General features: G+C 37.5%; 3 protein-coding genes and 1 long non-coding RNA gene across 7 annotated transcripts in view; 3 read left to right on the top strand and 1 right to left on the bottom strand.

The window, feature by feature from the left end:
- LOC121372724 overlaps positions 1 to 2,466 on the bottom strand; it is an 8,942-nt gene extending 6,476 nt beyond the window's left edge. Inside the window, exons 1-2 of one of the 2 annotated variants that reach the window (XR_005957974.1) lie at positions 2,324 to 2,466; positions 1,839 to 1,880 (exon numbers count right to left, since the gene is read on the bottom strand). This is a non-coding gene — a long non-coding RNA (uncharacterized LOC121372724). The remainder of the gene's footprint in view (positions 1 to 1,838; positions 1,881 to 2,323) is intronic. The other variant, XR_005957973.1, reaches the window with a different exon arrangement.
- Positions 2,467 to 8,651: 6,185 nt separating this feature from the next.
- LOC121370249 (BPTI/Kunitz domain-containing protein 4-like) lies at positions 8,652 to 21,100 on the top strand. 3 transcript variants are annotated; one of them, XM_041495375.1, is made up of 5 exons: positions 8,652 to 8,947; positions 10,694 to 10,782; positions 15,588 to 15,718; positions 16,664 to 16,739; positions 20,782 to 21,100. In XM_041495375.1, the coding sequence occupies exons 2-5, from the start codon at positions 10,710 to 10,712 to the stop codon at positions 20,952 to 20,954; spliced, it is 453 nt and encodes a 150-aa protein (XP_041351309.1). In that variant the 5' UTR covers positions 8,652 to 8,947; positions 10,694 to 10,709; the 3' UTR covers positions 20,955 to 21,100. The 3 variants fall into 3 exon arrangements, with proteins under 3 accessions (XP_041351309.1, XP_041351307.1, XP_041351308.1); XM_041495373.1 differs by having other exon boundaries at positions 8,664 to 8,947; positions 20,770 to 21,100; XM_041495374.1 differs by lacking the exon at positions 8,652 to 8,947 and adding an exon at positions 10,297 to 10,321 and having other exon boundaries at positions 20,770 to 21,100.
- A 4,611-nt stretch (positions 21,101 to 25,711) lies between these two features.
- Positions 25,712 to 53,961, top strand: LOC121370248 (eppin-like). Its single transcript, XM_041495372.1, has 5 exons — positions 25,712 to 25,908; positions 48,079 to 48,151; positions 49,929 to 50,059; positions 51,623 to 51,695; positions 52,916 to 53,961. Exons 1-5 carry the CDS (start codon positions 25,861 to 25,863, stop codon positions 53,086 to 53,088), a joined length of 498 nt encoding a protein of 165 aa, XP_041351306.1. The 5' UTR covers positions 25,712 to 25,860; the 3' UTR covers positions 53,089 to 53,961.
- A 3,460-nt stretch (positions 53,962 to 57,421) lies between these two features.
- Positions 57,422 to 66,880, top strand: LOC121370247 (eppin-like). The gene is made up of 5 exons (XM_041495370.1): positions 57,422 to 57,591; positions 60,216 to 60,291; positions 62,118 to 62,269; positions 63,528 to 63,645; positions 66,502 to 66,880. The coding sequence occupies exons 2-5, from the start codon at positions 60,216 to 60,218 to the stop codon at positions 66,723 to 66,725; spliced, it is 570 nt and encodes a 189-aa protein (XP_041351304.1). The 5' UTR covers positions 57,422 to 57,591; the 3' UTR covers positions 66,726 to 66,880.
- Positions 66,881 to 72,089: the final 5,209 nt, after the last annotated feature.

The raw sequence follows: 72,089 nt of genomic DNA, 5'->3' as shown, positions 1-72,089 counted from the left end.
ACACATTTTATTTACGGTTATATGGCGTCGGACATATGGTTAAGGACGACAGAGATATTGAGAGAGGAAACCCGCTGTCGCCACTTCATGGGTTACTCTTTTCGATTAACAGCAAGGGATATTTTATATGCACCATACCACAGACAGTATAGTACATACCACCGCCTTTGTTACACCAAATTCTGGTCGTGTGCCTCTGAAGGAATCGTTCCACTAGTTCAGCCAATGAGTTGTCTGTAAGCTACGGATATACAGTGTAGTTCCATCAATTATTCTGCATTTTATGTTGTCGGAATCAGAACTGATTTCACAATTAGGTTATGCAATGTTGAAAGTGGGTCCAACAACAGTAATTATGGTACAAAAACAGGGTTGATATTTCTACCTGTAGAACTGAGTGTCATAATATGATCTAGTGTGTTGCCTGTCTACTAAGGTTTAATGAGAGTTGCTTCCCTTTTCGGACCCCTTGAAGTAAAGAGAGGTAATATTTCATAATATTCAGGTGGCGAAAGTGTTTTGTTTGTTTTTGTTTGTTTTGTTAGTTTGGGTTTGTTTTTTTGTTGGGTTTTTTTGTTGTTGTTTTTTGGGGGGGTTTTGGGGTTGTTGGGTTTTTTTTTTGGGGGGGGGGTTTGGGGGAGGGGGTTTGTCGTTTTAGTAGAATGACGTCACCGAGGCTACTCTCTTTGTCTAAGCCAGAAAGGTAAACATTCGTTTGTTTGCGGTTTAATAGCTAGGTCTACATAGGCTAATGTTTGTAAGCTCGTCCATTAAAAAAACCACACAATAGTGATGAGATACCCGAATAAACTATAGTGATCTTGTAAATACATCAGGACAAGCAAAAACAAAATTTATATTTTAAGCAAGAAAGTGAAAAAAATTATGATAAATACTGCACAAAGTGTTTAGAGAACTGTGTACCTTTAAGAGCAAGTACTTAAAGGCCGTTAAATAGAGAATACTTCACGAGTGGCCGTTAAACACCTTTATCTTACAATGAGTTGTTTTTTTAATGTATTTAACGAGCGAAAGTGAGTTGTAACATAAATGATATCTAACGGACACGAATGTTGCATTCTATTTCTTACATATCTTGAAAAACAAAACAGTTTTAAAATAAATTTAAATGCCTTTTCCAACGGAAACCTATCTCGGCCCTTGCATTTATACTTAGTTAAAAAGTGCGCCACAGACAAGTCAATTTCAGGTTATCTTGTACGTCACGTAGTGATCGATTCGACCGTTCATTTTTTTTTTCATTGGATGGTATAGCATTGGTAACCTGGTCATCACCTAGGACCAGCCAGTTGTATGTTTTTAAAATGTTAGCGCGCGTATAAGTGTTAACAAGTATGTGTTATTAAAATTAACGAATGATGTTCTCACCAACGGGTGTGTAAGAAACATGTCTTGTTTTTCTTTTATCTAGACGTTGTTGTTTAGTAGTTACCATATACGTGTTGATGGGGAAATACGTTAAAGGTGATTTCACGATCCATCTTCCACCCCCATATTTCGTCTAGACATTGCTGTTTACCATCCCAAGACAGCAGTAATATATTTTATCTAGGAAAGAAGCCCAAACAAATATTTAAAGCTACTTCATCAGTGTAAAACGTAATGTCTTGCGTGAAACGGTATGTTCCTTATTTAGTTACATGGAATTTATTTCTCCAGTGTATAGTCGTCTACAAATTCATCAGGCATTGTGCAACCAAATTAATTGATTGTTTTATCTGCAAACGAGTAAATATTTATGGTATCTCCCCACTATTGTTTTTACCCTGTTGAGCATATTAGGCAAGTCGCAATTAAACCGGATAAACAACGTTTACCTGTTTGCCGTAGAAGAGAGTAGGCCCTGTGACGTCATTGTACTGAAATACAACAACAACAAAAACAAGTTTGAAATATTACCACTGTTTACTTCCTGTGGTCCGAAAAGATCATTATCTCGTGTTAAACCCAAGAAGATGTACAACACACCACAACATGACATTCAGTGCTAAACGAAAGAATCAACCCTGTTTATACACCATAATAATAGAAGGTGGGCCCCTCTTTCAATATTGCATAACCTAACTGTAAGGGGCGGGATGTAGCCCACTGGTAAACGCTCGTTTAATGTGCGGTTGGTCAATGGGCTCATTGCACTATTTCTCGTCCCAACTAGTGCATCAAAGGACGTGGTATGTGCTACACTGTTTATGGGATTATGCATATAAAAGACCCCTGCTACTAATGGAAAAAATGCAGCGGGTTTCCTCTCTAACATTATATGCGGGTTTCCTCTCTAACACTATATGTAAGGATTACTTACTGTTTCACATCCAGTAATGATGATTCATAAATCAATATGCTCGTACCAAAAAACAAAACAAAATAAAACAAAACTTTATAACTTAAACCTAATAGTCAAATCAATTCTGATTCCATAACAATAAAATAACGAAATGATGCTCGTTATTTGCTCATTGAATGGATTATATAGTGGTATGATCTCTTAAATGTGTTCTTGTGATCATACCATAATTTCGTCCAATGAAATATGTTCTAGGGATCATACCATAATTTCATCCAATGAAATATGTTCTAGGGATCATACCATAATTTCATCCAATGAAATGTGTTCTAGGGATCATACCATAATTTCATCCATCGAAAAGATTGCCCCTTTTCTTCTTTCTTTCTTTCTTTCTCTCGTTCCAACCAGTGGAGTTTTTTTCTCATTATGTTAGGTGGCATGTCCGTGTGTCCGCATACGACCAGTGGCGTAGCCAGCATGAGGCAGAATTTCCCCAGATTTATTTTATTTTTCCCATGACGCTGATATTTATTTTACAGGCCTCGGCGTTTTTTCCTCTCTGGCTACGCCCCAGACTACGCTTAAAGTGCTGTAACAATGGCAAATAATGTCCAAAGACTAGGTTAATAAAATATTACAAATTAAGTCAGCCTAGCTGTAATCATCAGAAAAAAAAAAAATTCAAAAAGAAGAATTGATCAAATTTTAATAATGTTTTTAAAACCAAACTATAGTAAGCTTCTACAGCTGGTAACAACACAGGGAAGGGTGCTGTGGTACTTTTAGAACACCCCGGGTGTACAAAACAATAATCAAAGTTTTGTACAACTACACCCAACCTTTCTTCAACATTTGTGCATGTCATAATGACATTGTGCATGACAAGCTTTACAGCAATAATAATTTAAGGTTGTGTTTATAAATAGGGTACTTAAGTCGTAGAAGCACCCCTAAAGAATGTTGTTGATCACAAGCAACGTGAAAATAATACATCTTTGTTCAAGGGGAGAAAATAAACACATTAAAATTCCATTACAAACTTTCTCCATTCATTCACTTCACTGTTGTTGTTTGTTTTTTCTCTCTGTGTGTGAATCACATTGTTTACATCGGGGAAATGTTACGTGAGCTACTTCCCGTGTTGATTGTTTATGTCGTCGTTGTTGTTGTTGCCTGGGCGGGACGTAACCCAGTGGTAAAGCGCTCGGTTGATGCGCGGTCGGTCTTCGATCGATCCACGTCGGTGGACCCATTGGGCTATTTCTCGTTCCAGCCAGTGCACCACGACTGGTATAACAAAGACCGTGGTATATGTTATCTCTCTGTGGGATGGTGCATATAAAAGATCCCTTGCTACTAATGGAACAAATGTAGTGGGATACCTCTCTATGACAGTCAAAATTACCATATATTTGACATCCAATAGTTGATGATTAATACATCAATGTGCTCTAGTGGTGTCGTTAAACAAAATAAACTTCTTTTTTGTTGTTGTTGTTGTATGTTTCTTTTTTTTTTCTTTTTTTTTTAAATAAACAATATATATTTGAAATTTAATGTAATGATCCAATGACATCATGTTAATAAATAGACTGTACATGTGACGTCATGGGTATCAAAATAATAGGTTTGGCTGTGAAAATAATAACTTCCGCTTCCAATTTTCAGATATTTTACTGAATGTTATAAATATATAAAAATGTACAGTCATACCCACTTATCCAGTCATTTCTATTAAGTATCAACTATTGTGTTTTTTTCTCAAGCCAGTATTAGGGTATGGAGGGGGTGGAGCATCACCTTCAGAATCAGCTAGAATCTACTAGTGTGTACATGCCTTAATTAAGACCTCCCCCCCCCCCCCCCCCCCCCCCCCCCCCCACACACACACCTCTAAGTGACAGTAACTGACTACGGTTCTGTTTCTTCTTTTTAAGTAAGGATAAAATACACAAAAATCATGGTATACACAAAGACATTTGTCTTTGGTCAGTGATAATAATCTTAATAATGATGGGGTTTTTTTCAAAACCTTTATTACCCACAGATCTCTGGCAATGTGAAGGTTGGGGTGCCTTGAATCAACGTCTTACAATATACAACAATAATACAATTATAACATGATTATGTGTGCATGTATAACGGCAAGATAAAGGTTTTATATTTCATATTATGCATAGAAACAATATGTGATATATATGGGAGTTACATTTGTTGTCATATATTGCACAACCATATTCATATATATATATATATATATATATTTAAATGATCTAAGGGTCAAAGATAGGTGAAACGAAGCTTACTTTGGAGGGGGGGGGGGGGGGGAGAGTGGAAGTGGAAAAAAGGACATAAAAAAAGGTTTGTCTATCAACACCCCAAAATCTTAATAATGATGATGATATTGAAGTTTATTTTTGTTTTAACGACACTACTAAAGCATATTGTTTGAGTAATCATCGGCTGTTGGATGTCAAACATTTGGTAATTTTGACATATAATATTAGATGAAAAAACCCGCTACATTTTTCTATTAGTAGTAAGCGATCTTTTATATGCACCATCCCAAAGACAGGATATCACATACTAGTCGTGGTGCACTGGCTGGAACGTGAAAGAGACCAATGGGCCCACCGATAGGGATTGATCCCAGACTGACCGCGTATCAGGCGAGCTCTTTACCACTGGGCTTATGTCCCGTCCCCTGATATGACAGAGTCTATTATTGTCTTTCGGTGTGGGAGAGAACCATGCTGTCAATTAACCTCTCTCAATCTGTGAAGGTTAAGTTCTGCATACATGGCCTCACACCTCTTCATTTAGTCTAGCGATGAACTCACTCTGAAGTCGAACTCAGCGCCTATAAGCCTTGAACATGAGGACAAATCGACTTGTATTAAGTACCTACCTATAACAAAAGACCATTGTACTATTCTCCAAAAACAATTTGGGGACGAGACATAGCCTAGTGGTAAAGCGCTCGCTTGATGCGTGGTCGGTTTGGGATCGATCCCCGTCAGTGGGCTCATTGGGCTATTTCTCGCTCTAGTCAGTGCACCACGACTAGTACATCAAAGACCGTGGTATGTGCAATCCTGTCTATGGGATGGTGCATATGAAAGATCCTTTGCTGCTATTCGAATAGAGTAGCTCATGAAGTGGCGACAGCGGGTTTCCTCCCTCAATATCTGTGTGGTCCTTAACCATATGTCCGACGCCATATAACCGTAAATAAAAATGTGTTGAGTGCGTCGTTAAATAAACCATTTCTTTCCTTCCTTCCAAAACAATCTAGTATAAAGGACAAACTGGCCTATATGAACTGGTCATTAGTTGTAAGTGGACATTGATGCAGCTCAGTCAGCAGATATCTTTCCTAACGTACTTAGGCCGAAGGAATACATTTCCTCGGTGGGCAGATTCTCTGATTGTTAGTATCCCGTCGCAACTTGTATACAAAAGGCTGTGGTATGTCTTATCTAGTATGTTGGAAAGTGCATATAAAAAGATCATATACCCAATAGCCGATGTGTATTTTTGTGCTGGGGTGTCGTTAAACATTCATTCATAATATATCATGAACAATGTAGCAGGTTTTTTCTGAAGACTACGTGTCACAGTTACCAAATGTTTGATGTACAGTAGCCGATGATGAAATAATCAATAGATTCGTTAAATAAGACAGATTTTAAACTGTTTCATACACGCCTAACAATAGAATGTAAAGTCTGAATCCAACGAACAACAAGTCTCAAATGTCTACTTCAAATTGATACAACTCTTGACAACTGAAAACAATAAGGAGATAAATAATCTTGGCAAATGTGTACAACAGGCGAACCAGTTTAGAGAACAATTACTTGTACAAGCAAATTAATTATATGTATATAATGCTTCTTATATTAGTTGTTTGTATGTATGCAAGTCACTCTCCACCATTGTACCGCACTATTGTATATATTGGTGTTTTTCGTTGTTATAATGCGTAGAAGTTGTAAAAACGTAACGCAATAAATGAACTTGAACTTGGACTTCTGGGTGTTAAAGGCAATCATGTCTTCATGGTGGTTATCTTTTGAGCGCTGATGCCTGGATTGTAATTAGGACGTAGCATGTAGGACTATCGGTGATATGGTCCAATATGACTGTATATAGTTGTCCCTGTCGGCTGGCAGCAGTTAGATCAGATAAGTGAGAGGATAAGGTTTTGCATATTTGATGAACGAAGACATGACCATTTCACCAACGGTAACTGAAACTGTATGGTATCTTTCAATTTCAATTTGTTTTCTTTCTTTTCTGTTTGTTTGATACTCACCGACTTTTAATATACTCTGATAGTAGGGCTATGGGCATGCGGAAAAAGTTGCCTTTAATTCATACCAAGAGTATAGTGATGCGGAAAACATTCAAACGCTGTCTTTTTTAATTAAAGTGCAACTTTTGTCTAGCTGGTTGCCGTATATCAAATAGTATCTGAGTGGGACAAAGTTCGAGGTGCATCCAACTTTTCATCCTACAGTTAATGCTACCAGTCCTGTCATTGGTGATAAATGTGACAGTGTTTGTTGTTATAAAATATTGTTTCATCTTACCAGTAAATTCCTGTAATTTAATTTGAACTGGTGTCAACGTACCGACTACCATTATGCTTTTTGTGCGAACGCTACCAATTATGTCTGAAATGAGCAGTTTAACCCTTATGTTTTTCTGATTTACCATAAGGGTGATGGGGTGTAGTATTTTTTATCCTTGGTGTATATGCCGATTGATACGCTGCATGTAGAAGGTTTAGCAACATATGTTAGTATTGTCGTCTATGGGATTTGATTTGGTGGTATACACCCAGCTGCAGAATATCCTACACCAGTGTAACAGTGTTCACTGATTCATGTTTACTTGTCCCACTTGTTCTAAACTAGATTTGACTCCGCAGATACAACACGTCCGCAACAGCACAATATACGTGTTAAACAGCTGATATATATATATATATACAAGGTTGGACATATTGACGAAAGAAAACCTTTACAACTTTCATATTCTTGCACTGGTGTAAAACCAAATTCGAAAACCAAGAGACCTCCAGCCTCAACTCTTTAGCAAAGTTGACTTCATTTCATTTCAACTTTTGTTCGTGCTTATATCCAATTAGTTGTTAGTGGTTAGTGTGAGAGAAGAGGTGTAGTGGCCTTATAGCTACCCATTGAGTCGTTAAAACTCGCTCTGGGTGGGAACCGGTATCGGGCTGTGAACCCTGTACCTACCAGCCTTATGTTAGTGGTTAGTGAGAGAGAAGAGGGTGTAGTGGCCTTATAGCTACCCACTGAGTCGTTAAAACTCGCTCTGGGTGGGAACCGGTATCGGGCTGTGAACCCTGTACCTACCAGCCTTATGTTAGTGGTTAGTGAGAGAGAAGAGGGTGTAGTGGCCTTATAGCTACCCACTGAGTCGTTAAAACTCGCTCTGGGTGGGAACCGGTATCGGGCTGTGAACCCTGTACCTACCAGCCTTATGTTAGTGGTTAGTGAGAGAGAAGAGGGTGTAGTGGCCTTATAGCTACCCACTGAGTCGTTAAAACTCGCTCTGGGTGGGAACCGGTATCAGGCTGTGAACCCTGTACCTACCAGCCTTATGTTAGTGGTTAGTGAGAGAGAAGAGGGTGTAGTGGCCTTATAGCTACCCACTGAGTCGTTAAAACTCGCTCTGGGTGGGAACCGGTATCGGGCTGTGAACCCTGTACCTACCAGCCTTATGTTAGTGGTTAGTGAGAGAGAAGAGGGTGTAGTGGCCTTATAGCTACCCACTGAGTCGTTAAAACTCGCTCTGGGTGGGAACCGGTATCGGGCTGTGAACCCTGTACCTACCAGCCTTATGTCCGATAGCTTAACCAAGACACCACGAGGCCGGTAAAATAGACTGATACATTTTTGACAAACCATCCCTTATTCACCTGTCTTCCTTCTCTCACCACCCACTTCTTTTCTCACTCCTTGAAGATGGTATAGTTCTGAAGTCACCATGTTTTTGTCTTGTTGACAGTATTTTTGTAATACGTTGGGAGAGGCCTTAATAGATATATTTTTCAACCTGTTGGTCAATCCCAAAAACCGTCTGTTTTTGTTTTACGGTAATACAAAATACCAAACCTACGTATCCAGGTGTGTAACTACATCAAATGTCTATGACGTTTCCGTGACGTAAAAAAAAGACTCTAGGCGTTACTAAATCCTCGAGTCTAGAGTCTAGACTTTTTTGTATAATCCAGAAGCCTGGAGAGTTACGAGATATGGGAGGGAGGTGGGGGGGGGGGGGGGGGGGGCGCAGTTCAGGAAGAGATGGCTAGGACGACCTGCTCAAGTAGTGTTTTAATTATTATGTAAGACATGTTTCATGATGGAACGATGGTGCTACAGACCTGTCGTCATATCCGGCGTTCGGACACCGTGGCACCACTTTGTTGATTCTGCTCATAACTGTGGCTGATGATGAATCGACTGTATCCCAAAAACACAGACGGATCCGTCAAAACAACACTTAGCTTTTAAAAACAGACCTTGAGCTTCTTATAAATAATGAAACTAATACGCAATAAAAGATGATAGCAAGTTTACACCGAGATTATCACGTCGCTTTGAGGTAAGCCTTTTTTTACAGTGACTTGTTTGTAAAAAGCTCGTGTACATTCACAATGTTTAGATTAACAAAGCATTAAAATAAATTTACTAGCAGTATAATATAATTAATGTGAAGCTTTCTTTATAAAGGATTTATTTTGTTTTAATTACTATTTTTATAAAATTGAGGAAAGATTCAATTGTATGATGTGAAGATATTAAATGATATTATTGTCAGAATAGCAAATCTAATTAATGCACTATTGGACTATATTAATTCATTAACATAATAAATAACTACTTTTCCTCCTTAAAACTTATTTTATTTCGCTTGATCGTTTGTTAGTGATTTTATAGTGTGTATATACTTTTACAAGCTTAACAAATGTGTATATATATTTATTTCCAACATCCTCTAACGCTACCGGCTGGTGACCTTGAGTACAATAAAGATCTGTTCTGTTGAAAAACTTTATGTTTCTGTGAACGAATTTGCTTTCTTTTAATTGTTCGTGTTACAATTTCAAGAATATTCACAGCATTTAAATGATATTACTACCAATATACTAAACACAATTAACGTAATAGTTGATGCTTTATCGAGCGAAATTTTCTGCAAGGAAATATAATCCATATTACTTCTTTTAACTGTTCATGTTAAAAGTTAATGAACGCTTTTATTTTAGGATGGGCAAGTTATTAACTGATATTAGAGTCTGTGTACTACTAAAACATAATTAACGTGGTATTCCACAGATTAATATGTTAAAAATTACTCTTGTCCTTATTTGAAGAAACGTTTGGTTTTGTACAACACTAGCATCTGCCCACGAATGACTAAACAACATTATGCTTGACCTATTTCATTTAGTAGTAGATACGCGTTGTGACGTTTAACTTGTAGTGACGATGCGAAGTCATATTTCATTCTGAAATATGTCTTCAATTTGCAAGAAGAATGCATCAGGCCGTAATAAGACAAAAATAACTTTTGGTGAAGGCAGGAAAAAACGTTTTTTTTTTTTTAACGACACCACTAGAAATGCGATCAGTTTCACGCGTCATCACTTGCGCAATTTAAATTTGGGGAAAATGGGATAAAACCCGCGCACATGCTACAAAAAGGTCTTTAATGTATATAGCTATGAATGCTCAAGGCTGTATCTAACGTATTATAAGAGGCAGTTACGTTACCACTTCCTGAAGAATGTGAAAAAGAGCTCCTTTTAGTTTAAACGAGTCCCTTTTCTACTTTTGAGAAGGTCCTATATGACTGTGCAATTTTCCTGCCCCCCCCCCCCCCCCCCCCACGACTGGTATATCAAAGGCAGTGGTATGTGCTATCATGCAAAGCAGATCTAGGTTTCAATAGTGAACTTCCATGATATGACTATGGGTTGGTTTATACATAATTGGTGTAAAAGTCTTTATTTGAATTGAGGTTTTCACATTACAGATCAACTAAACTGTTTTATTTATAATTCATCCTCATCATATCTTGTGCGTAAATAGTTTATATATATATATTTTTTAAAAACGTCGCTATTTCCAATTATAATATATATATTATATATTATAATTGGAAATAGCGACGTTTGTTTTTTTAATTCTGTTGACAGCGCATACAAAGTGTAGATTATAGAAACAAACTAGTCAACCTATCTAGCTGTAGTTTTGGTTTTCCGTTGAGGCTGTAACGTTATATTAACACTTTAACGTAAAATATGTTATGTTTTATTAATTCAGTATGTTTTCTTTTTAATTTTAGGTTTCTATAGACAACTATGGATGCAAAAGTACAGTTTTACCTGGTGTTCTTTGTGTGGCTTGTACCCGACATATTGGAAAATAGAGCAGGTACGTGAATGTTGTTGTGTATTGGTTTGGCAAGGTCGACTAATTTTTTTACGTGCGTATATGCCACTGAAGCTTCACGCACGCCTGTCACGGGCTTAATCTCTGACTTTCACCAGTGACTAAGTCCGAGCCGGGGGGGGGGGGGGGGGGTAAGTCTGAGGTGGGCGGAATTTGGAATAAAATTTAGAAGTTAGGTCAAGGGGCCTAAAGCCAAAAGAAGCTGCATTCGACTCATGCTTTTAAGACATTTTGAGCAATTTTGATGGGCTGCCAAAGCAAAGTGCGTCGGACTGTTTACAGAAAAAAATAAACATAACATTTTGAACGACGGCCAACAAATTTAAAGTCCGACTAAGCCCAAAAATGGAGGTTACCTGTCCTAGGAAAGGTTGGCTAAGGCGAGCTGATGAGCGAAATCACAGCAAATCGGGGGATGAAGCGCTTCCATTTCTGATGTTGTAAATGGCTGATGACGCTTCCGTAGTCGTCGCCGAAGAGAGCCGTGATGATCCAATGAATGGTATGGCTATCCATTTCGCTGATCAGTGGCGGTAGACATATCGGCGTTGAGTGACGACTAGCCCCGACTTGCCGGTTGGGGACCTGATGGAGTGCAGCTCGAAGACGCTTCCACCAGAGAGGTGCTGTAATTCCTCGTCCACTACTCTGCCAAACAGCGTCGTCTTGTCCTCTGTGTCCCGCTTAAACCGGCCTCGGTGGCGTCGTGGTAGGCCATCGGTCTTTAGGCTGGTAGGTACTGGGTTCGGATCCCAGTCGAGGCATGGGATTTTTAATCCAGATACCGACTCCAAACCCCGAATGAGTGCTCCACAAGGCTCAATGGGTAGGTGTAAACCACTTGCACCGACCAGTGATCCATAACTGGTTCAACAAAGGCCATGGTTTGTGCTATCTTGCCTGTGGGAAGCGCAAATAAAAGATTCCTTGCTTCTAATCGGAAAGAGTAGCCTATGTAGTGGCGACAGCGGGTTTCCTCTCAAAATCTGTGTGGTCCTTAACCATATGCCTGACGCCATATAACCGTAAATAAAATGTGTTGAGTGCGTCGTTAAATAAAACATTTCTTTCTTTCTTTCTGTGTCCCCCTAAATGAACTTCATATAGCCGGACCTGATATTCCTGATCTGTACTTGCCACAGGGGCAGGAACTGGTGGTGTCTTGGGTGTTGGAGGAGGCCGTGTCTTGTCAGGTTGGTCGCTGGGCTGAGTGACGGCCTTCCTCTTCCCAAAGGCGGCTGATCGGACCGATGGCCTGACGACTGGCAGTACTGGTGATACCGGCCAGTTCTGTCTGGGCCACGTAGAGGTCGGTGACGAAGGGCCGTCGCGGGGCGTCTCACATACCGCGGTGTTGAGCATGTCCCTCGTGGTGGTCGGCTTATCCAGCGATGCAGGTCTCCTCGACTCAGGCTGGGCTGGGGGCGGCGTCGCAGAAGAGACCGCCGCCAGTTTTGACCCCCACCCCGCGCCCCCCTGACGCGTTTTTCCTCTTCCTCCTCTTCTTCTGTGGGACCGCATCGCCATACACCAAAGTCACAGTTGCCCGTGACCCGGTGTACGCGACGCGGAACTCCGACAAACTTCCAAAACTTGCTATCAAGACCCCCAGGTGGGGTTGGGTGGGGGAGGGAGACAAATCGAGAGCACAGGCGATAGCGTCTAGCTTCATCGACAAACAGCAGCGCAGTGGATTGGTTTCTTCTTCTTCTTCTTGTAGGTTTATAAAAATTTATTTTGGCTGTTCTTCATTATTATTTTTTTCTGGTTAAAGTCCTACTACTGTTTAACTTTACTGTGTTGTTATTGAACACATGGTATTATGGTAACTGCATGAAACAGACTAGTAGATAGTTTGTCTTAGTTGCAATTTGATGTAAGATTGAACCCAGCAATTTGGGCATTTACACGACTGGTACAAATATATCTCAGGGATCACTGAATGGACTATCATATTTGCAGAAAAGGGCTCTTGCTGCAAATCGGTTAAAGGGACCTAGTTGGCGGTAGTGACCTAATTATGTTGCATTTAATAGCTGCTGATTACATGTGCTGGAATTTCGTTAAACAATTTTTTTTTTGTACAAAAAGGGGCGGTGTTAAATCGCTGGTTTGATGCGCGGTCGGTATAGGATCGATCCCCGTCGGTGGGCCCATCGGGCTATTTCTCGTTCCAGCCAGTGCACCAGAACTGGTATATCAAAGGCCGTGGTATGTGCTATCCTGTCTATGGGATGGTGCATATAAAATAACCCTTGCTACTAATTGAAAATGTTATGGGTTTCCTCTGTAAAAGGGGCGGGATTTAACTCGGTCGGTTGAGTGGTCGCTTGAGGTGCTTGCATCGCAGGATTGAACCATCTCGATGGATCCATTCAGCTGATTGTTTTTTTTCACAACTGGACAAATACCGTGGTATATGTTTTCCGGTCTGTGGGAAAGTGCATATAAAAGATACCTTTCTGCATTAGGGAAAATGTAGCGGATTTCCTCTGATGACTACGAGTCAGAATTACCAAATGTTTGACATCCAATAGTTGATGATTAATTAATCAATGTGCTCCAGTGGTGTCGTTAAACAAACCAAACTTTTTTCCTTTTTTTTTCCTCCATAAGACTATATGTCAGAATTACGAAATGTTTGACATCCAGTAGCCGACGATTAATAAATCAATATGCACTAGTGGTGTCGTTAAAGAAAACAAACTTTACTTTACTAATATACTGCTATGAAGGAAGGAAATGTTTTATTTACGGTTATATGGCGTCGGATATACTGCTATGAATCATGCTGCTGTGAGTTCTGATCTCAAACTGTGGGTAATAGTTTAAGACAGGAAACAAGAAAACGCCGCCAGCTATGAATCTTAAATATGTACCATTTTATGGGTAAAGATGAACATATTTATAGACTTTGACAAACCAATTATTTAATCATCAGTCATTAATCAGGCGCGGATTTTAGGTGGGGGGCCCCGTGTCATCTTGGGAAAGTAAACCTCTTTCCTTCGACAATGACGGGGCGAGACGTAGACCAGTGGTAAAGCGCTCGCTTGATGCGCGGTCGGTTTGGGATCGATCCCAGTCAGTAGACCCATTAGGCTATTTCTCGTTCCAGCCAGTGCACCACGACTGGTATATCAAAGGCCGTGGTGTGTACTATCCTGTTTGATGGTGCATACAAAAGATCCCTTGCTGCTAATCGAAAAGAGTAGTCCATGAAGTGGCGGCAGCGGGTTTCCTCTCTCAGTATTTGTGTGGTTCTTAACCATATGTCTGACGTCATATAACCGTAAATAAAATGTGTTGAGTGCGTCTTTAAATAAAACATTTCTTTCTTTCTTTAAAACAATAAAATATGTCATAGGATTACGACTTGAGTGCCTATTAGATGTCAAATATTGAATTTGATAATTAAGTGGCGGGATTTAGCTTAGTCGGTTAAGTGCTCGCTTGAGGTGCTTGCGTAGCGGGATCGAATCACCTCGGTGGATTCATTCAACTGATTGGGGTTTTTTCTCGTTCCAGCCAGTGCACCACAACTGGTCAAAGGCGCGGGGGGGGGGGGGGGGGGGGGAGATGCTTTCCTGTCTGTGGGAAAGTGTATATAAAAGATTCCTTGCTACATTAGGGGAAATGTAGCGGGTTTTCTCTGATGATTACATGTCAGACTTACCAAATATCTGACATCCATTAGCCGATGATTAATTAATCAATGTGCTCTAGGGTGTACACTACCAAATCAAATCCCATAGACGACAATAGTAACATATACGGCTAAAACTCCTACCTGCAACGTATCAACCGACATAAACGCCACGGATATAAATACTACCACCCCTTACACTTAAAGTGAATCAGAAAAAAATGGGGGTCAAGCTGCTCGTTTCTGAGATAACGGGTAGCGTCTATGACTACCCTAGTTTCGCACAAAATTTGAGTACTTTTTTTTACAGGTACCCCATACATGTTTCAAGCACAAGGCTACTTGACACATTGGTACTAGATGAAATAAAATTGCACATTTATTTTACCCAGATGAAACTATTATTTTTTACAACCAACACACTCACATTTATAACCAATCACAGGACTTGTGGTGTTCACTTCTCTATCAAAAGTTCGGTACACCTCGAACTTTGACCCAGCCGGAAGTTATTTGGTATAGTACTACCTCTAGTGGTGTCATTAAACAAAACAAACAAACTATTTTGATACTTGAGACTCAGACAGAGAGAAAAAATGGAACCCTGGAAATATTTAAAGTCAGTTTTATTAAACATTGTGGATAATTGTGCTGGAATGTGAACATGCTTCAAAACTGAGACAGTGGAGCGCGATGTAACTCAATTGTAGTGCCCTCGCCTGTGGCTGGGGTGCGATGGGTTGTAAGAGTTATCGCCCTCAATAGACTCTTGTTTATCAGTACCTCAAGACTACTATCCTATTTTGGAAAATGTATACCGGTATACAAAATATCTTGCTGCTTGTACGGTAAATAGTAGCCATTATAGCGGCAGACACCACCCAAACCCACCCCCACCCACCCACTCTCTTTCGTTTTCTGTCTTCGTGTGTTTCTCTCTTTATCTCTGTCTGTCTCTGTCTCTTTATGTGACTCTCTCTCTCTCTCTCTCTCTCTCTCTCTCTCTCTCTCTCTCTCTCTCTCTCTCTCTCTCTCTCTCTCTCTCTCTCTCCTTTAAAAACTGAGACAATAAAATAATAACTATATTTCAGTATATATTACATTACTATATGTAACACTTACGTATCTCATTTGTATTCAGATTCGTCTATGACATCCACAAACATCCTCCTACCACGAACGACATGCATGTCGATTTGCCGCTTTACCCACAGCTACAACAGGTGTCGCTGCGAGGAGTTTGGAGCGGTCATTGAAGCAGACCCTTGTGCGGTGAGTTCCAATTGTTTATAACTCTGCCTTGATGACCATAGGTGTTAGAAGATATTAATGACATTGAGGTTGGCAGTGGCCATTATATACCCCCCCCCCCCCTCCCCCGCTGAAAGACGATGTCATTGAGCTACATAGTCTGTTCATGCCATAGAGTGTTCCATTTCCCGTCTTTCTCGAATCTACAAACTTGACATAATTGTTGGGGAAGAAAATGATGCGTCAAGAAAACGTTTGTTTTTGTTTAACAACACTACTAAAGAAAGAACAATGATTTATTAACCATCGGCTATTGGATGTCAACAATTTGGTAATTTTGACAAATAGTCTTAGAAAGGAAACCCGCTACATTTTTGCCATTAGTAGCAAGGGATATTTTATATGCATCTTCCCACAGACAGGATAGGACATTCCACGGCCTTTGAAAAGCCCAATAGGCCCACACGACGGGGATGGATCCTAAACCGACCGCGCATCAGTCGAACGCTTTACCACTAGGCTACATCCCGACCCATTGTTCTAGAAATGCATCATTTCAAATCAATCTATTGTCTTCACAGTACCAGTCACAACTAGAACAGCCTTTACGGGGCATCACGTACATATATACCTTTGTCTTGATATTAGTTTAAATTTCATCTGTAACATAAATTATTTAATCAACAGCAACAACATGGCACAAATTATGAAATTGTTAGGGGTGGGGAATTGATGGGTTACTTTAAAAAAAAGAGCATGATTAGCAGGATTGAAGGCAAATACTTAACTGTTTTCAACCCACTACCCACTTATTTTGGCTTGATTTGTGTTATACTGATGCTAAAAATGTAAGCGCCTTAAAACAAATCCCGGGGAAAGACCTGAAATAAACTCCACATTAAATATTTTCACTGAAAGGTATTTAAAAACTAAAACTGATGTTCCGTAATTGCCTTTATCTTTCAGTCGGTGAAGTGCCCTCCTGGACACCTCTGCAAAAGATTCTGGATATTTCCAAAGTGTGTCGTTGACCCAAAGAAAGGTATGAATTAGAAACAGGCACCAGCAATAATATTTAAGTCGTAACCCTGTACACAACAGGAACAAGGAACATTAATATTGATAATATCATGTTAGCACGAGATCACAGTCACGAATGACACTCGAAAACGTTTGGTCTGTGATATATTGACAAATATTCAGACCTATATTCAGTGACGAATCCTTGTTATAGAAAGAGTCCTTTGTAGCATGATGAATGTAAACATTGATTTATCCAACCGTAGTAAGGACATCCCCGCAAAAAAAACCCTCCGGACAACCCCTCGACCATTAACAAAAAAACTTAATATGCATGTTACAGTACGAAGTTGCGTGTTAAAAAATATTGGTTACCGTTTACGATGGAGATTAAAATATTCGTGGTTTGACATACATGTACATTGCTTTTTATCATGGTAGCCTGAACTCATTTATGAAAACTGTTTATTTCGTCTCTTAGAATAGAGATTGGTAAGTGTAGGCATTACCAAGAAATGCACTTCAGAATATGACAGGATCAGGGAAATGGGCAAAATTTAGGAAAAGGACTTGTATGAGTGGTTATTAAGTAAATTCTGAAAAAACAAGGATGTCACTAAAGAAAGTCATGAAGAAATGAAAACCACATTTGGGGATGACTGCGTTTCGTATTTAGCTGGATTTAAGTGCGGCCAGACACGTGCAGAAGATAGCACACTGGCAATTCATCGTACAGATGCGACATCTGAAAATCAAATTGAGGATGTTCACCGCCTGGTTATGGTTGACCGACAAGTGTAATTATTCAGAACAGAACAAAACTTTATTTCTCTCAGATCACCAAACGGTGATACATTGAGGTGGTTTACAAACATATATATTGACAGCTGCAGTGTACTATTAACAATTTATGTTGTATAATAATTAATTATGGTATATAATAATAGCAATAATATAGATAAATGGGTATAATTATTATGTAAGAAGTGTAATTATTCAGCATATTGATAACACCACTGTGATCAAGTTTGTGTTAAGTACAGTCAGTCATAGCTGGTACACTCCACATAAACAATCTCTTAGCAAGGTGGATATTCAACATGATGTCGCCAGAACAAAAGCTCACGCAGAATAAGCATTCTCATTGTCTTGTTATAAGCGGGATTCTGCGCATTTCCTAAAACCTTGTAACCCAGGATACGACATGAGTAGAGCACTTTGATCCGGAGTCAAAACATTAGCGCCAGCATTGGAAACATGCTGTATCACATCCATCAAAATGTATTCCGGTGGTCTTCATTGACACAATAATGACATCAACTTTCTGCGAGGGTAGGAAGGTTGACCATGAGGAACACCATCATTAGATAAGACTATACCACTGAATTACTTTAGCTTAAAGAAACTTTTACAGGCGCAGACTCTAGTTTAAAAATGGTTACTAAGTTTAGTTAATCTACAAACCTGTAACACGTGTGAATAAAATTATGTTAGCGTAAAACAAGAATCTGTGACATCGAAACTGGAAAATATCCTTAAAAAATTAACTAGAACTTGTCTCAACAACTGTTACTTCTCAGACGAACATGGATTTTTAAAGGAATCAAGAATGCATTTCATGGTATTAGAAGTACAAAACCGGATCGGTTAGTGAAAAATACACGGTAGTGTTTAAATGCTAGGGTATGTCACTTTAAGGGACGTGGAGGAAAGATCCGGGCAGGGTGCTTTTTTCTTCAGGACAAAGTCCCACAAATGGCGGTGGCTACAGCCTCAGTGTGTGGAGCTAAGATAATCTTAAGAGCATAAGGTAGTTGTGCACTTAAGGTGATCTTAGCGCCAAGATCGGTACATGGAACTGTGCCCTGGTCTAGCACCCTCGGAGTTTTGTCTCTTCTCTAAACTCAGTTTACGTCTGCGAGCAAGTGGGTTGGTGATTGATAATATTAAGCCATTTTTGGAATGAGGCTAGATGACGAGTTCTTCGGAGATAGAATAATAAAGCTGGAATAAGACGAGGTCATATTGAGCAATAAATATAATACGTGAACTGTTTTCATTCTGAAAGACTACTTTTGTGAAGTCACGGGCGTTTTGATGTATCCTTCGCATTTATTTATTTTTGTCAATTTGTCTCATATTATGTTTTCGATTGCTAGGTTGCTGCTATAATTTTAAGCCCAAGATTTTACATTGAATTTGCCAAAGTTTAAAGACATGGGGCCGTCAGGGGTTCTTTTGCGGGGGATGAGGTGGATGAAACCTGGACCCATCTTTATCCTATCAGTTTTATGATGATATAAAAACTTTGTTTATAATTCACACGACTGCATAAAAGGATATTTACAATTATAAACACTTCCGGAGATGCATACCCCAGAACCTCCCTAGACTAACAGCAAGAAGTATTTACAATTATAAACACTTCCGGAGATGCATACCCCAGAACCTCCCTAGACTAACAGCAAGAAGTATTTACAATTATAAACACTTCCGGAGATGCATACCCCAGAACCTCCCTAGACTAACAGCAAGAAGTATTTACAATTATAAACACTTCCGGAGATGCATACCCCAGAACCTCCCTAGACTAACAGCAAGAATTATTTACAATTATAAACACTTCCGGAGATGCATACCCCAGAACCTCCCTAGACTAACAGCAAGAATTATTTACAATTATAAACACTTCCGGAGATGCATACCCCAGAACTCCCTAGACTAACAGCAAGAATTATTTACAATTATAAACACTTCCGGAGATGCATACCCCAGAACCTCCCTAGACTAACAGCAAGAATTATTTACAATTATAAACACTTCCGGAGATGCATACCCCAGAACCTCCCTAGACTAACAGCAAGAATTATTTACAATTATAAACACTTCCGGAGATGCATACCCCAGAACCTCCCTAGACTAACAGCAAGAATTATTTACAGTTATAAACACTTCCGGAGATGCATACCCCAGAACCTCCCTAGACTAACAGCAAGAATTATTTACAATTATAAACACTTCCGGAGATGCATACCCCAGAACCTCCCTAGACTAACAGCAAGAATTATTTACAATTATAAACACTTCCGGAGATGCATACCCCAGAACCTCCCTAGACTAACAGCAAGAATTATTTACAATTATAAACACTTCCGGAGATGCATACCCCAGAACTCCCTAGACTAACAGCAAGAATTATTTACAATTATAAACACTTCCGGAGATGCATACCCCAGAACCTCCCTAGACTAACAGCAAGAATTATTTACAATTATAAACACTTCCGGAGATGCATACCCCAGAACCTCCCTAGACTAACAGCAAGAATTATTTACAATTATAAACACTTCCGGAGATGCATACCCCAGAACCTCCCTAGACTAACAGCAAGAATTATTTACAGTTATAAACACTTCCGGAGATGCATACCCCAGAACCTCCCTAGACTAACAGCAAGAATTATTTAATGCATGCACCTGCTCTCAGTTCGCCATCCTTAAGATAGGCCTGAACATAATTATATAAACTTTTATAAACCATGAACATAATTATATAAACTTTTATAAACCATGAACATAATTACATATACAAGTATAAACCATTGGCGTACCTCCACTTCACCATTCTTTACAATAGCCATGGACATAATTATATATACTGGTATAAACCATGGACGTACCCCTTCTTCACTAATCTGTACAATAAGCATGGATATAATTATATATACTTATATAAACCATCGGCGTAATCCATCTTCACCATTCTTTACAACTGGCCTGATCATGATTATATATACAAGCGTATACAAACCAATGTTTATTTTATAGTAGTACATCGTTAAGTTTTAACTTTAATTGTTTTAGTTTTTGTTTGTATTTTGACAGTATAATCTAGATGTCATGTATTTATTTTCGTCCTACTTATTATTAAATAAACAGTGTATTCTGATGACATCGTTAATTTTTAACTTTCATTGTTTTAGTTTTTGTTTGCGTTTTGACAGTATAATTTAGATGTATTTATTTTCGTCCTACTAATTAGTAAATAAACAGTGTATTCCACAGTTTGTGGTTTGCCCAAGGCTGCGGGACCATGCAATGGTATTATGCCGAGGTACTTCTTCAACGTAGATTCTGGCAAGTGCGAAGAATTCATTTGGGGAGGGTGTGGCGGAAACCTCAACAACTTCAGGTTCCTGCGTCAATGCATGTTCCGGTGCGCCAAACAGTTGGGCTGAAAACGCCGTTCGTGTCGTCACTTCCGGCCATTTCGCATTGTCATTGGTTGAGAGTCATTATCTGCAACATTTACAAGTCATTCATTTCGTCATTAAATTAAAATGTGTACATTTGTATTATTGTAATAAAGCTGTGTTGTTATTTACATACTATTTCGTTTCTCTTCTGTTATTTACCACATTGCTGGGAACAATGTTTATTAGTATGTAGTATTCGTTACAGGATTTTAATTTACCACTTTCCGTAAACATGTAATATATTTTGCACACAATTTAAACAAAAGAGATTCACAACTGATCTGTTTAGTATTGTATTAAACATGGCAACAATTTTCCAACTTCTTTCGCTGTCCACCTCCACATCCCAGTCATTGTCTCTGCAACCGCGACAGGTGTTTGTCTCTTGTGGCTATCTGTGCCGCACACCTACCATTCTCCATCAGCTTTTAGCTGTGGGTTTAGTCTGACCACTTCAGAGAGTGTTCAGTAGTTACTGTTGGCATTGTTATGAGGCACTTGTAGCCACGAAATTGTGTGGATATTATACACCCCTACTACCGGCGGTCGTTAGTTAGTGCCGTGGGTCAGACCAGCTTTATTAGCGGCAGAGGACGAGGACTGCACCCGTGGAGGAAGTTGAGACAGGTAGGCGATGTTGTGGACTGAGTCGTAGGAAACTGACAGAAAGGTTTTACGTGAGTATTGGATGTAGAATAGGATAGGTATCAACAATCAAACGGTCGGCAAGTTCTAATTTGATGACAGACCTTTAGTTTGACCATGTTAGAGTTCACTTGAAACATGTATACGTTTGCATTTGGTGACAAATACAAATGTTAAAAAAATACACCTGATACCCCTTATTAGAAATAATTAAAATGTGTTGAATGCAGGGTTAAATAAAATATTTTATTTTCATTGCTATTCGAAACAGACCTGTTTCGTTTATTCTTATACCGATCATGTTGGTTACTAATATGTAAGTTTAATGTCAGAAGTGAACCCGAACTAAATATCAGTGACTTCAGATTTACGAAATTGTGTGGATATTATCCACAATACGTGAAAACCGTTAGGTTGTAGAAACTGAAAGTGTTCAACATCAAAGGGGATGTTTCCACGCATTGTAAGATGTCTCCGAATAACATTTGTTTTTTGGTGACAAAAATTATGTGTTGAATAATTCTTCTTGTTTGGAATACCAATGTCTGTACATCCAATATATTTGCAGTCTTGTGCTATTATCTGTAGGAGGTATTTCTCATTAACTTCGAAACCGTCGGTGTCCCCAGTTGGGCTATTTTTCGTTCAAGCCAGTGCACCACAACTGGTGTAACAAAGGCCGTGGTATTTACTGTCATGTCTGTGGGATGGGAATGAATGAATTAATGTTTAACGACACCCCAGCACGAAAAATACATCGGCTATTGGGTGTCAAACTATGGTAATGCAAACAAACAAGGTGATGAATGAATGAATGAATGATTAACGACACCCCAGCACGAAAAATACATCGGCTATTGGGTGTCAAACTATGGTAATGCAAACAAACAAGGTGATGAATGAATGAGTGAATGATTAACGACACCCCAGCACGAAAAATACATCGGCTATTGGGTGTCAAACTATGGTAATGCAAACAAACAAGGTGATGAATGAATGAATTAATGTTTAACGACACCCCAGCACGAAAAATACATCGGCTATTGGGTGTCAAACTATGGTAATGCAAACAAATAAGGTGATGATCAACATCAATAAAACAAAATCAAGATTTAAATAAAAACAGTGTAAAGAACTGTGCAAAAATATAAATATCACAGATAGATACTGACTTTTACTTAAAATTTCAATTTATGCTGTATTGGCCATTCTCAAAGAGAATGTTACACCCCTGCACCACGTTGAGGTTACAGCACGTGCAGGGGTGAGGGATGGGATGCATATAAAAGATCCCTTGCTGCTAATCGAAAAGAGTAGACCATGAAGTGTCGACAGCAGGTTTTCTCTATATATGTCTGTGTGGTCCATAACCATATGTCTGATGCCATATAACCACATATAAAATGTGTTGAGTGCGTCATTAACTAAAAAATAAATATATATACTGAACAAAATAAGAAACTTCCGCTAACTTTGCTTGAACATAACTTGATGAAAACAAACCGGGGGAATAATTGTTATATATGCGTTTAAAGAGTGTTCCATGATGCATCGTTTGGTGCAAAAATTATGGCCATAGGTTAACAGAAACTGGGAGAAATTTTGACCAAGTGTGGTAGGGGTTAAAAAAAAACCCACTTAATTAACGGGTATGACCACCTCTTGAATTGACCACTGCAGTGCATCGCAGGCGCATAGAATTGACTAAAGTGTTGATTTCTGCCTGTGGAATATTGTTCCATTCCTGAATGAGCGCTTGACCAAGTTCGTTGACGTTAGCGGGTGGGTTGGGACGACGCCTCAATCGTTTGTCCAGACTATCCCAGACATACTCGATGGGGTTGAGATCAGGACTTTTAGCGGGCCAGTCATCAATGAAATCAATGTTATTTGTCCTAAGAAAATTTACAGTGTCTTTAGCTGTATGAGAGGTGGCATTATCATGCTGAAAAATCGAGATGTTGGCGTTGTTATGGAACAGAGGAATGACGTGATGAGCGAGAATGTCATCGCGGTAACGTTGAGCATTTAAATTACCATCAATGACTAGTGGTGAACGATAACCATGGGCAATGGCTGCCCAGACTATGACACAACCCCCACCCCCGAAACGATCTCGTTCAAGAACACAACAGTCAGCATAGCGTTCATTTCTCCTACGGTAGACGCACACCCTGCCATCACCACGTTGTAAAGAAAATCTGGATTCATCCGAAAAAAGAACGGTATTCCAGCGTCGCCGTATCCAACGAGTGTGTACACATGCCCAATTAAGATGATTTAGACGATCACGTTGCGTTAAAACGCATCCGACGTAAGGACGTCATGCATGTAAACCATTCTCCCGCAGACGATTACGAACAGTTTGTCCACTGATTCGGTTATTATGAAGCCCAGGTGTGTTAGCAGCAGTAGCAGTGGCAGTTTAGAATCGATTGCGCAAATGCGTGTTCATGATATAGCGGCCTTGACCACGCGTTGTAACACGTGGACGTCCACGACGTGGCAAGTCGATGGTGCTTCCTGTTGTTCGAAATCTTACGCGAAGATTTTCGTATCGCTCGACTAGAACTCCCAACATGCCTTGCAACGTCTTCTGTCGACATGCCAGCATCAAGCATGCCAATCGCCCGTTCGCGTAAAAATTTTGGGTATTCTTGGCATACTAAAAATGCTACAAGGTAAAAAACGTTAATTTTTTTACAAGTTTTGAAGCGTTTTCGTTCACTTGACAACAATGTCAGTAAGACAAGTAAAACAAATTGACCGAATACTACACGGGACATGTCGAACCATGCATGCACGTGCAAATTGAATATCACGTTGTCGACGATTAACAGTGCAAAAATAATCGTTAAAATTCATGAATCCTGATAATACAGCTCAAGGCTAATACTACCTATATAATTTCATTACACAATGAAACTTTAACACAACAAATACTATATGTACAAATCGGAAGTTTCTTTTTTTGTTCAGTATATATATATATATATATATATATATATATATATATATATATATATATATATATAATATATTTTTTTTTTTTTTTTTTTTTTTTTTTTTTTAAAGTTCTGGATGGAATCGAAATGATTCCATCACATTTTTTTTTTTTTGGGGGGGGGGGGGGCCCTGAAATCATTATCTTACAATAGATACATAAATATAAAGTGCATTCAATAAAATTACTAGTTAATTGAAACAGTCAAATTTGGAGCACAAAATTAATGACAGACTAAATATATAATAAAAAAGAAATTAAACAGATAGACAGAGAGAAAAGAAGAAAAGAAAAATCCATATTTCCAAATATAAAAAACAAACGTTATTGGCTTTTAGGTTACAAACCCCCCCCCCCCCCCCCCCAAAAAAAAAAAAAACACCACCAACAGTATGTGTCTTATATTGGAGTTATTTTTAACTATTAAGGCTAAGTTTAATTTTCTAGACATCTTTGCCAAGGTGCCCAGTTTTCATCAAACTCTTTATGTGAAATTTTTTTATAGAGTATGTATTTCTCTATTTGTAATTTATCTGTAATTACATTTTTAATTCCAGTTATATGAAGTATATTCTTTTGAAGTTTTGTTTTATATATATAATGCTTTACATTGGCAATAAGCCAATTCACAAATTTATTATTTGTATGCATGCTGCCAAATAGAACCATACTTTTATCAAGCTGAATATATTCGTCTTTTTGCTGTAACCATTGTTCTATAGTTTTCCAAAGTTCACGGACTTTAGGGCAATCATAAAACAAGTATTAAATAAAATATTTCCTTCCTTCCTTCATTTGAATGATGAAACAATGTTTTAATGTTATGAGCCAATATAATATGTCTACATAGAAATAAAAATAAAAGAATGACGTACATCCACGAAGCAGTTCTTTCTGCGCACTTGGTTACAATTTAATATTAGTATAGACATACGCGTCTTGAAATCATCCATATATTATTTACAACAATTTAACATGATTTATCGCCACCTTTTGACAACAATATGATTCGATGCTACTTTATTTCCGGACATATTTCTGTTGGTGACGTCACGGATAAAGCATTATTTTGCCCACATCACCAATCTATCATGTCATGCATGCTAAAGACAAATAAATAGTTCAGACATCACCCAGTGTCAGTCATTATACATGACAAAGTAGTGAAATATTGGGTGGATCACTGTTTGTATTCACTATCAGCCAATAAGCAGAAGTAATATTTTTTAAGTTGGTCATATGAACACAAGGAACATTGAAACGACACACCGAGTTAGAACAATACAGGTGTGTATTATTTATTTATTTATTTATTTATTTATGTTTGTTGTTCTTGTTGTTGGAAAATGAGTACGTATATAATTATAGACTTGACCAACGACTTTGTCACCACAAAAAGGTTTAAACATTACTTTCTGCTTCTTGTATTCCTTTCTCTTCATTCTGTCTTTCGTTCCTTCTTTCTTTCTATCTGACTGTGTGTATGTCTGTGTATTGCATGTTATATACTGTCAAACATCGATATCCCGAGCTCTGTAATTTGGAGATCTCAGGATATCTCAGGATATCTCGAGGTCGGGAAATTGTTGTATGGCATAATATTCGCTAATAACTATCATGTTTATCTCGAACCATTGATATCTTGAACTTTTCCAGTATTTTTCTAATAAACCACAGAACAAATAGTCGAAACAAATAACAGTTGCACACCATAGATAATAAACAGACGTATCCACATCTCGGGCTTATGTGTGACCGCACACGAAGAGGATTAAGTAAGAAAGTATCCACACTGGAATTCAACTCGGATCACAATATTACTTCCCACGTAAACATTTAGCAGTGGGCGACGGAACGTTGTTTGACGTAATTTATCCATGTCCGATAAAGGTTCAAACATGCATACCTAGAGGGTGATAGGTACCACTGCGACCCGGATGACCTTTCAGTGTAATATGTAACAAGCTAAATCACCATAACTAATGTTCGCAATACTTGTATACTATATTTAACTTTTTGTTCATCCCTTTTCTATCGGCCTCGGTGGTGAAGGGTTAAAAGCCATCGGATATAAGGCTCATAGTACGGGGTTCGTATCCCGATGCCAGCTTCTCATCGTAACAACTGACCAGTATTGCGCCTACTGTCGGAAACTGTCTGTTGTCGGGGGGGGGGGGGGGGGGGGGGGGGGGGGGGGCATAGCCCAGTGGTAACGCGCTCGCTTGATGCACGGTCGGTTTGGGATCGATCCCTGTCAGTGGGGCCACTAGGCTATTTCTCGCTACAGCCAGTGCACCACGACTGGTATATCAAAGGCCGTGGTATGTGTTATCCTGTCTGTGGGATGGTGCATATAAAAGATCCGTTGCTGCTAATCGAAAAGAGTAGCCCATAAAGTGGCGACAGCTGGTTTCTTCTCTCAATATCTGTGCGGTCCTTAATCATATGTCCGACGCCATATAACCGTAAATAAAATGTGTTGAATGCGTCGTTAAATAAAACATTTCCCTCTGTCTGTTGTCTGTTAATTATTAATTATATTATTAGTGTTGAATATTTAATAAGACCAGTTGGCACTATGTTCAATAGACAGGACTACAGGTAACAGGTTACGGTAATCGTACCCCGTGTTACAGATACCTAATGGTGTATACACTGGAATATATTACCAATGTGCATAAATACTTTGAACAACAACAAAAACAAATCAACAACAGCAACACAACGCATACAATAATAATAATTGTAATAAACTAAATTAAAATACGTAATAATAAGAGACAGACAGAGATAAATAGACAGAGGCTGATACAGATAGACAAGACAGATAAACCGACAGACAGAGATAGATAGACAGAGGCTGATACAGATAGACAAGACAGATAAACCGACAAACAGAGATAAATAGACAGAGGCTGATACAGATAGACAAGACAGATAAACCGACAGACAGAGATAAATAGACAGAGGCTGATACAGATAGACAAGACAGATAAACCGACAAACAGAGATAAATAGACAGAGGCTGATACAGATAGACAAGACAGATAAAGCGACAAACAGAGATAAATAGACAGAGGCTGATACAGATAAACAGACAGATAAACCGACAAACAGAGATAAATAGACAGATAAACCGACAAACAGAGATAAATAGACAGATAAACCGACAAACAGAGATAAATAGACAGATAAACCGACAGATAAATAGACAGAGGCTGATACAGATAAACAGACAGATAAACCGACAAACAGAGATAAATAGACAGATAAACCGACAAACAGAGATAAACCGACAGATAAACCGACAAACAGAGATAAATGGACAGATAAACCGACAAACAGAGATAAATAGACAGATAAACCGACAGACAGAGATAAATAGACAGATAAACCGACAGACAGAGATAAATAGACAGATAAAGCGACAGACAGAGATAAATAGACAAATAAATCGACAAACAGAGATAAATAAACAGATAAACCGACAAACAGAGATAAATAGACAGAGGCTGATACAGATAGACAAGACAGAAAAAAAGAGATGTAGAGACAACTAAAGAAAAGACAAAGGTTGTGACAGAAAGAGTGAAAGAAAGATATAAATACAGTGGCAGAGACAAAGAGACAAAATAGAAAAGACAGATTAACAACAACAAAGATAAGAAGACAGAGACAGGCAGAGGCAACGTGTGTGTGTGTGTGTGTGTGTGTGTGTGTGTGTGTGTGAGAGAGAGAGAGAGAGAGAGAGAGAGAGAGAGAGAGAGAGAGAAAGAGAGACATAGGGATGGAGACAGAGAGAATGAGAGAGATATGGTACACACACAGAGAGAGAGAGCGAGAGAGAGAGAGAGAGAGAGAGAGAGAGAGAGAGAGAGAGAGAGAGAGAGAGAGAGAGAGAGAGAGAATGAGAGAGATATGGTACACAGAGAGAGAGAGAGAGAGAGAGAGAGAGAGAGAGAGAGAGATGGGGAAAACAGAGAGAGGGGAGGAGACAAGTAAAACAGAGAGAGAGAGAGAGAGAGAGAGAGAGAGAGAGAGAGAGAGAGAGAGAGAGACACACACACACACACACACACACACACACAGACAACACACTCGTCTCCAATCTCTTGTACCTATAAGGTTTACCACCTCACAACTGTCTCGAATTGTGTTAGACGAGAGTTGAAAAAGTACAGAATAGACTGTCACACCACACTAAGTTTTCTGACACTTTGAACGATGAGCCAGAATCAGTCAATTTTCGACAGGTAAACGCGCTAGGGCAAAAACGGAAATGGTCGGCAAATTACCTCGAGGAAAATGTGTAAGATTTGCAAAGTTTAAACTAGTAGTACATATTGAGCGAGTACTTTATTTGGAGAGGCGGACATTTTCTTAGGTGAGATGTTATTTTATGTATATATGGTGTATGTATGTATGTATGTATGTATGTATGTATGTATCTATGTATGTATGTATGTATATATGTATGTATGTATTTTAAACACAATATGTTTTTTTCGTTTTAAAGAGTTATTAGATTATGACTTCTGAGCGTTTGGTATTTAGAAACATTTGTTCTTTTCCGTATTTGCAATCGATAGACAAAATTCAAGAGATTAAGATTTTACCAAAATGTTTAATGCCAATTACAAGCTCACAGTTTTAATTAAATACTGATTATACAAAAACATTCAAAAATTATTTTGATTTATTCGGTAGTTTTTCTCACTTGTAAAACAAAACATAAATAAAATTTTGACATGTTTGTTGGTCTTGGTTGCATTTGTTTACATGCTTGTCTGTAAGTTTATGAAAATGCATTATGAAATTTAGTCTAACCGACCAATACACTTGTCAAACTGATACGTTTTTCAAATAAGAACAAAGAATTATTCGCAATCAACCAAGACGCTAGACGATAAATTGCTTAAACAGGTAATTCTAAACATATATATATATACAGAGGTCAAAGGTCATTATACTAATGGATATTATCCTGTAAAAAGTCAGGGTCATAGACCCAGCTCTAACAATAAATCAAAATAGAAATCTATTTTGTTTTCAAAAGTTGATTTGATTGAAACGTGGAATAGGATCGCAGACGATCACTTTTGGTTGCATTATTGGACAAATATTCAAATTTTAAGATCACAAAATGATTTTGTTATTAACTTATTGCTGTGGTCGTTGTTGTTGATTGACATGGTTGTTTTTATTTCCAACCCATGACAGTGCCCTAGGGTGACGGAAAATACCATGTTTGTGGTTAGTGGTAAAACATGGTCGCTTGCAGTCTTGACCTTTATGGCTGTTATTTATTGCTGACCAAGTCAAAACGACGATTTGTCATCTATTTTCTTACAGTAGACCTATTGGGCTAATTCTCGTTCCAGCCAGTGCACCACGACCGGTTTATCAAAGGTCGTGGTATGTGCTATTCCGTCTATGAGATGGTGCATATAAAACAAATGTAGCGGGTTTCCTCTGTAAGACTACGTTAGATGTTACCAAATGGTTCACATCCAACATCTCGATGATTAATACATCAATGTGCTCTAGTGGTGTCGTCAAAAAAAACTTTACCTTTTAACTATTTTGTTATAAGTTGAATTACCTGCCAAAATCAATGTCGTATTCAGGAGTCTAAGAGCTAGTCAACTATTTGACTGGCACCACCGTCTTCTATCATATTATATTCATCTACTGTTATGAGCAAAAACCAGTCATGCCGATGGCAATAGAATCTGCACATAGGTCATGTTAACAACAGTTACCGGCTGGAATGCATGACTGCCATTTAAAAACTCAATCGTTGTATTCATGTTTACACCATATCATTTATAAAGGAACCGATAACTTGCCATGTAATTGTATAATGGATAATGCTAAGAGTCATATACAAACAAATTATTAATTTTAAAATCTATTCCAACTTTCATAACATTAAAAATCAATGTAATTTTTAAAGAGTTTGTTTGTTGTTGTTTTTGGGGTTTTTTTTTAAATTACCAAAATATTTTAAAGTTTAAATGTGGAAGCAAACGCTGGAACAACCAAGGAACCTGAATTATTGCTAGTAATCAATATGCAACTGTCTAACATTGGCAGTCCCAAACAAACAAAACTAACATTCTATAATAGTTGTAAGTCGAAATGTAATGCATATATATATATATATATATATATATATATATATATATATATATATATATATATATATATATATATATATATATATTAATTGTAAAATAGACCACCTTATTCTGTAAATATAATCGGTTACAGACATGCCTGCTGATTTAAGATCAGAACTGCAACAGTAAGAGTGAACACTGTTTACCGATTTCAGACGAAACAACATTTAAAAGAAAAACCCCGAAAAAAACACCACACAAAAACAAAGAACACTAAAATAATAACAAATAGCCAATAAAAAATGACAGGTAAAACGACAAAAAGCAAACCAACCAACAAAGAGTACAAAGAGAAAACAGACAACAACAACACACACACTGGACAATAGAGTCATCCCGTAAGAGCTGTCAACGCATATTTTATTATTAACAAATAAAAATGCAAATAACAAAAAAGTAATAACAACAAAACAACATACAAACAAACAAATAAACAAACAAACAAGAAACCACAAGAACCAACCACAAATGAAATGAAAAAGGACCACAGGGGTGATGGCTGAGGTGTTCGGTGATGGTTGAGGTGTTCGGTGATGGTTGAGGTGTTCGGGATGGGGTGCAACATCGTCACACTGACTTCTCTCTAACAGCTACCCATTAATTTTATTCCTGGATAAACAGCCCAGCCAGACAGACAATTTATTAACGTCTCACTTTATGTACATCACACGTGTACAAAATAAAACAAACATAAAAGTACATAAGCCATTCCTTATGGAAGTATGAGAGACAGTATAGTTGAACAATACAAGTATGTACAATTAAAATAATAATATCATCACCACTGTGTATATAAAAAGTCTCTACGACGTTGTAAAATATAAGATAGCTGAGGTTTGTGTTTGTACCCATGAAAACGTGAATGAACTTCAATTAGATGTTAGTATGAAAATGAAGTTAAAATGAAGAAAAAATTACCATAATAGTATCCGGCAGCAAATGTTAAGAAATGTAAAAATATATGTTTATTGAATTGAAAACAAAACAAAGTTACTTAAGACATGCCAAATCGTTTCCCTTCTGATCTGAAAACAAAACAATAAATGAGGTAAGATGAGTTAAATCGGATTGAAAACAAAATAATAAGCCGCCAAAGACATGTCAAAGCGCATGTCCGCAATACAAGAAAACAGTCTTATCTGCAATGCAATTCACAATTTCATTGTTGAAAGCAAACGTTTTGACTGATAAAACCCTTCATCTTCTTTATACTCCTTGTCTCTCTGTTCTAACCCATATACAAATATTTATATTTTGACAGGTTAAAGGGACATCCCCGAGTTTCCTACTTTGTAAGATATTTCCGACTAATAAAATATTTCTACGATTAAAGTTACTCATTAAATATATTTTCTTGTTTAGAATATCAGTGTCTGTATATTTAATGTGTTTCTGGTCGTCTTAATATTTGTAAGAAGCACAAACTGGATTTTGTCTTCAAATAATTTCGTACGTACGAAAACATTATTTTTAGGAACTAAAATGAAATTTAACCTAGTACAAATATTAGAACGATCAGAAATACATTTAATATACAGCCACTAATATTTTATGCACAAACATATATTTGATATGTAATTACAATTGTCAAAAAGTCTCTATTAGTCGATAACATCTTAAAATTGCAGCAAACTCAGGAATGTCCCTTTAAATACATAATAGTTTTATATTCTTCAACACTAATGCATATCTTGTACTTTCTATGTTAACCAGTTAATATTTCAATTGTATAATGTAGGGAAAGGTCTTTATATAGGCTATGCCTATTGACCAATCCCATCTGTTGATACAAACATAAATAAATATTGTTTAAATCAAGTTGAAGGAAAAACGGGTCACGTCAACACATTACGTTTTAACTACACGTTCGTTGTCGCGACCAAACACGGGCGATATGAGAATCGTAAGATGTTTTTAACTCCATCGTTCACTTGGACTAACAGACTGACCCTATGGCCATGACATAGGTGTAATGCCCATCCATCACGGCGTATGTTTAACGAAATAAAACCCAAATAAAGAAAAACAAGCAACAACTGTCATAACACACACTCAACGTGCTTCATATGAACTACGAGCCAAGGACTCCTTTATGAATAGAGTATAAAGGTCAATATCAAAAATAGTAAAAAAACAAATTTATGGGGAAAGGGGAAAAAAGTATGTTTAATAATTTCTGGGTTTTGTTTTTATTTAGTATAATTAAATTAGATTCCTGGAGTAACCGAATCTTACAATTTGCAAGCTCAGACTTGAGACTAAAAATACCTGTATCTGTCTTTATTTTTAAACCATAGGTGGGAATTTAGAATGCCATCCTCCCACGGGCTGGTATGCATAAATCTCAGCTGAAGATTCACAAATAACTGTGGTTTGCTACCTTTAAAGGGACATTCCTGAGTTTGCTGCAATTTTGAAGATGTTATCGACTAACAGAGAATTTTCAACTATTGTAATTACATATTAAATATATTTTTCTGCATAAAATATTAGTGGCTGTATACTGAATGTGTTTCTGATCGTTCTAATATTTGTACTAGATTAAATTTTATTTTATTTCCTAAAATATAGTTTTTTCGTACGTACGAAATTATTTGAAAATAAAATCCAGTTTGGGCTTCTTACAAATATTAAGACGACCAGAAACACATTGAATATACAGACACTAATAGTCTAAACGAGAAACTATTTTTAATATGTAAGTTTAATCGTAGAACTATTTTATTAGTAGGAAATATCTTACAATGCAGAAAACTCAGGAATGTCCCTTTAACATAATGAAAAATATACTGTTTTTTTGTCTATACTGTTACCGCAATATTATATGATAAAGAATCAATTAAACATATTTTTTGTAGTTTCATATACAACATTATACTAATTTGCAGTCATATGATGTTTGAAATAATAGATAAATTATGTTGTGAATTGTTCAACAATACTATCATAGCAAGTATGTGACGTTCATACTGTTACCATTTCACAAGTAACTGTATGAACACTTTTGTGCATTCTTTTACACTGTGTTTTCATTTAACTGTTGAATTTTTATTTTCATGTGGTTCATCAAATATTGTTTTGCCTTTACCATAGTTTGACACCCAATAGCCGATGTATTTTTCGTGCTGGGGTGTCGTTAAATATCTATTATATTATATTATATATATCGGGTGCCCCCTCCCAAAAGAAAACAACAAAAAACAAACAAACAAACCATAAAGAAAAATGTTAAAGAATAACGTATTTTTAAATAGCAATGTCAATTTTATTGTCTATTTAACTTAACCATTTCAAGGAATAAAAAATGTTGGCATAATTTGTTAAATAAAATACTTATTTTATTTGAACTAATATCTACATTATACTGTATATCTGTATATTTCCAAGCATTTAAGTGCCAGAGTAATATTCTGTAATTGTTTTATATATTGATAAACGTTTGCAAGAGATATAAAATTTTGGCATAATTTGTAAAATAAAATACTAATTTTTATTTGAATGAATATCTGTATTATACTTTATATGTGTATATTTCCATGCGTTTAAATGCCAGAGTAATATTCTGTAATCGTTTTATATATTGATAAACCTTAGAACCGAGCACCCAAAATGTTAACAATTGATCTAGATCTTGCTGAGGTGTCACAGAGCCTAGGATCAATACTAACCAAATGATCTACAGTTGCTTTGTTTGTCTCTGTCAAAATAGGATCGATCCCCGTCGGTGGACCCACTGGACTATTTTTTGTTCCAGCGTTCCAGCCAGTGCTCCACAAATGGTGTAACAAAGGCCGTGATATGTACTATCCTGTCTATGGGATGGTGCATATAAAAGATCCCTTGCTGCTAATCGAAAAGAGTAGCCCATGAGTTGGCGACAGCGGGTTTCCTCTCAATATCTGTGTGGTCCTTAACCATATGTCTGATGCCATATAACCGTAAATAAAATGTCTTGAGTGCGTCGTAAAATAAAACATTTCCTGTCAAAATACTGAACGCTAAAATCGTTATCCACAATCAAAGTAAAGTTTGCTTTGTTTAACGACACCACTGGAGCACATTGACTAATTAATCATCGGCTATTGGAGGTCAAACATTTGGTAATTCTGACTCGTAGTCATCAGAGGAAACCCGCTACATGTTTCCCAATGCAGCAAGGGATCTTTTATATGCACTTTCCCACAGACAGAAAAGCACATACCACGGTCTTTGACCAGTTGTGATGTACTGGTTGGAACGAGAAAAACAATCAATTGAACGGATTCACCGAGGTGGTTCGAAAATAGTGAACGATAAAACCGTTATCCATGATCAAAACAGCAGCTCTACACAGTGCAGTCGAATGGGCATTTGACAAAAAGTAGTCCATTCTATGAATCTGTATCTAGTGCCTCGTCTATTGGAGGACTACCACTTCCAAGGAGATGCTTTACTGGACAGTGCATCCTTCCTACATGACCACACAGAGGACCGCCATTCTCACTAGTTTACTAAATCAAAACAAGCAATTGCCAGAGCTCGTTGAAATAAATATGCATGTGATGACATGCACTCATGAATCACTGTCAAGACAAATACTTACCTTTGTTTGACAGCCAATAGCTGATATGTATTTTTGTGCTGAGGTGTCTTTAAACATCCATTCCATTAACTCCAGAGCTCTCCCATAGAAAACATAAAAACACCAATAAATATCAACTCATTTATTGTAAACACACTAGGCCGGACCGACTGACCGAGTATACATTAAGTAACATAATAACACATACTGCTTCACACAGTCACTCTAAGTAATACTTCACCATAATGTAAAATAACAAAAACACCACTTGCCCTGTCGGTCTCCTAGGCTGAATGACACGTGTTACAAACTGCACGTGCAGTATTAACCATACCAAAGCGCCACCTATGGGAGCTACTCCCAAATCAAGGGAAAATAATTACCGTCTAATTCTCTACGATCGACCGACAGAAATTATATTTATTCATTCATCCTTTCATACTTCAGACCAGGTGTCAAAATTTCTATTTTCAAGATGACCGCTAATTAATTAATGCAGACTGACCATTCGTAAACTCTCGGATTTTTTTTTCTTTTATTTACTTCACTTTTCTTTTCATTTCAATCTTAGAGTTTTCTTGTTCTTTTTGGAGCTCATTAGCAACAAAGAAATGTGCGAGACTCTGAAACTGCAGTCAGGTAATTTTCCACACTAAAGTAGCAAGTACACCTGACAGGTACTAATTACTAAAGATGAATAGGTGGCCGCGAGGGATGTGACTTCCACTAACTAGATCTGCGCTCTCGCGGATGTGTTAGGGAATATAGGCCACCAAACCAAGAGGTGTGTACTACCTGCAGGCTGATTCCGTAATAAATATTAAATGTTCAGACTCCAGAAAAATCAATCAGTGATAATAATAATAATAATAATAATAATAGTAATAATAATTATAATAATAGTAATAATAATAATAAAATAATAACAACAACAACAAATACATGTATAACAATATTAATAACAATAACGATTATTATCATAATAATAAGAACAACAACAACAACAACAACAATAATAATAAGATAATAAGTTGTAGTAGTGATTGTGGGTGTACTGTGGTTATGATAGTAATAGTAACAGTAGCAGCAGCAGTATTAGGAGTAGTAGTAGCAGCAGCGGCAGCAGTAGTAGTAGCAGTAGTAGTAGTAGTAGCAGCAGCAGCAGTAGCAGTAGTAGTAGTAGTAGTAGTAGTAGTAGTAGCAGCAGCAGTAGCAGTAGTAGCAGCAGCGGCGGCAGCAGCAGCAGCAGCAGCAGTAGTAGTAGTAGTAGCAGCAGCAGCAGTAGTAGCAGTAGTAGTAGTAGTAGTAGCAGCAGCAGTAGCAGTAGTAGCAGCAGCGGCTGCAGCAGCAGCAGCAGTAGTAGTAGTAGTAGTAGCAGCAGCAGCAGCAACAGCAGCAGTAGTAGTAGTAATAGTAGTAGTAGGGATAGCGGTAGTAGTAACAGCAGCAGCTAGTAGTAGTAGTAGCAGTAGTAGTAGGGGTAGCGGTGGTAGTAGTAGTAGTAGTATCAGTAGTAGCAACAGCAGCAGCAGTAGTAGCAGTCGTAGTAGTAGCAGTAGTAGTAGTAGGGGGGTAGCGGTGGAAGTAGTAGTAATAGTAGTAGCAGTAGTAATAGTAGCAGCAGTAGTAGTAGTAGCAGCAGCAGCAGTAGCAGTAGTAGTAGTAGTAGTAGTAGCAGCAGTAGTAGTAGTAGGGGGTAGCGGTGGAAGTAGTAGTAGTAGTAGCAGTAGTAGTAGTAGCAGCAGTAGTAGTAGTAGCAGCAGCAGCAGTAGCAGTAGTAGTAGTAGTAGTAGTAGTAGTAGCAGCAGCAGCAGCAGCAGCAGTAGTAGTAGTAGTAGCAGCAGCAGCAGTAGCAGCAGCAGCAGCAGCAGCAGCAGCAGCAGCAGTAGCAGTAGCAGCAGCAGCAGCAGTAGTAGTAGTAGCAGCAGCAGCAGTAGTAGTAGTAGTAGTAGTAGTAGTAGTAGTAGTAGTAGCAGCAGCAGTAGTAGCAGCAGCAGTAGTAGTAGCAGCAGCAGCAGCAACAGCAACAGTAGTAGTAGTAGTAGTAGTAGTAGTAGCAGCAGCAGCAGCAGTAGTAGCAGCAGCAGCAGCAGTAGTAGTAGCAGCAGTAGCAGCAGCAGCAGCAGCGGTAGCAGTAGCAGTAGCAGCAGCAGCAGCAGTAGTAGTAGCAGCAGTAGTAGCAGCAGCAACAGTAGTAGTAGTAGTAGTAGTAGTAGCAGCAGCAGCAGCAGCGGTAGCAGTAGCAGTAGCAGCGTCAGCAATAGTATGAGCTAAAACTATTTTTATATTATTAAACAATTATTAATTGATAGAAAACCAATATGGATATTGTCAAGATGTGAGGACTACATAAATTTCTATAGTTTTTGCCACTGTCCAAAAATATCGCTTTTTAGGAAGAAACTACTTTTGTAATCAGCAAAGGAATATTTTACTGTTCAAATTTAGTTACTAGTATTCTTTAATTCTAGTTGATTGTTTTGATTTATAAAAACCGTTATGTAGGCAATTTTTATTTTTAAAATAAGAAAGAAATTGGGGGATTATTTAAGAACTATTTGATTTTGGTGTATAGACATTGTAGGTGACAAGGCATTCAACACGTGTGGACATACTACTCTGAGAAACGGTAAAGAGGCAAAATAAAACGGTTAATTCAATTTATTTTTCGTATTATGTATAATTGTAGGACAAATAAAATAACTGGTTACTGTCTTAAGATATCGGCTTTATTCTGCTCAGGTCGAATGGCAAATGCCGTTCGGCATAGTAACTAGTTATTGTCTATATAATTATTTATTTATTTATTTATTATTACAACACCTCTAGTTTTGCACAAAATTGTAATATTTAGTTTTATATATATGACTAAAACTCCTACCTGCAGTGTATCAATCGACAGAAACACCACGGATATATTATAAATACTACCACCCCTCATCCATAAAGTGAATCAGAAGCAATTAGGGGTGAAGCTGCTCATTTACGGGTAGTGTCTATGATGACCCTAGTTCCGAACAAAATTTTAGTACTTTTTTTACAGGTACCCCATGCATGTTTGAAGCACAGGGCTACTTTACACTGTACTAGATAAATAAATAAAATAAAAAAGAAAGAAAGAAAATTGCTTACATTAATTGACCAGATGAAACAATGGGAATGAGAATGGGAACTCTATTTACGTGCCCCTATCCAAAAAGGTTCAGGCACGGCTACCACGGATTCGGCCTCTGACCTCGCCAGTGGGCGGTTCCGTGGCAGGAGATGAAACGATTTTCTTTTACAACAAACACTGTCACATTTATAACCAATGGCAGGACTTGTGGTATTAACTGCTCTATCAAACCGAGCCGGGTGTTATTTAGCTTAGTACTACCTAAACTGAGCCGGATGTTATTTAGCTTAGTACTACCTAAACTGAGCCGGATGTTATTTGGTTTAGTAATACCTAAACTGAGCCGGATGTTATTTGGCTTAGTACTACCTAAACTGAGCCGGATGTTACTTGGTTTAGTACTACCTAAACTGAGCCGGATGTTATTTGGCTTAGTACTACCTAAACTGAGCCGGATGTTATTTGGCTTAGTACTACCTAAACTGAGCCGGATGTTATTTGGCTTAGTACTACCTAAACTAATTCGGATGTTACTTGGTTTAGTACTACCTAAACTGAGCCGGATGTTATTTGGCTTAGTACTACCTAAACTGAGCCGGATGTTATTTGGTTTAGTACTACCTAAACTGAGCCGGGTGTTATTTGGCTTAGTACTACCTAAACCGAGGTGGATGTTACTTGGTTTAGTACTACCTAAACTGAGCCAGATGTTATTTGGTTTAGTATCCTAAACCGAGCCGGATGTTATTTGGCTTAGTACTACCTAAACTGAGGTGGATGTTGTTTGGTTTAGTCCTACCTAAACTGAGCCGGATGTTATTTGGTTTAGTACTACCTAAACTGAGCCGGATGTTATTTGTTTTAGTACTGCCTAAACCGAGCCGGATGTTATTTGTTTTAGTACTACCTAAACCGAGCCGGATGTTATTTGGCTTAGTACTATCTAAACCGAGCCGGATGTTATTTGGTTTTCCTACCTAAACTACTAGTACTGCCTAAACCGAGCCGGATGTTATTTGGCTTAATACTATCTAAACCGAGCCGGATGTTATTTGGTTTAGTACTACCTAAACTGAGGTGGATGTTATTTGGTTTAGTACTACCTAAACTGAGGTGGATGTTATTTGGCTTAATACTATCTAAACCGAGCCGGATGTTATTTGGTTTAGTACTACCTAAACCGAGCCGGATGTTATTTGGTTTAGTACTATCTAAACCGAGCCGGATGTTATTTGGTTTAGTACTATCTAAACCGAGCCGGATGTTATTTGGCTTAATACTACCTAAACCGAGCCGGATGTTATTTGGTTTAGTACTACCTAAACCGAGCCGGATGTTATTTGGTTTAGTACTACCTAAACCGAGCCGGATGTTATTTGGCTTAATACTATCTAAACCGAGCCGGATGTTATTTGGTTTAGTACTATCTAAACCGAGGTGGATGTTATTTGGTTCAGTACTACCTAAACTGAGGTGGATGTTATTTGGTTTAGTACTACCTAAACTGAGGTGGATGTTATTTGGTTTAGTACTGCCTAAACCGAGCCGGATGTTATTTGGCTTAATACTATCTAAACCGAGCCGGATGTTATTTGGTTTAGTACTACCTAAACCGAGGTGGATGTTATTTGGTTTAGTACTACCTAAACTGAGCCAGATGTTATTTGGTTTAGTACTACCTAAACCGAGCCGGATGTTATTTGGTTTAGTACTATCTAAACCGAGGTGGATGTTATTTGGTTTAGTACTACCTAAACTGAGCCAGATGTTATTTGGTTTAGTACTACCTAAACCGAGGTGGATGTTATTTGGTTTAGTACTACCTAAACTGAGCCGGATGTTATTTGGTTTAGTACTACCTAAACCGAGGTGGATGTTATTTGGTTTAGTACTACCTAAACTGAGCCAGATGTTATTTGGTTTAGTACTACCTAAACCGAGCCGGATGTTATTTGGTTTAGTACTATCTAAACCGAGGTGGATGTTATTTGGTTTAGTACTACCTAAACTGAGCCGGATGTTATTTGGTTTAGTACTACCTAAACCGAGGTGGATGTTATTTGGTTTAGTACTACCTAAACCGAGGTGGATGTTATTTGGTTTAGTACTACCTAAACTGAGCCAGATGTTATTTGGTTTAGTACTACCTAAACCGAGCCGGATGTTATTTGGTTTAGTACTACCTAAACCGAGCCGGATGTTATTTGGCTTAATACTACCTAAACCGAGCCGGATGTTATTTGGTTTAGTACTACCTAAACCGAGGTGGATGTTATTTGGTTTAGTACTACCTGAACCGAGCTGGATGTTATTTGGTTTAGTACTATAGTACTACCTAAATTTCTATGTGCCCATTTCTCTACCGGAACCTAATTAATTTAAGCTTGAAACATCCCAGTAGCTATCTGACTAGTTCGTCATCAAAAAAAAATTATAAAATAAAAAAAGAAACATCCTTCATTCATTAATTTTGTGCTAGTCATTTAGTATCTCTTAATAGTTATGAATTAAATCATATAAATGCACTCCAATACTTGAATATACTGCAGGGCAAGATCTGAGCACTGCGCACTGTTCGCGTGCCGTTAACGTAACTCCCAAATGACGTAATTGATAAATCGATCAAAAAAAGTGTATGTGTTAGAAACTAAAAGCGCCCATAGGCAAACCGCACTTCTGTAGCTTTAAATCAGGTGTTTATTTACGAACAGCTTGTCGTAAAGCTTATGGTTCTACTTTCTGAGGTACGTATCTTTACGTGTTTCACATAAAATTAGTCTCCACATACTGCAAACACCAGTATGACTAGAGAGTCGATGGATTTGGAGAAAAAAAAAGAATAAATTAAGTAAAACGTAATTAGTGTCTAACTTAACGGCTCTGGCTATAACTAGAGTTAACAACTTTAATGGTAGAAACACACTTTCAGTACATTTTAATATTGTTTTAGTGAACTGATTTTAAAGATATGTCTGATCTCGATTATTTGTAGTTATTTATTGTAAATAAATGGTAAATAAATAATAGTTTGAACGTTTGTGGAACGTGCTGCTTATAGTCCGTCCCATTATCTTACAAAAATGTAGTTTTTTGTAAATAATTTCAGTTTGGTTTAACGTAAGAAAAAACTAGTTGAAGAGTTTTGGAAATAACAACAAAATACTATTTTTCTGTGCAATTTAGAAAACAATCGGTTGAGAAATAAATAACTTGTAGTAAATTTAATAGTATGAAAATAGCATTGTAACTATAAGTTATTATTTTTCAAATGTTACATTATTATATCAATCTTATATGATTATATTGTCTAATGCTTATTACATCCCTGTATTTCTGCGCCGTGACAATCTGGACAATACAATAAACACTGTGTTATGATCGTGACAGTTCACTGTGATTGTGATAACTTTGTGATAGTCTCCTATATGGCAGAACTGAGTGTCAGAACTGGGGTATTCGTGACAAGATGGCGGAGAGGTTGACATAGAAAAATTTGCTCTGATATTGTTTAAAATAATGTCTTCTTTTAACCTAAAAACATGCTAGAAAGTGGTTTGTAGAGTTCATTACATGCGATCGAAATGTTCCATGCCGAAAAGAGAACCAGCGAACAAGAAGAAGGATGGAAAACAGAAGAAGGTTTGTAAGTCACTTAGCCCAAATGACAAGATGGCGGCCATAGATCCTTCAACGAGTAATTGTCATCAACAATCGCCAAAACCACCCCAAGTCTCATATGATGCGACAGTGATTCAACAGCCTGAATTCGGTAACCCCGCCTTGCAAATTCAGCCAGTGTTTCCAGGTCAGCTGACCCAACAATTATCTATACCGCCATGGGCGAACCAAGTGTTCCAAAAATTGACTGAAATTTCCAACACGCTCATTGTAATTTCGCAAAAGACTGATAAGATTGAAGGAATCGAAAAGCGATTACAGACTATTGAGCTTAATGTTAATGCATTTAAAACACAGTTATCTGTAAGCAATGAGAAAATTATTGAAATGAAAAAGTCAATAAACTTTGTAAACGAAAGCTTCGAATAAGCCCGTTCAGATAGAAAGAAAATGGCGGACGTTGTCGACAAAATAAAAACTGAGGTGAGAGAAGTGCGTAATGGTTTTGATGAAGTCAACAGCTTAACGAGTTGCATGACTGTGTGTTAGACCTTCAAACCAGATCAATGAGAGACAATCTTATTTTTAACGGTATTGAGGAAAAAGACGATGAAGAAACAGAAGCGATTTTACAAACATTTTTGAAAGATAAAATGAAAATAGAAAGCTCTATTAACTTTGACCGTGTACACAGACTTGGTAGAAAGAGTACTAATCCGACAAGACCGCGGCCAATCGTAGCAAAATTCGAACGATATAAAGATCGTGAAAACGTCAGAAGAAGCTCAAAAGTGCTCAAGGGAACTTTGGTGTAAGCGAACAATTCCCTTACGAGATCGTTCAACGCAGAAAGGAGTTATGGCCGAAGTACAAAGAAGCGCAGCGTCGTGGACTCCGTGCCTCACTTGTTGTTGATAAACTTTTTATTGACGGTAAACGCTGGTTTCCCGATAGTGCACCCCTCGATAGGCCCAACGATGCGCATCCGTACAGTCCTCCGAATGAAAACCCAAACAAACGTGCACGTAATTTCTCACCAAGGGAATATCGACCATAGGGACGCCGGAGGAGAGACACCGGTCAGGACTTGTCAACACCAAGTGAATACGAAACTGTAAATATTCCCCGTGTACATTCTTATTCAGAGGGAATAAGCGTATGTGACTATGTAGATATTGTATATTTAAATGTGTGTGGTCTCAGCAGCAGACTGGATATTCCAGAATTTATAGATTTTATCAATCAGTATGATTTAATATGTTTAGTTGAAACTAAACTTAACGATATTGATCACGTAGAAATACCAGGTTATACAATTTTTACTAATAATAGAAATATTGAATCCAATGTAAGATCAGGGGGCATATGCCTGGCAATTAAAAATAAGCTCACAGATCAAGTACATATTCATAAAACTGTATCCCAATATGTATTATGGTTTACTCTTTCTAACGCTATTTCACAGGGAGATGTATTAAGCACTGTTATTGGAATTGTATATATACCCCCAGTAGGCTCGCCCTATTTTAACCATGATACGTTTAACACAATACAAGACGAAGTGAACGAGAAACTCTTAAGTTAAAATAATGTTCTTTTGATCGGCGATTTTAATGCTAAAACGAGTTTGCTTGTAGATTATGTGAGTTGTGATGGTGAACATACTAATAACACACTCATTTCTGATATCTCCGATTTTATGAATGAACCTAACAACTTATTAAATATTGGCATTCCATTACAAAGAGCGAGTCATGATACCAGTAGACCTAACGGTCACGGATATAAACTAATTGATCTTTGTAAAAATAGTAATTTGTATTTAGTGAACGGAAGAGTCGGCGAAGATCGGGGTATAGGACAACCTACATGCAAAGGATCGAGTGTAATAGATTATGCCATAGCCTCATTCACAGTTTTGGAAAGAATTCTTAAATACAAGGTCAACGAATTCGAACCACTATTCTCGGACATTCACAATCCATTAACAATGCGACTGAATATCCATACAGCTAGTGGTAAACACCACGCCGTCATTAATAATGAACTCACCCCAAGGAAATGGAATACTAAAGAGGCTAAACACTATAGTGAAAATATAAACAAAGAACCAGTCAACGACATAAACGTAATATTAAATGAACTGTGTGAACACTTCTCGAAAGAAAAGCTGAATGGTGCAGTGGAGCGTATTGGGACCCTATTTGTTGACACCGCAGCCGACACTTTCGGTTACACGCAAGCCCGCGTCAGAGCCAGACACAAGCGTGAAAATACCCGTAACAAAGCATGGTTTGGCAATCATTGCAGAACACTAAGAAGAAAGTATACAGAAGCGAGATCAGCATACAAACAACGAAAAACACCTGATAATAAGCAACGACTTTTGAATGCCAGTAAAAGCTACAGAAATGTAATACGGAAATATGTTAATAAACACAATTGGAAGACAGAACAAAGACTCACAGAACTTGGTCAACATGATACACACGCGTTTTGGAAACTGTTAAAAGAAAAACAAGACCCTACTCTCCCCCCTTTAGACACTCTGTACGATTACTTTAAAAATATAAACAGCAGTGATGACAACACAACAGAAGAAAAAGATCCAAGTTTTAATATAGATTTTGAGGACACTACCATGCTAAATGAATCAATAGTAGAAGAAGAAATACTCGCCGTTGTTAAAAATCTAAAAAACAATAAATCCTGCGGAATAGACCAAATAATCAACGAGTATATTAAGCAAACTATCGGCTGTATGGTCCCTGTATATGTTAAGCTCTTTAATTTAGTGTTTGAACATGGCGTCTTTCCTGATTCGTGGCTAGTTGGCATAATCAAACCGATCTATAAATGTGGCGATAGAACTGTTCCAGAAAATTATAGACCTATTACTTTACTTAGTTGTCTCGGGAAACTGTTTACAGCTGTTTTAAATAATAGACTGAAATTATATTTAGAAACTAATGATTTGTTATCTGAAGTTCAAGCCGGATTCAGGAAGGAGTACTCGACGAACGATCATATTTTTACATTATATGGACTCATCGAATTGCTAAAAGCACGGAAGGAAAAACTGTATTGTATGGAGAACAGGACTTTGGGGTAAACTAATACAAAATGGTATTAATGGTAAATGTTTTAAAGTAATATATAGCATGTATCAGAACATTAAGTCATGCATTAGTGCACATAACACAATGTCGGATTATTTTCAATGTTCCATGGGTGTTAGACAGGGAGAAAATTTATCGCCCCTATTATTCTCCATGTTTCTTAATGATTTAGAGGATACGTTTAAAACTAATGATTGTAATGGCATCCGCATAGATAACTTATTCACAGATTCCACTTTGTATACAAATATTGTTCTTTTTGTGTTACTATATGCTCTTTGCCGAAAATTATGACGACATGCAGAATTTATTAAATATTTTTGACTCTTATTGTACAAAATTGAAACTAAGGGGGCATACTTTTAGTACGTACGCATTTTGGGGGGTGGGGGGTTGAAAATTTAAGAGCCATTTTGCGTACGCTTGCGTACGGCGGGGGGGGGGGGTGTTATTAGGGTAAAATTTAAATATATATATATATATAGTTAATTTGATTATTTACTGACGTTGAATTTTTTTGTAATTAAAACAGAGCAGACGTTCCGGTTTATAATACATTTAGAAACATTTTATTCGTCGTCAAGCGTTGTTTAATACATTTGTACAATGAGCAGTATTCATTAATTATAGTATACCATGATGACATCGACGGTGGCATTGTCTACATTTACTGGTACTGACTGACGATCTTTTGCGTATGTACGCAAGGGGGGTTATGGGCACTGGCGTACGCATGCGTACGGGGGGGGGGGGGGGGGGGGGTGCAAAAAATCTGAAAGTTGTGCGTACGTACTAAATGGATGACCCCTAAATGTAAATTGTAAAAAAACAAAAGTGCTAATTTTCAGTGGTAATAAAAAAGATTATTCCAAAAGGTTCCATTTAGGAAACACAAATCTAGATAATGTAGAAATATACAAATATCTTGGAATTATATTTCATAAATCCAATAAATTCACTAATGCTCGAAAATATCAATATGATCAAGCTCAAAAAGCTATGTATTTTACACTTAGACAAGGAAAACGTTGCCATCTTTCCATTCAATGCCAACTTAAATTATTTGATTGTATGGTTTTACCTATTGCTTTATACGGATGTGAAATTTGGGGTTTTGAAAGTCTGTCTTGCATAGAAAAATTGTATAGCAAATATTTAAAGTTATTATTGCCTGTTAGAAAATCCACCCCATTATATATGTTGTATGGAGAACTTGGATGCTTCCCGGTAGATGTAACAGTAAAAATAAGAATGATAGGAGTTTGGTTTAGGATGATTACTGGGAAGCAGTCCAAGCTATCATTATTAGTGTACAGAATGTTATTGAATGATTATAATACACATTTTTATGATCACAAATGGATAGCTTTTATAAAATCAATTTTAGATAATATTGGTTGCACATACATATGGTGGTCACATTGTGAGCGTATTAATAGTGCTTCATTGTTGAAATTTTTTATTTCAACAAAACTCATAGATCAATTTTTGCAAACATGGTACAGTCATATTGACACTTCATCGAAAGCATCTTGTTACAAAATATTTAAAAGCAGTATAGCATTCGAAAATTATTTAAATTTATTAGAAAAAAAACATTGGTGCCCATTGTTACGTTTTACAGTATCAAACCACAATCTTCCAATAGAGACAGGTAGATGGATACGTAAACCATTACATGATAGATTGTGTTTTTTATGCAATACTAACGACATCGGAGATGAATTCCATTATATTTTTACATGCCCATATTTTAACCAATTCAGACTTCAATATATACCGAAATATTATCGATCCAAACCAAACACATATAAATTTCACGAATTATTTAATTGTAAAAAAAACTGGTGTCCTCCGAAAACTTGCAATATTTTGTAAACATATTATGAATACTTTCAAGCCCTCCGGCTCATAGCTTTATTGTATTATTATTGTGTATGCAAACCCAAACCAATTATTTATAATGATATTTCCATGTTCGTTTTATGTAGATATACATATGTGAATAGTTTCACTCTGTCATCTTGTTAAAAAGTGTGAATTGTTGTATTATATATTGTTCCTCATAAGCCGTGGATTACGGCCTGAGAGAAATAAATGTTCAGTTCAGTTCAGTTCAGTTCAGTTCAGCAGCGGATTGTTGCTAAGTGGTAGACATTTCGACGGAAGTACGAGGTGATGGACCTGTTTCTTATATGTTAATAGATCTGAACGACAAAACCATAGTATGTGATCAGGGCTGTATCGCTGCATAATTCAGAGTCGAATGGGCATTTGGAAAAATAATGGTTGATTCCATGAATCCATATCTATTGCCTCGTCCATAGGAAGATAGCCACTCCCGAGGAGATGCTTTACTGGAGATTTCATCCCTCTTGCACCGTCAAAAAGAGAACTGCCACTCCCAGACTAGTTTCCTAAATCAAACCTAGCATCTCACACAGCTCATTAGAATAAGTACAGCTGTGATGACATGCACTGATGCATCACTGTCGTAACAGTGATGATAGCAGGTGTTCGCGAAAGATGAGCATATCCTGCCCCACCGGTGGTATTCATCGTGAGTACTGCCACCACAGATGTCATCTGACACTTCATCTAAAACGATGGAAATATAATAAATGTGCAAGAGTTTCACCAAAGAAATGAAAAAGTATGCACGAGTTCAAAATATGAAATAGCATCAGTCATTATTTTGATAAGTGATGTATCGGATATAGATGTGGCATTTCTTTAACAATTGATGTTATTAGTTTCATGATAGCAAACGGTTAACTATAGTTTCACATATTAATGGATGCAACACAAAGACCCATAGTTACTGAATTAAAATAAAACCCCTCTCTTTATATTATATTTCAGAAAATGTTGGATATGCGCGTGTGTTTCGTGATGTGTTCCATTGTAGTGGCCATTGTGAACTGCCAGACAAGAGGTAAGCTATTTATTGCGAAGTGTTCCATGTAGGGTCGTGCCCAGTCACAGATAAATGGGGTGACAGTAGAAAAAATATCAGAACACAGTATTAGAGGGTGTTTTCTAAGGGGAAAATGAGCCACTTTGAAGTAAAAAGGGTGGTTTTTGTGGCTTTTTTCTTATTCTGGTGGGGTTATAACCATAGACGTACTTGCTCCTATTTTTATAGGGGTGTGTGGGTGGGACAGGCTGGCTTTTGCCAGAATTAAACCAAAAAGCCCGAATCTGGATAACAACATTTATTAATATTAGCATTACTGCCAAACATCTATATAGGGTTGCAAACGAAACACTACCTTTTTTGTACATGGATTACGACTAATTTTGAGGGTAGAAAGATAAAAATACATGGTAAAAAGGTCTCAGGTTAGCATATTTTGCCCGAATATCTGTATAATTGTTGCTCGAATTTGAGGTTTTTCTCCAGTCCTTTCTTGTAAACTTATGATTATAACTGCCTTCTTTTGCTCCCTGCTAGGTACAGCCCTGCCATATGACACAACAATGTCTGATATAATATTGTTTAGAATCGCCCTTCATACAGATATCATATTATTACCCATATGGGCTCAAATATACGGGTAATATTTTTTCGATCTCTGCACAGTGTGCAGATTGCTTCTACAGCCACTGATTGGCTGGCTTAAAAATCACGATGTTTGGTTGGTTGCTTGTCATGGCCGGAACTTCACTTTCATTCATATAATGTTTCCATTCATGAGTCAGATTACACATACGTTATACGATATACAAAGATTTACAAAAACAAATGGACTCACTTGTTTCGTAAACATGAAATGGTATATTTTCATAAGCAGCGGCTTTAGTAATATATAAAAATAATTATTTTCAAATGCAAATACAGTCGTATTATTTTGTACTGTAAACATTTGGCTGTAAAAAGAACGCCGTTATGCTATGACGTCACTTACATTACGTCATGTAATGTGCGTAAGATTATATGACGTAATGGCTGATGGCTTTGTTGTAGACTGCAGAGGAATGTTTACATTAAAAATCAGTTAAAATTGACAATGGGTAATAAAGAGAATAACCAACTCGCTACGAGGAGTTACGAATTATCTGTCCCTCGTGAATGAATGTTGTAAAACCCTCGCCAAAGGCTCGGGTTTACAACATTCATTCACTCGGGACAGATAATTCATAATTCCTCGTAGCTCGTTAGTTATTCTCTAAATGTTCATATACTGATGTTGTTGTCTTGGTATTCCTTCAAAATTATAAGCTCACACAAATCTCAATTTATATGTGGTCATGTGCACGTACACAATCCATTCATACAGGAGCCGAGTGCTTGCGGACGCCTGCTAGACTGGTTTGTTGTGACTAATGATAAACGATTGTGTTAGGATAGGGTACAGTGGAAACCAGTCGAATTATTTGCGAGCGCTTACTCTCCTGAACACGGGCTACTTCCAATTTTAAGGCGTCCTTGCTGAAGAAGGCTGAGCGCTTGTTGTCGCTCACTAAACTGGTTTTTATACCAAATGTTTGAAATGATTGTAATAGGATAGGATATAACAAGAAACAAGTCATACTTGCCCTCATTACCTTTTCTGACACCCATTAGCCGATGTGCATTGTTTGTGCTGGGGTGTCGTTAAACATTCAGTCATTCATACATTCCTTCCTTCCTTCCTTCCTTCCTTCCTTCATTCATTCATTCATTCATTCATTCACTCACCCTCCTGAACACAGATGATTGCCTTTTTCAGGACTTGCATTCCAAGCACGACCTAAGCCATCCGCCTGCAAGCCTCTCTGCAACATGCAGTTAGTACCTCTCAACTGCAAGGCCCAGTGCCAGATCCTCCAGATGTACAAACCCACCAAGGATCTCTGCCATGTAAGTAATACTGGGCTGTCACTAGCATCTTCACTCCTTTGTGTGTAGGGGGCGGGATTGAGCTCAGTCGGTTGAGTGCTCACTTGAGGTGCTTGTGTCGCAGGATCGAACAACCTCGATCGATCCATTCAACTCATTGGGTTTTTTTTATTGTTTTAATCAATGCACCATAACTGGTCAAAGGCCGTAGTATGTGCTTTCCTGTCTGTGGGAAAGTGCATATAAAAGATCCTTTGCTACTAATGGAAAAATTTAGCGGGTTTCCTTTCTAAGACTGTGTCAAAATTACAATATGTTTAACATCCAATAGGCGATTATTAATAAATCAATATGCTCTAGTGGTGTCGTTAAACAAAACAAACTTTTTTTTTCTTTGTTTAATATGAAATCGCATTAAAGGGAAAGAACTACTACACATTTTCGCTCATGAACAGTTACGTCCCTTATGTTTTGTTTAACGACATCACTAAAGCACATTGATTAATTAATTATCGGCTATTGGATGTCAAACAATTGGTAATTATGACACGTAGTCATCAATGCAGAAAGTGATCTTTTATATGCACTTTCCCACAGACAGGAAAGCACATACCACGGCCTTTGACCAGTTGTGGTGCACTAGTTACAACGAGAAAAAATATTTGTTCTTAAAAATATGCACCTTAAAGGCAAAACAGCAAAACATATCATGGCATTTGATACCTGTCGTGCATATAAAAGATCCCTTGCTGTTTGTTTGTTGTTGTTGTTTTGTAATAATGGCCTCTCTGGCAACATTGGGTTTTCTCCGTCTCTAAATCAAATGTCGAATTAACCATTGTTTGATTGTTAGACACCAAATTACTTTAGTTTAAATTATGCCGAGGTGTTGTTTAAGCCCGCCGATGAATGTGGGTTCCAACTACAGAGTTGAATTACTCACGAACTTGACGATTCTCACGACAATTTGGTTGAAAGTGTGCGCTCATCCTACAACTATCTCAACTGTTATTGTATTTGGTTAAAAAAAAAAAAAAGGAAACCCAACACCCTCTTCCCCCTAACCCTGCCCCCCCCCCCCCCCATTTTTTTAAACCACTTAATAAATACAAAAACAAACAAAAATAAAACACAACAAAAACAAAACAATTTGAATCTGCCACCGTTTGTGGGGCACGATTATTCCGATCAGTACAGCAGTTATTTCCTGGTATATACAATAGCATGTCCTGTATGAGATACGAAATCACTACCTACTACAAGTAATTGTCACTCTTATGTCATAGCGACTGCACATTTTAGTACAACTGGCCAACTCTTTTGTTCATAGTGATCGTGAGCCTGTCCAGATTTATCCATAGCTACCATCATATAAGTCGAAAATCGGCAAGTTCATGAGTTGAACAACACAACTGTTGCGTTGATGTGGACGGCGCAAAACTGTTCATATTCAATTGTGGGCTTTGAACTTGGTGACTTAACAAATGCACCGTCGAGGACGGTTAGGATTATCCGTGGTTTTATACTGTAATTTTATAATCTGGTTTTACGCTCTGGTTTCACGCTGTTGTTTCTGTGTTTCAGACAAAACGATGTCGTCCTGGTAGCAGGTGTAAGATGTACGGCAGTCGCCCGGTCTGCATCCCGATTCCAAAAGGTCAGTTTTTATTTCTGTGAAGCCAAACTATACAGTTTAGTTTATTTGCGTTATTATCACCACCCAATTGTTCATGATACATACATGTATGAATGAGTAAGGTTCGAATATTGTGCAGTGGCCAGTCTGGCGGTGTGAAAATATAGCGCATGTTCTATTACGTCTGTTGCCAGATCTGTAGTTGACGTCAGTACAGACGCGGTGTCTTTTGTCACATTCGATTCAATGCGTTTCACTTTGAACTGGCACCATACTCGCCAGACCTAGACCCAGACCCAAACCCAGACCTAGACTCAGACCCGGTGTGTTTTGAGCCTAAGGCTAGTGGGTGCTGGGGTTTGTAATGTTCCATTTACAATATCACAGTATCTAAAGGTACTGACCGTGTCAAAAAAAGTTCGGCTATCATAGGTTTCCTTACCGTTAAATTACACATTACTTACAACTTCTTGGAAAAAGTTTTAATTTGGGCAAATACAGTTTGTGTCTGGCTGTCCTCGTGTGTATAATAGCTTAAAATGTATTTTACACGAAACGGGAAAGGGTCAATAACTTTAAATAAGACTCGGACATCGTTATTTTAATATTGAAGGGACCTAACCAAATACCTCAAGATATCGATGGCTCCAAATATAAAATATTTGTGATATAGGTGGATCGAGACTAAATAATAATTGTTAGTAAAAAATTATGCATTTGGTTATATCTGAACTTCGTGCTGGGTGTATACTATCAAATCAAATCCCATAGACGACAATAGTAACATATGTGGCTAAAACTCCTACCTGCAGTGTATCAATCAACAGAAACACCGCGGATATAAATAATACCGCCCCTCACCCATAAAGTGAATCAGAAACAATTGTGCGTGAAGCTGCTCATTTCTGAGATAACGGGTAGCGTCTATGACTACCTTAGTTCTGGTCAAATTTCGAGTACTTTCTTTTACAGGTACCCCATACATGTTTCAAGCACAAGGCTACTTGACACGGCGGTACTAGATGAAATAAAATTGCATACATTTTTTGCCCAGATGAAACTATTTTTTTGTACAGTCAACACACTCACATTTATCACCAATTACAGGACTTGTGGTGTTAACTTTTCTATCAAAAAGCTCAGCCGGAACTTATTTGGTTTAGTGCTACCTAATATCCTGGGCTAAAGATAAGTGAAGTCGAGATAACGATGCTTGACTGTATTATTACATTCTGTTTCAGCTTGTTTAGAGCATGTGGATCAGGGACTGTGTCTTCAGACGTACTACCGCTACTTTTACAACAAAATAACCGGCAAGTGCGAGATGTTCGTTTACGGAGGTTGCGATGGAAACGCTAATCACTTCGGTTCATATAGGCACTGCGCATGGATATGCCTCAATAAAAGGGAATGACGTCATTTCCCTCAACCAAACGTGACTGGTGATGGATTAACAGAACATATTTTCTTATAAAAAAAAAGAAAGACATTTGTTTTTTCTACACAGTTATTTGGTGACTGGATACATTTTGTGTTGTAAAATCTGCAATATTACAATATATATCGTTTATGGGTACTCTGTAGTTAGTGCATAACTGTATATATTTATAGCAGCGAATATATTATGTTAAGCTAATTAAATAGCCTGTACATAGTAAATATGTATATGTTTTTGCATGTTTTATAGATGTAAGTATTGTATAATGAAAAACACTAAGAAGTAGACGATTGTGAACATGTTACAAAATGTCATATTCTGTTATTGTTTATTACATTATGTTTGTAATTTATTAGGGAATGTCGGGTATTTTAGCTTCAACCAAAATAACTCTAGTAGGACCGTGTCTACGAAGTTGGTAGTTCAGTTCCCTCGAGAAAAAAGTGTTTTTTAAAAGGGTCCTTTCTTTAGTTTGAAAATGGCTTTAACATGGTTTTGTATAGCTCGGGAAGATACTTTATTTCTTGTGTATAATTCGGTAGCATTCCCTCAACCACTAGTTTAATCGTTAAAGGTGCATCGTCCTTCAACATCAATGTGTGATACTTCGGATACAATAATACATGACATGGTTACAGAGAAAAACACTTTGTTGATTTTTATACTTCTTGGCTGCCGTCTTGAATACTTCAAATTGCTCAAGAGTGACAACTCCTCATCCATATGGCTATCATTATTAATACCGCAAACTTAAACAAACAACAGTAATAGGGCCTAATAATAATAAGAAGAAGAAGAATTTTTAAAAACAAACACAAACAAACAAACAAACAAAAAGAAACAAACAAAATCCTTTTTAAAAAACCTAATACAATAAAAAATGTTTTTTTTATTTCATTTCGACTTATTTTTGCGACTATATTCAATTAAGGTTCAAGCACGATGTCCTGGGCACACACAACTATCTGGGCTGTCTCTTCAGGGAAGTGGGTTGTTAGTGGTTAGTGAGAGAGCAAAGGGTGTAGTGGTCTTACACCTACCCACTGAGTTGTTAAAACTCTCTCTGGGTGGGAGCCGGTACCCGACTGCGAACTCTGTACCTACCAGACTTATGTCCGATGGCTTAACCAATAAACAATAAACAAACAGAAAAAGAAACACACAAACACAAAAAGACGACCTATAAGCGAGAAAGTTGAGTTATTACCCTCTACTGCCGGACTAAGCCTATAGATCTTCAAGTCAAAGACTAGACATGACCTCATAGTACATTTTAGAAATACATTCTTTTGAATAATCAGGGAGACATCTCGGGCACCACGCAAGCAAGCATTTACTTTCTACAAAAAATATTGAAACAGCTCGGGTTGGTGAGTGCCAGATAGGTTGGTAGATTTTGTAGATGATTATATAGTCAGAAGTAAATGTCCCATGCTCGCATAAGAAGAAATTAACGTTTTAGCTAGAAATGTCATACAATGTAAATTTCCATTTCCTCCTTTTAAGTAAATGTGTATTGTACATGTATAATATTATGTAAATATTTGTAACGTCTCTGAACTGTATGATTACAGCTAATAAAAGTATATATAGTCAAGAGGGCCAGGTACTTTTATCTATGGTGAGAAAAGGGTAACACTAAGATATAGCTTTTGAAGTCTGTATATACCTTGTACATAGCTCATAACTATTCCAGTTCGTGTCTCACTAAATCCCTTTCCATCTGCCATTAGAACTGATATACGGAAACATCGTTGAAATCATGTTAATGGTTAATATTGCAGTGGTGTCAAAATAGTCCACAATTATTTGTTAATATTAAATGGACTATAATATTATCTTGCATACGTATATTCTATTTGGCAAAGTGTTTTGTTTTATATGTATTTATATGTATTTATATATTATGTATTGTGTAAATATACTATGCCTTCAGTCTATCTCGTAACATATTCATTTATATTGTATAGCGCACGTATGTTTATTTATTTTAATTTAAAACCTTTATTGTTTTGAGTTTCAACATTAAAAATTATAGTCGTTGAAGATGATAGTAACCGGGATGGGGGAGCTATGTATTATATATTAATATGATTTTAATTGGTGGGGGGAGGGGTTGCAATGCATTATCTTTAGAAGGAAGGAAATGTTTTATTTAACGACACACTCAACACATTTTATTTACGGTTATATGGCGTCAGACATATGGTTAAGGACCACACAGATATTGAGAGAGGAAACGCGCTGTCGCCACTTCATGGGCTACTCTTTTCGATAAGCATCAAGGGTTCTTTTATATGCACCATCCCACAGACAGGGTAGCACATGCCACGGCATTTGATATGCCAGTCGTGGTGCACTGGCTAGAACGAGAAATAGCCCAATGGGCCTACCGACGGGGATCGATCCCAGACCGACCGCGCATCGAGCGAGCGCTGTACCACTGGGTTACGTCCCGCTCTAACATTTTGAAAGACACAAGGACACGGACATCGTGTAGCTTATACATGGTTCGTGTATTGCGTATTACGTCTATAAGACATCCAATAGTCGATGATTAATAAATCAATGTGCTCTAGTGGTGTCGTTAAACAAAACAAACTTATTTTTGGTTGTTGCTGTTTATGTTTCTTTCTTTTTTCTTCTTCTTAATTTAATAAATAATATGTATTTTTTAAATTTAATATATCTCCAGTGGTGACGCCCACCTCTCCCCAGCCATTTCTTACCCCATCAAAAAATAAGTTTTTAAAAAAGTCGAAGGCTGTGTTCGGGATTTACATTCTTGAATAATTTGGTAACGTTTTTGGTCTCTGCAGTAAAAAGAAGTGAGAATTCACACTAGTGTTTATTAATAATAATAAAGTGTGGTCTCATGTCAGTGTTTACAAATAACAGTGTAGGTGTTCTAATCTTGCATATACTACAAGTAAATTAATGTTCAATTAGTCAGAAGCTAATGTAAGTCTGTTCTGTATTTTGAGAACGAAACCTGTTCCGTAAAAACTTGATGTCTTATGTGATATTCATTGGCGTCTGTGGCAGTCTTCTGAGGAGGACGGGGCGTAGCTTAGTGGTAAAACGTCCGCCTAGTGCGCGGTCGGTGTAGGATCGATCCCCATCGGTTGGCCCATTGAGCTATTTCTCGTCCCAGCCAGTGCACCACGACTGGTATACCAAATGCCGTAGTATGTGCTATTTCGTCTCTGGGATAGTGCATGTAAAAGATCCCTTGCTACTAATGGATAAAATGTAGCGGATTTCCTCTCAAGACTATATTTCGAAATTACCAAATGTTTTATATCCAATTGCGATGATTAACAAATCAATGTACTCTACTGGTGTTGTTAAACAAAACTAAACTTTGTTTTAGTCTTCTGGCATTAGTCAACAGAGGTAACTGTAACACAAGTTACAACTGGTTTCTAGTTACTAGTATTCTTCGTCACTAAGCTACATGTGTAACTCTATATGTACTTATATAGTATATCATATGTGAATTCAGGACTATTATGTTCAAATCAACCAATAAATTGTTCTAAAATAAAACATTAAAATAATAGATATTGTGTTCACTTTATTTATGTAGCAGTTCGTTGTAGATTCGGTGTGACCTGTCGAAGATATCCAATAGATTTGATGTTACTTTTGAAACAAAGTGAAGGTGTGTGCAATCAAATTATGTGCTTGTATGATTGTTCACTGTGCACGATTAAAGGGACATTCCTGAGTTTGCTGCATTGTACGATGTTTCCGACTAATAAAATACTTCTACCATTAAACTTGCATATTAAATTGTCTGTATATTCAAGGTGTTTCTGGTCGTCTTAATATTTGTAAAAAGCCCAAACTGGGTTTTGTCTTCAAATAATTTCATACGTACGACAAAAACAATATTTTAAGAAATACGATCAAATTTAACCTAGTATAAATATTAGAACGCTCAGAAACACGTTTAATATACAGCCACTAATATTTTATGCAGAAAAATATATTTGATATGTAATTACAATCGTTAAACAGTCTCTGTTAGTCGATAACGTCTTAAAAAGTGCAGCAAACTCAGGAATGTCCCTTTAAGGTCACAATAAGGGGTAAAGGTATTTTAAGCTTTAAATAATATATGTATCGTGTCTTTTGATCTGTCTGTCTTATTTTTATGTCTAGCTGTCACTGGTTTCCTCTTCCATCTATATTTGCTGCCTGTGATTCGTTGATTCCCACTTGTTTATGGCTCCGTTCAAAGCTATACATCAAAGACGCAGTATAGAGAATATTCGTGACTTTGTTTTTTTTTACATTTGGTGTCGCAAATACGTCTGCCGATCTAACGACGTCATTGACCTATCTGCGCATGTCACCTCGGACACGCCCATTGACAGGGTAATGACTTAAAACTGGATATTAATGTCTACCATCGTTACAAGACAGCGCAAAAGGTTACAGGTAGCGACTCACACTGGGACTGGTGACTGAAATGTAAGCTAGTTTTTATATATTAAAAACTATAGGAATTCTTGTTAAATAATGTATAGTCAGTTGTAAATATTAAAATTAAAAACGAAAACTGTGTTGAATATTTATAATTAGTCTGTTAAACTATTGGAAATTGTACTTACTTTATTATATTTTATGTATAATCATTCAGTGAAACTGTTTTAAAAGGGAAAAAAATAAAGCTTGTTTTGTTTAATGGGACATTCCTGAGTTTGCTGCAATTTTTAAGATATTATCGACTAACAGAGACTTTTTAACGAATGTAATTACATATCAAATATATTTTTCTGCATAAACTATTAGTGGCTGTATATTAAACGTGTTTCTGATCGTTCTAATATTTGTACTAGGTTAAATTTCATTTTATTTCCTAAGAAAAATATTTCGTATGTACAAAATTATTTGAAGACAAAATCTAGTTTGGGCTTCTTACAAATATTAAGACGACCAGAAACACATTGAATATACAGACACTGATATTCTAAACAAGAAAATATATTTAATATGCAAGTTTAATCGTAGAAATGTTTTATTAGTCTGAAACATCTTACAATGCGGCAAACTCGGGAATGTCCCTTTAACGACTCACTAGAGCACATTCAAACATTTGGTACATTTTTAGTACCATTAGTAACAAGGGATCTGTTTTATGAGGAATTATTTGGGACGGGAAAATATAATTCTAGAAGAGGTCCACCAAGGGGATTCGATCCTTCGACCTTGCAACTCAGTCTGTACGGTGCCAATTCGTACCACTGTACCCATTATTTTTGAAAACTAATATAAATTTCAAAGATGATAAATAATTAATGTATTAGAACAAAAGCGATTTTGTTATGGTTTTTGTTTGTTTATTTTTGTCATTATTTTAACTCATTTTATTACCATGGCAAATTACATATTACTGAAACAAACGTGTTCATGAATTATAATAATTTTGGTATATACATGTATACAACAACATATATAAATACAGTGAAATCCCACCTAGCGACCACCCCGGTATTAAGACGACTCCGCTATTAAGATCACTTCTTAAAGACCGGAATATTTCCTTATTATTTTATAGGTAAAACTACCCCGGTATTAAGATCACCCCGCCTTTGCGAATTACGACCAGTAAAGTCAGTCACATTGGTCGTTTTTAGTGCATTTCAACCCCGTGAAAGCGACCATATTATGATAGCAAATTTTCTGCTTTTTTCGTTTACACAAGTATTAAAGAAAAGTCATGCATCTTATGGTTCCTTTGTGGAGCATAAAAAAAGGATACCGGTACTTTTAGTTTTCGGAAAACATTGTCACCTTGTTAATATTAATGAACGATGTAACGCGCTGATTGGTTATTGCCATACTGCAGTCAGTGAAGTTACCCACAAGCCTGCACACTTCCGATTACAGTTACATGCTAATTAAACACATTTATCAGGAAACACCCTGACTATACAAATTAGGTAACTTATGAAGAGCATCACTGTAATTACGTTTAATGCCCAGACCAAATCGAAGTTGCCTCGACAAGTGTGTATTATTGTTTCTAAGTTGAAGATATACATTCACAGTCATCACATTTCATTTCATTTCAACTTATTTTCGTGCTTATATCAAGCACGCTGTCCTGGACACACACCTTAGCTATCTGGGCTGTCTGTCCAGGACAGTGGGTTAGTCGTCAATTTGTTTGTGATTAGTGAGAGAGAAGATGGTGTAGTGGCTTTACACCTACCCATTGAGTCGTTAAAACTCGCTCTGGGTTGGAGCCGGTACCGGGCTGCGAACCTTGTACCTACCAACCTGTAGTCCGATGGCTTATCCATGACACCACCGAGGCCGGTACAGTCATCCCAACGTGACAGGGCGGAGCTTAATGGTAACTGAAATATCGCTCCATCAAGGTGAGCGACTAATCCCATGGGTAACAAAACAAGTGTTATTTAGAGAGGCGACATTGACAAAGTGAGTTGTGTCTATCACTATTTCGATATAATTTTACACGCAACATCATTATTAGAAATGTCAAATTCAACAATAGACAACAGACACGTTTTTCATATAATTCGACTACTATTCAGTATTTATAAATTCATAATGACATTAGTTCTTAATTCTATTTTAGTACTCACTGTAAATAATTCAAATAAATGATATTTGCAGTATATTTCTTATGTTATAATTGTATATAAATTGTAATTAACTTAAAATGATAGTAACCCGCTAACAAGACTAAATTTACCGAGTTCTATGTGTGTCTGTGTGTGTGTGTGTGTGTGTGTGTATATATATATATATATATATATATATATATATATATATATATATGTATGTATGTATGTATGTATGTATGTATAGTGGTTCCAGATTTTGTTGTCACGAGAATGACCAAAACTGGATTACTCTCAAAGGCAATACTTACTAAGGTCGGTTTTCTGGATTACCTTTTGGCATCAACATCTATTATTAAACTATTAATTAAAAACAGATGTTGAAAATGAAATTGTATGAATTGGTTGACGCGACTGAATGTTATAAACATATTCCACTTCGAGATGTACATTCTCAAACTAATATCAAAGGAAGTGTTACATTTCACGTTTTGTTTTTAATAGATGGATATGTCAAGCACACTGACGTCAGCGTTCGTTGTCTTCATTATGGCGATCACGTGGTTGAGCACGACTTCAGGTAGTATTATTAAAATTATAATTTTATATTGTAACATATTCCACTATTCTATTACACGATCTTATTATATATATATATATATATATATATATATATATATATATATATATATATGATTATATCAGTATATTAACACATTTTTGTTTAAAACATAAATAATCGAATTATTATATATATATATATATATATATATATATATATATATATATATATATATATATATATGAAAAACACAATTCGATTATTTATGTTCTAACAAAGAATGTTGTGTTAATGTATTGATATAATCTAGTGTATCTGTGTTAGACATAAGCACTTGATGACAGGGTAATTTAATTATTCTCAATATACCCCCAACACGAACTCTTCCAAAGCATGTACTACATAAAAAAAAAACCCGCTAAAAGTAGCGTATTGTTATGGTCAACGAGGAAAAAAGAAGTTAATAATAATACAAGTACATATAGTATAATTGTATCATGAATATGACAAATATTTATAATTATTATTAGAAAGCATGTTTTATTTCCATATATTATAGTCCCAACCACTGAGACGTAGCCTATATTTATTGTTACAAGCGTTTTGCAGAGTCTGACGTCAGTGACGGTGGCATTTTTCCAACACTGAACGCAAAAATTATAAATTTAAAATATTGGAAAAATAATTAAGGAAACTTTTTAAATTTCTAAGCTGTTTTATAAAGATGTAATAAAACGAAAAATGGAGATATTATACAAAGTATTTAAAAAACGTACTTGGTCAAAGTCTGGTGAATAATCTTTTAATGGTTCTGATGAAGGTTTTTTCATACCTGATTATATCAACGTCATAAGGTCTTTTCAAAGAAGCATATGATGCAATTTAAACTGTAAAATTAATGTTGTAATTATGTTTACATATTTCTCAAGTAGTTTCGTGTTTGCATTATGGGCCTGGTAAAATCCTCACGTCGGCCCGGTCGTGAACAAAACGCGGACCAAAACGCTTTGAATAGTGTGCTGTAAAAAACAAACAAAAAAAACAAAAAATAACAACAACAACAGTACTGACAGTTTATCGGACATTGGGGAGGAGGTCTGCTATTTCGACAAAATGTTATTTAAGAACAATAATAGACATTCCTTGATTACAATAGGCTTTCGATATGAACCTCATCATCGAACTTTACATTAATTTTGTTTGACAGTTCAAATATAACTTCTCTTTCTTTGATTTTAATAGTTAATCAAAATAATTTTTCTTCTTTCTTTCTCTATTCCCCGCCCCCCCCCCCCCACCCCCCAGTAATTTTGGTAGTTAGTGACAAACTAACTTACACATACTCGTCTACAACGTCAATGGTGGCTAATATATGCAATAACCGTATCATGTACTAGTTTATTATCCTGTTATCAAGTACCTATGGTGTTAGATGCTTGTTGTAACGTTTGGTACAAACTCAAGGTGATATACGTTGGGGGGGGGGGGGGGGGTCATGTTGTTTGTTGTTTGCTGGTTACTATTTGCTTCCGTTGTGTTCGGATTAGGGATTTATGTACGTGTTTGCACTAAAATGAACGGTTTTCAAAATAGTTATATCTGTTTTTTGTTTTATCTAAATCCATGAATAATACTTTACCATTAGAGTCCAAACGTATGCTGTGTGACTCAATGGTTCATCCAACACTTTTAAATGGCTGAGAAACTTGGGGATACGAAAACAGAAATTACCACAATTTTTTTTTTTTAATGCTTATTACCGATAGTAAACAGATTGAATTTTAAAGATATATGTTTCCTTAATGATTGCGTAAATTACATTGACACGTTATTTCATTATACAGCTGTTCAGGTAGACTCCGCCCCTCCCCCTCCTCCTCCGCCTCCTGGTGAATCTGGTCCGTGCGCCTATTACTGTCAGTTCGGACTCCTGCCTGGCATGTGTAACTGTGACTTGGTGAATGAGCTGTCAGTTGCTCGGGAAACACCTTGCATGGTGAGTTCAAAAAACAAAAACACAAGTCCAAACACATCACAAACAACACCACATGAAATGTGGCCAATAGTAATCCAAACACATTACAAACAACACCACATGAAATGTGCTGCCAATAGTAATCCAAATACATCACAAACAACACCACATGAAATGTGCTGCCAATAGTAATCCAAATACATCACAAACAACACCACATGAAATGTGCTGCCAATAGTAATCCAAATACATCACAAACAACACCACATGAAATGTGCTGCCAATAGTAATCCAAATACATCACAAACAACACCACATGAAATGTGCTGCCAATAGTAATCCAAATACATCACAAACAACACCACATGAAATGTGCTGCCAATAGTAATCCAAACACATCACAAACAACACCACATGAAATGTGCTGCCAATAGTAATCCAAACACATCACAAACAACACCACATGAAATGTGCTGCCAATAGTAATCCAAACACATTACAAACAACACCACATGAAATGTGCTGCCAATAGTAATCCAAATACATCACAAACAACACCACATGAAATGTGCTGCCAATAGTAATCCAAATACATCACAAACAACACCACATGAAATGTGCTGCCAATAGTAATCCAAATACATCACAAACAACACCACATGAAATGTGCTGCCAATAGTAATCCAAATACATCACAAACAACACCACATGAAATGTGCTGCCAATAGTAATCCAAATACATCACAAACAACACCACATGAAATGTGCTGCCAATAGTAATCCAAATACATCACAAACAACACCACATGAAATGTGCTGCCAATAGTAATCCAAACACATCACAAACAACACCACATGAAATGTGCTGCCAATAGTAATCCAACCACATTTTTGTTCAAAGTCACTATTGGCTATAAGTACTGTTACAAAAATGAATTAAGGTATTTTTGCTTTTAAAAAATATACGTAGTCTACTGCTTTATAATACAAAAACGGTAGTTAGTTTATAAATTTTACAAAAATATTTTACAATTTATACATGTAATTGTACAATGTAAGAAAAATAGGACATCGTTAAAATAACTTCTTACACAACCGTTGGTAATACTAATAATAGTACTTGTCTTTGTACTGATTATTAATAACACTGATAGAAGCAACAATAGCAGTATTAATACATGTAGTTGTATTAAATAGTATTTTCACTTCCGTCAACATTTTAATAATATTATTTCATTTACAGAGCAATATGTTTTTAATATTTTCATTTGATTCACAGTTAAAACATTGTAGAACACATGAACAGTGTGTGGAGCTGCATGGTAACCCTGTGTGTGTGGTCGCTGGATCGAAACCACCGTACACCGACACCTATAACAGTGGAGCGACACCAGAAAGTGAGGGGTTGTTTTTAGATTGGCGGTGGCGGGGCGTGGGGGGAGGGGGATAGCGGGATAGCGGGGTATATATAATATTGCTAAACTAAAAACTAAATATTATAATTTAAGGGATGGGATTGGGTGCGGAAAAGAGTTATACATCTACACGTACATTTTCTGTCGCCGTTTTAAATGGAATAATATATGTTTAAATGCTACACAACCTTCATGCTGTCTTATCCATTCTGGCATGCATCAAATTATGGTCTTTTGTCTTTGTCTACTAACGAGGGCGGGACGTAGCCCAGTGGTAAAGCGCTCGCTTGATGCGCGGTCAATCTAGGATTGGGTTATTTCTCCTTCCAGCCAGTGCACCACGACTGGTGTATCAAAGGCCGTGGCGTGTGCTATTCTGTCTATGGGATGGTGAATATAATAGATGCCCTACTGCTCACGAAACAATGCAGTGGGTTTCCTCTCTGAGACTATATGTCAGAATTACCAAATGTTTGACATCCAATAGCCGATGATTAAAAAATCAATGTGCTCTAATGGTGTTGTTAAACAAAACAAACCTTTTTCTCTTAAATATTTGATATCTGAATTTTTTTTTTAATGCTAGTTTTGTAATACATATAATATATGTGTATAAGGGAATGCGTGTCGACACGGTTGACCATGTGCACCATCACGATCATTGGCCAACTCCTCACCAGATCGTTTCACAATAACATTCCGCAAATCTTCATTTGCCCATTTCCACCCGTTTAAGTATCACCGAATCTGAGGATCCTGGCTGAAATTGTATTAGTCCAGTGTTAAATTTCTGTTTAGCTGCTTGTTTATATATATAGATATATATATATATATATATATATATATATATATATATATATATATATATATATATATATATATATATATATTTGTCTGTCTGTCTGTATACCTGTCTATTTGTCTGGCTGACTGGCATGACTGCCTGTTTACAATGTATATATAATATATTTTATCTATATGTATGTGTGTATGTGTGCATGTAAGTACGTATGTGTGTATGTATGAATGTATGTATGTATGTATGTGTGTGTATGTATGTATATATGTGTGTATATGTGTATGTATGTATGTATGTGTGTGTATGTATGTGTGTTTGTATGTATGTATGTATGTATGTATGTATGTATGTGTGTGTGTGTGTGTATGTATGTATGTATGTATGTATGTATGTGTGTGTGTGTCTGTTTGTATGTATGTATACTGAAACACAATGAAAACGCAAAAACAACTTTTCATTGCAAATAACGACAAACTATTAAAGGGAGATTCCAGAGTTTGCTACATTGTAAGATGTTTCCGACTAATAAAATGTTTCTACCATTAAACTTACATATTAAATATATTTTCTTGTTTTGAATATCAGTGTCTGTATATTCAGTGTGTTTCTGGTCGTCTTAATATTTGTAAGAAGCCAAAACTGAATTTTGTCTCCATATCAAGGTCAGTATCTGGTGTGTCCACCACTGGCCCGTGAGCATGCGTGAAGACGACGGGGAAAGGATTGGCACAAACATCTCAAATAAGCCACAGGAATGTTCCTCCACTCCTCCTGTGCAAGCTCAGCGACGTTACACGGTGATGGCTGTCAGTGACGTACACGACGTCCTAACTCGTCCCACATGACTGTTCAATTGGGTTCAAATCCGGTGAAACGGCAGGCCAGTTCATAACGGTGATACCGGCTTGTTGCAGGAATGCCTGGGTAATTCTTGCAGTATGTGGACGGGCATTGTCTTATTGAAACAGAAGGGGACCTCCTGTTCTTCGGTGACGGCGCAAAAGTGGCTGGAGAACTGGTCTTAGAATAACGTTAACATAACGCTGGGCTGTTAGGGCATCGTGGACAATGATGAGATCACTCCTGAAATCACAGTTGATTGCCCCCCATACCATCAGACAACCGCCGCCAAACCGATCACGTTCCCTCACACATCAGTCAGCGTACCGTTCATGGAGTCGCCTGTACACACGTGCTCTTCCATCGGCAAAGGAGACAGAGAAACGGGACTCATCTGAGTAAACAATGCTCCGGTAAAAGGCTGGTGGATGATTACCATTCTGGAGAGCAAACTGTAGTCTCGCAGCACGATGTCGCGGTGTCATGATGTTACCGTTGTACGGGCGTCTGCATCTGAGTCCAGCCGTTCTGAGTCGACGGATGACCGTCATCGGATGGATAGGCCTTCCATGACGTTCTGTCGTGTTGCTTGCTGTCATCGTCGCAGTTCTGAACCGGTCACGGAGGTGGTGTCGTCGAATCTGCCGATCTTGGGGTGGGGTCATAACGGGACGTTGACCAGGTCGAGGTCGATCACGGACTTGAAGGTCCTAGCAACTTGGCTTTGCGAAATCCCCCCTTGAAGCATGCCCAACGCTCGCTCCCTTTGTTCTTCTCAGAGTCGTGGCATTCTTAATGTGACGAGGAATATGACACCGTTACGTGACTTTTATGTGTCCACATACTGGCATTCCACGTGCATTGCATGCAGCATGATTGAGCATGTAGTGAACGCATTTCACACCATTTTGTATGTTTCTGCTATTGTATGTGTAACGAGAACAAAACCAGGATTAAAACCCAGACAAAAAGTACCAATCAATAGCTTCCTCTCATAAATTGTTATTTTAAGTCCAATAAATATATTTTTCATTAATCACAACAAAATATTGAAAAATATCTGTTTTGCGTTTTCATTGTGTGTCAGTATATGTATATACGCATGTATGTACATGCTTGTCTGTCTATCCATCTAAAATATATCTCGCTGTCTATCTACAATTGAATGTATCTAATGTTTTGTTATGCGTGTTTTCCAGTTTGCCAACAACCAAAAGTGATTGGAAGATGTCGAGCTTTTTTTAGAAGATTTTATTTCAATACTAGAACAGGGATCTGTGAAAGGTTCATATACGGCGGATGTGGAGGAAACACGAACAATTTTAAAACTCTAGCAGAATGTCGAACAGCCTGCATAGAACCAAAACCAGATAATCAGTTCATAGTCGACTTTGAGACAGTCTATAGATTTCCAGGAATTTAAAAACGTCTGCGGAATATAGTCTTAATTTTGAGTTTCTTAAAGGGACATTACTGAGTTTGCTGCAATTTTTCAGATGTTATCTGCTAACAAAGACTTTTTGACGATTGTAATTACATATCAAATATATTTTCCTGCATAACATATTAGTGGCTGTATATTAAACGTGTTTCTGGTCGTTCTAATATTTGTACTAGCCTAAATTTCATTTTATTTCCTAAAATATGTTTTTTCGTACGTACGAAATTATTAGAAGACAGAATCCAGTTTGGGCTTTTTACAAATATTAAGACGATCAGAAACAAATTGAATATACAGATACTGATATTCTAAACAAGAAAATATATTCAATATGTAAGTTTAATCGTAGAAATATTTTATTAGTCGGAAACATCTTACAATGCAGCAAACTCGGGAATGTCCCTTTAAAGTTAAACATGACTCGTATTAAATTATAGACAAACGATCTTCCAAAAACAATTTTTAAAATCCAATAAAACAAATCAAACAAAAACAAACCAACGAAACCAACAATAAAACATAGAAGTAGATTTCAATATTGACGAATTTAACTAAGATATTAGTATTTAAATCATCTTCATATACATCTGGTGTTAACAGGAAATGGGAGGAATCTCTCTTTAACCACATTTGGCTTATTTTGAACTAGGTCCATTTGAAAGAAACAAAGAATGAAAGAAAACGAAACAATGCTCAACACATTATAATTATGATTATATGGTGTCGGACATATGGTTAAGAATCACACAGATAACGAGAGAGGAAACCCGCTGTCACCCCGCAAAGGGTTAATCTTTCTGATTAGCAGTAAGGGATCTTTTATATACAGCAGAACAGTACATATCATGGCCTTTGTTACACCAGTTTTGGAGCACTGGTTGGAACGAGAAACAGCCCAACAGGCCCCTCGACGGGGGTCAATCTTAGACCAACCGCGAATCAGGCGAATGTTTTACCACTGGGCTACGTCTCGCGCATCTATTTGTATTGTTTAACGACGTCATCAAAGGACATTGATTTGTTAATCATCGGCTATTGGTTGTCAACTATTTGTACTTCTTAAATGTTCCAATTAGGAGTAAGGGGTATTTATATGCACTTCCCACAGACAGGACAGTACAAACCATGACCATTGATGTACCAGTCGTGGAGGTGTGGTTCGGATGGAAAAAGCCAAATCGGAGAATGGCTCCTCTAAAGGGATTCGATCCTTCGACTTATGCAATATTTCAGAATTGTCCAGATGGAGAATATACCTGTAATAGGTATACATCGCTTTTTTTAAAGATACAATTGGCATATCTTGTGTATTTATTCACATATTTACAAAGGCAACGAACTGTTATATCTATACAACTTTAGATACCCGGTATGCCAAGTAAAATGAAATTCAAACTAACAGACGTCTCAAACTTTAATATTTCGAATATATATGGTATATCTCTAAACTTACTATGTCTAACCAGCTACTTGTGTCCCAGTTTAATATGGGCAAAATAAAAATCTCGAGATAAAATTCTTTTCAGATACCGTTTGCTTCATATTGTTTGCAATGTGTCTGGAGAAACAAATTATAAATGATTAAAATAAAAACGTGTTTTGTAGTTATTTTTGCAGTTTTGTTGTTTGATGCATATATTAGTATAAATCTCCATGATCGTACAGAGCAGTGTACATAGTCAAATACCCTCTCGAGCCCACCCCACAATAATCAAAACCAATAGGACCAATGAACTTTTCAACAGTGTTCAAAACAAATTCATAAATAATCCGAACGACAAAAGAGTTACGCCAATGAAAATCGTATCTGTGTACAAGGCATGTGCGTTGTCTATAGGAGGACTGCCACTCCCCAGGATGATAATTCCTACTCCCGTTGCAGGACTGCCACCCCCAGGACGATAATTCCTACTCCGGCTGCAGGACTGTCACTGCCCAGGACGTTACAGTCCTACTCCGGCTACAGGACGATACAGTCCCAGTTCGGCTGCATGACTGCTACTTCACAGAACAATACAATCCTACTCCGGCTGCAGGACTGCCACTTACCAGGACGATACAGTCCTACTCAAGCTGTAGGACTACCACTCCCCAGCTGCAGGACTGTCACTAACCAGGACGATAGTCCTACTCCGGCTGCAGGACTGCCACTTACCAGGACGATACAGTCCTACTCCGGCGGCAGGACTATCACTCACCAGGACGATATGCCTACTCCGACTTCAGGACTGCCACTCACCAGGACGATATTCCTACTCTGGCTTCAGAACTGCCACTCACCAGGACGATACAGTCCTACCCCGGCGGCAGGACTATCACTCACTAGGACGATATTCCTACTCTGGCTTCAGGACTGCCACTCACCAGGACGATACAGTCCTACTCCGGCGGCAGGACTGTCACTCACCAGGACGATATTCCTACTCCGGCTTCAGGACTGCCACTCACCAGGACGATACAGTCCTACTCCGGAGGCAGGACTGTCACTCACCAGGACGATATGCCTACTCCGGCTTCAGGACTGCCACTCACCAGGACGATATTCCTACTCCGGTTGCAGTACTGCCACTCACCAGGATGATACAGTCCTAGTCAGGCTGCAGGACTGTCAATGAGGTTATGGTTGTATTAGAGCGGGAATCCTTGCTTACCCGGTGGTAGGCAGCAATTCCGTGTTATCGCTACAGAGTTATCTCTGGCTGAAAGAGCGATTATAACAGTCCTAATGGCTGTATTTCAGTGACTCTTCTTTCAGTTTCGTCACTATGATTCCGCATGTTACACCAATAACTAAGGAAGGATCTGTGTTTTGCATTTTGTGTGTTGAAATATTCTCAGTGTATAGGTAAAGTTGTCTAATGTGTAGCTATATCTATTTTCTTACACACTCGTTCGTGAGAACACCATGCGTTATCTTTGATAACATATAGTTGTTTACACACGTACGTGTGTTAACAATTTCAAGACATACGACGGGCTGCTCCTAGGTGATGACCAGGTCACCAGTGCCATACGCCCAATAACAAAAAACCAGCACGGTGGAAGTCGATTACACTGTGACGTATAGTTAACCTGGCAAGCATGTGACTGTCACGCGTAAGTCAGCTACAAGTACAACGGTTTTAAATAACTTTTAGTCAAAAAAATTGCTTAAAACCTGGGGTTTTTTTTAGGATATGTAAAAAATAGAATAATACATTCGTGTCCGTTAGATACCATTTATCTCGCAATTCGATGTTTAAAAACGTATCAAACTTGCTTTCGCTCGTTAGATACATTTTAAAACAACTCGTTGTGAGATAAATGAATGAATGAATGAATGAATGTTTAACGACACCCCAGCACGAAAAATACATCGGCTATTGGGTGTCAAACTATGGTAAGTGATAATCAACATCAATATGGTATCTAACGGCCACTCAGATATTATTCTCTATTTAATACTCAGGACAGTTTCTTTAACATTTGTACGTGCGTATCCGACCATCTTATCTGAGTGATGAATTAGATAAAGGGTTAGTGTCAAAAGGAGTGTTTTAGAGGATCAGGTCCGTACCTAGCAAGGGGGCCTCAAGGGGCAGTTGTACCACCAGAATAATAAGCAAAAGTGCCCCTTTTAGTTCAAAGGTGCCTATATTGACTATTTGGACAAGACCCTCTATTATTATACCCCGATTCTACTAGAGATCTTTTTGTACTGCCACCCACCTTATTTTTGGCTAGGTCCGGCCCTGGAGATGTATTGACAGGATGGCTTATCTCAATGGCTGACAAATTGACTTTCCTCCTTGTCAGTATATTTCAAAGTAGTTTGTCTGTAAACTTAACAGTTATTAAGGCGTGTGGCGTGCAGTGTTTGTTATCTCAGTAGGATGTAACCGAAACGTCTGGCAAACACTGACAAACATATTAATCATTAAAGAGACTATGTCGGAGATATATTAAGGAAATGTTTTATTTTACGACGCACTCAACATATTTTATTTATGTTTATATGGCGTCAGACATATGGTTAAGGACCACATAGATATTGAAAGAAGAAACCCACTGTCGTCACTTCATGGGCTACAAGGGACCATTTATATGCACCATCCCACAGACAGAATAGTACATACCACGGCCTTTGTTACACCAGTCCAATTGGTCTAGCGACGGAGATCGATCTTAGACCGACCGCGCATCAAGTGAATGCTTTATCACTGGGCTACGTCTCGCCCCGAGATAAATACTGAGAAATACGTAACAGGTACTGTACTGGGGGGGGGGGGGGGGGAGGGGCGGGTAAGGCGCTCGCCTGAAAAGTTAAAGTGTGTTATGTTTAACGACACCACTAGAGCACATTGGTTTATTAATCATCTTATATTGGATATCAAACATTTGGTAATTCTGACATATAGAGGAAACCCGTCACATTTTTCCATTAATTGTAAGGGATCTTTTATATGCACCATCCCATAGACAGGATAGCACACATGCCTTTGATAGACCAGTCGTGATGCACTGGCTGGAACGAGAAACAGCCCAATGGCCCCACGGACGGGGATCGACCATAGCACGACCGCGTATCAGGCGAGCTCTTTACCAGTGGGCTACGTCCTGCACCGAGATTTATTAAATACTGAGACACACACGTAACAGGTTATCCAGTCTTGTACGATTAGCACTGTTTCGGAATCATACGGGCCGAATTTACGATGCCTGTTTTTCTTAAACGCGGGTGTTTAAGCATTGTAAATGTATGTAGTAACACGCTTATATAACACTAACAGGCTTTGTAAATAGGCCCATTATGATTAATAATTGTGAGGTTGCGAAACCTCTATGACAGATTTCTCACGGTAAATAATTTACAAGCTTCCGGTTTTACTATAATACCTATCCTGCTATATGACCTATAGGTGTATAAATAGTTATTATCCACATGGTTCAAAATGAATAAACTATTCAGTCTGTTATACACATAGCAATAATATGCGAGCCATATCGATTACACGTAGAACTGATATATTACGTATACCCTTAAATAAAGATATCCTTACAGTTGTTGACAGCAATATCTGCGTATCAGATATGTATTATTTAAAAATAACTGTATTCACTCTCTTTGTCTATCTCGCTATCATTCTCTTTTTCTCATCCTCTCTCTCTCTCTCTCTCTCTCTCTCTCTCTCTCTCTCTCTCTCTCTCTCTCTCCCCCCTTTCCTCTCTCTCTCTCTCTCTCTCTCTCTCTCTCTCTCTCTCTCTCTCTCTCTCTCTCTCTCCCTCTCCCCCTCCCTCTCCCTCTCTGTCCTTTCTCTTCCCCTCCCTCTCTCTCTCTCTCTCTCTCTCTCTCTCGCATCTCTCTCT

This window comes from Gigantopelta aegis, chromosome 4 (assembly GCF_016097555.1).
Source record: "Gigantopelta aegis isolate Gae_Host chromosome 4, Gae_host_genome, whole genome shotgun sequence".
Classification (NCBI taxonomy): Eukaryota; Metazoa; Mollusca; class Gastropoda; order Neomphalida; family Peltospiridae; genus Gigantopelta; species Gigantopelta aegis.
The sequence above is the reverse complement of the archived record's forward strand: the minus strand, read 5'-3'. Positions and strand labels throughout refer to the sequence as shown.

Bases quoted from the DNA above. Each gene is read 5' to 3' on its own strand.
- LOC121370247 (XM_041495370.1), top strand. From the start codon at position 60,216: ATGGATATGTCAAGCACACTGACGTCAGCGTTCGTTGTCTTCATTATG. The intron at 60,292-62,117 runs GTAGTATTATTA...TTCATTATACAG, and splicing joins GTGGTTGAGCACGACTTCAG to CTGTTCAGGTAGACTCCGCC. The intron at 62,270-63,527 runs GTGAGTTCAAAA...TTTGATTCACAG, and splicing joins CTCGGGAAACACCTTGCATG to TTAAAACATTGTAGAACACA.
- LOC121370249 (XM_041495373.1), top strand. From the start codon at position 10,710: ATGGATGCAAAAGTACAGTTTTACCTGGTGTTCTTTGTGTGGCTTGTA. The intron at 15,719-16,663 runs GTGAGTTCCAAT...TTTATCTTTCAG, and splicing joins TTGAAGCAGACCCTTGTGCG to TCGGTGAAGTGCCCTCCTGG. The intron at 16,740-20,769 runs GTATGAATTAGA...GTAAATAAACAG, and splicing joins TGTCGTTGACCCAAAGAAAG to TGTATTCCACAGTTTGTGGT.
- LOC121370248 (XM_041495372.1), top strand. From the start codon at position 25,861: ATGAACACAAGGAACATTGAAACGACACACCGAGTTAGAACAATACAG. The intron at 48,152-49,928 runs GTAAGCTATTTA...TGCCTTTTTCAG, and splicing joins TGTGAACTGCCAGACAAGAG to GACTTGCATTCCAAGCACGA. The intron at 50,060-51,622 runs GTAAGTAATACT...TCTGTGTTTCAG, and splicing joins CCACCAAGGATCTCTGCCAT to ACAAAACGATGTCGTCCTGG.